The sequence below is a fragment of the Electrona antarctica genome, assembly GCF_951216825.1.
Source record: "Electrona antarctica genome assembly, chromosome: 7".
Lineage (NCBI taxonomy): Eukaryota > Metazoa > Chordata > Actinopteri > Myctophiformes > Myctophidae > Electrona > Electrona antarctica.
The window spans coordinates 56,194,304-56,266,392 of NC_136812.1; the positions used below are offsets into that span (position 1 = coordinate 56,194,304).

Sequence of the window (72,089 nt, forward strand, 5' to 3'; positions counted from 1 at the left end):
GATGCTCACAGAAAGTGTATTTGTAGGCTAGTCGTTAAGCAGCAGGTGGACGTTTGTTAGCAGCTCAACCACTGAAACCAAAACAAACGTCCAACACAGATAAAAGTATTTACTCACCTACTGCTGCAGGTTCCATGTTTAAGTAATCCCAGTGTTGTTCAAGATGCATGGTTTTTATATTGTAGATAATTAGGGTCGTGTGGTTTAGCAGGAGCACCGTGTAACTTTGGGAAAGTGTCATAGTAGCTTGTTTACAACTGGAACGGACATCCTGTGCACTGACTTTCTCTTCAAAATAAGAGCTACAGCCTGCATGTAATGATTTGTCACTAGTTGTATTTCTAAGTCTACTTACAGGACGTTAACGTCCCACTTGAGTTCCTTTTGAATGCCTGTCAGATTTCTCTACATAACTATCTCAGTTGTTGGTGTGCAAATGTAGCCTGGCTAATAAGCCAGACTAATATCACACAACACTGTCGCGGTATATCAGTCTGGGCTGGCTCCACTTGGATTTCATTTCCCGGGGGGCGGGTTCAAACATTTTCTCTTTGACGCAATTGGTCAGAGCTACTGTCAGTCAAAAGTCTCAAGCATTGAACGTCACTGTACCAAAGCCCGCCCATATTGCATACCGTGTCCCGATTGGTCCGACCTGTTCTCGATTGTAGGAAAGAGGCGTGCTACTGAGCCTCGCCAGACCGAAATCCGCTGGTAGGCAACTTTTTTTTGCCAAGGGCTGATTCGGTCTGGTTTATTAACCAGGCTAGTGCAAATGCGCCTGGCATGCCTTTGATCTACCGCGCAGGAAACATTTTGACGAAGCATGCACACTGGTGCACCTGTTGTGTGCCCCCCTGAGTACGGTACAGTCAGTGGCGCCTGAGCCATTGAGCAAACGGAGCAGCTGCTCCAGCAGATTAAAATGAGGGGGTGCATTGCGCCCCCAGAAATATCCCCCCAACCCCCCCCCCCCCCCCAGGCCGCCGCCGCCACGCTCGAAGCGCACGGTGCGCAGCCTGTTGGCCAGCGAGAGAGAGAGAGAGAGGGGGGTGGAGGAGAGAGTGTTTGTCTATGTGTGTGTGAGCGCGGCACGCGCGGAGAGAGAGAGGGAGAGGGGTGCTGCGTGTTAAAAAATAAATAGGCTACTAGTTAGCGCATTGCATCCATTTCCAATAATGCCTGGCTTGCCCGCCTGTGTGAATCACTTACTTTGTGCTTGCTGCTCGTTTTCAGAAAAATTAATCCAAGGTTTGTCATATAATGTTTTAAAGTAGGCATAAACTTTAGCTGGTCAGTCAGTGTGTGCAGACTCAGAGAGAGAAGCAGCACTGCTCTGCTGATTAAATTGATATGACCTAGATATGTCATATGCGCATCTGACTGGCAAGATAATTAGTTATTTGGCAACACCTGTGTGAAATACCAGAATAAGTGTTTTCTTTTTTTTGGTGGCCATCTACAGGCCGGCCATGTGTACTACAGCTGGAAGTTTGTTCCACAGCTGTGGAATTGAGATCCTTTTTTTTTAACTCATATAATCTGCTATGATTTCTTAAATTATTATTCATGACATGAATGTGCAGTAGCCTATGCTTGTTAGCCCTGCAGTTAACCATGTGGGTATTTTTAAACAAGGTCAGTAGTGACTTCTTAGTAGTGGCTGTCATGCTTTTAACAGAGTTAGAATCGTGCTAAGACACCCGACTCGGCCCGAAAAACGGAGAAACGTCATTTTTTTTCCGGGCGCGCGCGGAAGAGTCTAAATCTATGCTCCCCCACCTTGAAACAAAGTTAGGCGCCCCTGGGTACAGTACAGTACAGTACAGTACAGTACAGTACAGTACAGTACAGTACAGTACAGTACAGTACAGTACAGTACAGTACAGTACAGTACAGTCTGGTACAGCACAGTACAGTACAGTATGGCACAGTACAGTATGGTACAGTACAGTATGAAACAGTACTTTATGCTACAGTACAGTACAGTATGAAACAGTACTGTATGCTACAGTATAGTACAGTATGGTACAGGACAGTAAGGTACAGAATGGTACAGTACAGTGTGGTACAGTAGTCTGGTACAGTACAGTACAGTACAGTACAGTACAGTACAGTACAGTACAGCATGCTACAGTACAGTACGTTACAGCAGTGTTTCCCAACCTGTGTGCCGCGGCACTTTACTGTGCCGTTTGATGTGTCCAGGTGTGCCGCCTGATTTGACCGAAAATAACACTAACCCTCCCCCGAAAGCAATCGTTGTTGTTGTCACACGTCTAACCATTAGACGTGCGATAACAACAACTACGGAACAATAGACTCTAACGACCCTCGGCCATTGAAATGTTAATGCTAAAGAGATGCATCCAGAATACGCTACATTTCGCCCCCTCCAGTAAGACTGGAGCGCACGTAGACAGCAGAGACATACAGTCCTACATGTCCCGACCCAAACACTGAGGAGGTAAAGTAAACGTGACGTTGTTGTGATTAAACATAATGTGCCACGAATAATAGCTGTCCAAGTGTCCATACATGATCGCCTCGTTCGGCGAACAAAATCCTCCACAGAAGCGCAGTGATGCCTGATTTATTCTTCGTCGTACACGTGTTCCATGCTGAAAATGGCTGATTTACAAGCTCACAACGCGTTGCGGACGCAACGTGTTGTGAGCTTGTCGATCAGCTATTTTCAGCACGTGGAAATATGCAGGCTGTGAGAACTGAGACCCTTCACAATAAAAGCATGCAGCTTTCACAAGTTGGCCCATAATAAAGACAAGGAAAAGGATTAAGAATTAGGTGGCATTTCACATTGCATATGAGCTATTTTTTTCTCCAAAATGTATTTAAAAAAATATATATAATAAGGAATTCATTTGGATAATGGTAATGGAGATATTGTAAAAGTTGTCACTTTATTAATCCCCCAAGGTTTTTTTATTCAATAAAGTCTAAAATAAATGAACTTTCCCAACACTGTATATATATATATATATATATATATATATATATATATATATTTACACACACATACATACACATATGTATGTATATGTATATAGATAGGCCTATACACCGTATATCTAGGTGTGCCCTGAGATTTTTAGGCTATGAAAAGTGTGCCCTGGGACATGATACAGTACAGCATGGTACAGTACAGTATGGTACAGCACAGTACAGTATGGTACAATACAGTATAGTACAGTATGATACAGTACACTATGGTACAGTACAGTATAGTACACTAAGTACAGTATGGTGCCTTACAGTATGGTATGTTACAGTACAGTATGGTATAGTGCAGTGCAGTATGACAGTACAGTATAATCTGGTACAGTACAGCACAGTATGGTACAGCACAGTATGGCACAGTACACTGTCTGGCACATTACAGTACAGTATAGTATGGCACAGTACAGTATGATACAGTACAGTACAGCATGGTACAGTACAGTAAAGCACAGTACCGTATTGTACAGTTCAGCATAGTACAGCACAGTACAGTACACTACTGTACAGTATGCTACTGCATAGTACAGTATGGTACAGTATAGTACATTATGGTACAGTACAGTATGGTACAGTTAAATACAGTACAGTACAGTACCGTATGGTACAGTACAGTATGGTGATGCAACATAAAATTGCTCCTCATTACTGTTTCACTGTTCATACTACATACTGTCATCCTGGATGTAATTTCATTTTGCTACAATTTAGCCTTTCTTACTCTTTGCTACAAACACTGTCATACATTACAACATGACAATACACAACAAATACTTCCCGTCTGCATTTACACTCTATTCTCCATGTGCAATTGTGCATCCATCACACTCATTACTCACACCAACACCTTCCTTCCTCACTACAATTAGCATTGCAAGGGTGACAACATCGCAAGGGAGCCAACGACGCGTGGAACTAGAATCGAGAAGGTCGAGTTTTTGATCTTCATCATGACCTGATGAAGATCAAATAGATCGAAACGTTGTCAGAATTTTCAATAAAGAACGTCTTTCTTATACCCATGGTGTGCGGGCTCCATCCAATACCTACTGAAGTTTCTTTAGCCCAGCACCCAGCCTGTTGATGTGCGTATTCTACGTCCGCTCGAGTTTCTAGTTTTCACAATATTTATCTGTGGAACAGAGTCAAACTAAATGCAATGATGAGCCTGGACAACCAAGTTTTTCACCCAACTTACTTGTAATGTGATGTGCATAGACTGATTCTGATTCTGAAATGTAATGCCTCGACTCCTGGGGGTCTGATTGATCGAATACTTTATTAGCAGTTTGCAAAACACACACTATAGGCTATATGATCATTTACAAAATTGGAAGTTGCTCTGGTGTTTATTTTTATATTTATTTATTATTTTTGCTTTGGCGTTTATAACCAGATTATTTTATATACATTTGCTGTTGTTAATGTTTAGTTAGTGTTTTCCTTGGGTTTTTTTTGGCTTTCCTTAAACATAATGGAATGTTGTACAAGCCTAAATTAAACTCATGAGGTGAGTAAAGAATAGAAATAAAGTAATTTCTTGAGTGAACGCTTCCTTTAAGACAATGCAGAGTCATAAGTCAAGCACCCGACACTCTCTCTCTCTCTCACACACACACACACACACACACACACACACACACACACACACACACACACACACACACACACACACACACACACACACACACACACACACACACACACACACACACACACACACGTAAACAATGCAGATAAGGAGCCATCTGCATTAGTGTTCACTGGGAAAGGAGAACTGCTTCACCAAAATACTGCACCAGACTCTCTGGTTTAATTTGTATCCTTGGGGCTTAACCTTTCAAACTCTGTAGGTTTTTACCAACACTGGTATTGGGGTCAGTCTCCCGTTGCCTTCTGAGGAAACTGCACTGGACGCTGTCCAATTCACCATTTGTCAGCCTTTTGATTGGTCCCTGACTGACTAACCAGCAGGCTCTATCTGCCCTGTTCCGCCCTTGTTTATGTTGAATTTGCTAAAACATCATTTTTGGAGAAAGAAAATTAAACAAACATGATATGCCGAGTCACCATGCTGCACCTGTGATGGAGGTGCGCACGCTTTTCCAACATATAGGACTGACATGCAGTAAGCGATCGGATTAAGGTTGGTGAACATGCGCTAAGGTTGGTGACCGGATTAAGGTTGGCGAACATGCGCTGCTCTGGGCTTGCGGTTATGGTTAGGTTAGGGTTTGAGGTAGGTTGTCGTTGTCGGACCAATAGTATGTTGAAACTAAAGCCTGTATCCCCTGTGATGTTCCTTTTTACTGACACCAAGTTTAAAATAACCATTGGATGCATAGAATATCAATACGAAGCAACTGAAAAACACGTTATTTCAATGGTAGTGGATGGAGAGAAAGGCATTTTGTCCCAACTACGAAATGGCAACCAATGGGTGCGAAGACGGGCACACAACCACGGGCGGGACTTGACAAAGGGTGAATAAATCCACTAAAGACATTTCGTTGTATAATTAATTATCTCACTGAGGGAATATCTTATATTTCCACAAGAAACATACATGCAAATGAGCACGCTTACACTGCATTCCTTTGGACCCACAGAATCCACCATGACAAACCCCGTCGTTGTGTTTGTGAGACAAACTTTAGACTCTGTCTCTGACCTGCATGCACGGTCAGGCTGCGTACACACCTAAAGAACAAATGTTCGGTCCGTGTGCGATGCCTGATTGCTATTTGATTGCTGCTCCAATTCATTTTCAATGGGAGTCACGTCGTTTGATCGGACAAACCTGTCCGATGTGGGGGCGGAGGGCACAACAAACACATCGGACACCTTGTAGTCAAAACAGCCAACGAACAGGGTGGGACTTCAGATCGGACAGAAGGGTGGTTTTTAACCGCCAACTAATAGGAGAGAACTTCCGTTCTTGACAGCACTGGGTGGGGTTTAGGCTGTAGTCTTCTGAGTTACGTGACACAGACTATTATATCGCTTGTTTGTATGTCTTCTTTTGGCTACGGCCGTGCGTAACTTGGAGAGTCCAAGTTGCGCACGGCTGTCTCCAGTAAGTTCTATTCTATATACAGAAATACAGGACGATAGCCAAAATAGCCGTCGGGCCTCGGCAGTTGTGAGGCTGCATTAATAATTAGTTCTAAAAGCATGTCTTTTTTACGGGGATCACTATTGATTTTAATAGTAGACGCATATATGTCTATGAGTAGCCTAGAGTAGAAATGCAATGGCAGCGTACGAGGTTCACATGCACAAATATAACAGATGTACAAGTTATCGACACGAATGGTACTTACGGTATGGTACACGATGTAAGCTTGTAGATCTGTTTATTTTAAGCATGCACCACCGCCACCACGCAAAGTTATGACGCGCGCACATGTGGGGGGAGAGACCCGATATATTTTATAGCTCTATGGGAGAGACGCAGACAGAGAAATATTTAAAATCATCCTGTCTCGCTCTAGCGCACGGCCGCACGCATAAAAAGCCAATGGAGCAAATGTTAAATAAGTGGTCCTAAATGATTAATTGATTACATCACTATAGCAAAAGACGTGATATAGGTCAACTGCAGCGGAGCTGTTCTGACTTGAAGCTTAACTGACCAGCACGGCTTCAAGTTTAAACCATAAGATGACATGGAAATGCCCGTCGATTTGATGCGCAGAAATAACATAGGCCTATATCGAATCAGGTTAAGGTGCACACATGGAAGAAAAGTCCTTTTTATCGGGATTCGGGGATACTTTGTTGTAGACTATACGTCTCCGGTGAATTGTATGCACCAGCAGCAAGCTCCTCTGTTGTCTTATTTGGCTAATAAAATAATTATTAAGAATGAATGCAATTTCAAGTTGTTGCTGCAATCATGATTCATGTTGCTGTTCTCTTCTCTCTGTGTGACTGAAGCTCGTCGTAAAATGACCTTTTCTTTTTTTCACTATTTGGTTCGCTTAACATGTCCACTTGTCATTTGTTTACATATTTGGTACGCTTTACAAAGTCCAGTGTGAACACCAAACGGACCAAAATCAAAATGCAAATATTTGGTCCTTGATCCGGACCTTCTAAGTGAACTTTGAGTGTGAAAAACGGCCTCGGCAAACTACCGCTAGCTGCTGTTGCAGTCAAGAAAACTACACTGAACATATGTGCATCTATTTCCGCGTATCGTAGCACCGCCCAAATCGCGCAAAGCATTGTGGGACATGGAGGCATCAAATCATAAAAATGTAATCAGTGGTCGGTCGGACAGATCAATGTGTCCGACAGGTGTGTACGAAGCCTCAAAGGACAACTGTGCTGTGCTCTGCTTGGGTTTCATGGCCGCCAATGTTCCCTCAAAAAAAAATTTCGGTCTGAGCAAACACTCAAACCTCCTGAGCAGACATCAGCAACTACTGAGCAAACATTACGTCACCTTGACACCAACTATCCAAACGTTAGATAATGCTAAGTGAGCGCCCCTCACTTCACACAGGTGGGATTTTTTTCTTTTTTCCAAATGGATTTTGGTATACGAGTGAATCAATGTATAGTTACATAAAGTTACGCAAGTTACAACATTTTTATTTTATATCAAGGTGGTAGGCTAGCAATTTTAGGAATATTCAGTTAGTCTATATCAGTGGTTCTCAACCTTTTCAGGCTGTGACCCCCCAAAGTAATCATATTTGAACTGGGGACCCCCCACCCAGACAAGCAACAGAATGGTTCCACAGATAAATATTGTGAAAATAGCCGATCTACAAGCTCGTTGTGAACTTGTAGATCGGCTATTTTCACAATTGTTGCCTCTTTCTTTATCATTTAATAATCTGGCCAATGTTTGACCAGTTTTTATTAGTGGTGTCAAATAATATCGATATGAATCGATAATCGATTTTAACATCAACGATACGACTACATCGATGCACGTGTGTCTGGATCGGTCAAAATAGCGTCTGGATCGGACGTTGGTTCGATCCTAAAGTTGTGAATCGATATAATTCAACTAACTGCGGGAAAAACACAGATGTACAAGCCCAAAGCGCTGTGCATTGCGACGGGTAGATAACTTGTAGATCTGCTACTTCCAGCGCAGGAAGGGTGCATGCTTATGACGCTCTTTAACTGCATCAGTAGCCAGTGACAGTCACAACACACGAGCAGCGGACGGGGTGCACAGGCAGATCCGACACAACTTTATTGCACACATCTGTGCTTTCATCCACGCTTCCATAGCCTTTTAAATCTTATTTCCCATCCACGGGCACAAGCAGTGATATCAACAGCTTCCACCCGATATGTGGTGGTGTTCTGTTGTCTGACGAGGGAAGCTACTAGCTAGTAGCTAGCATGGGAGCTAACGTTAGTTTAACGTCCATATAGTTAGAAGGAGTCCTCCTTATACACTATGTACTTTCCATCCGTTCCCCAACCCCTCACACTCGCTGCTGCGTTTACACGGGCAGACACAAAGACGAATGGGAACATCGTTGCGTCTGCCCGTGTTTAATGGTCAGGGTTTCACTGTCCACAGCAGGCAGTCAGACCTGTCAAACTATGCACTTCCAAAACTCAGAGACATGCCACAACCTATAAATTCAAACCCACCTCTGGAATATTGCTATAGCTTTCATTTATTTTATTCCATAGTCTTAGTTTTTCTCTAATAAAGTTGGTTTTATTTGTTTTCTCATATAATATTATTATCACTATTATTATTACTACTTGTTTTATTGCCTATGCTTATGTAGTCACTATTCATTGATTCACTCATATCCAAATCCATTTGAAAAAAAAGCTCACTGCTCAGGTCAAATAGGCCTATTGATATGCGATTAAAATGTGATTAATTGAGATTAATTAATCAATCACAAAGCCTCCAATTAATTAGATGTTTTTTAATGAAGTCCCAACCCTCCCAAATCGTATCGATTTGGACTGAATCGAATCGAATCGAATCGTTCTGTATATAAAATGTATCGTCCCCGAATCGCATCGTAGCCCATGCGTATCGATACGTATCGAATCGTCTTGTAAGGGAGAGATGCACACCCCTAGTTTTTATAGCATGGTTTGCTGATTACTTTTGATGCAGTAGGCCTAATGGTATTTTTTTCTTTTAGAGCCTTTGAGGTATTATAAGTCTTAAAAGTCCTTAAATTGTCACTTCACTGTCATCTGGGGTCCCCCCACCCCCAAATCATGTGGGGACCCACAGGTTGAGAACGACTGGTAAGCTATATGAATACTCAATATTGCTTTACATGGGGGGGCATGAGAAAACGGAAATAATGTATTGGGACACACACACACACACACACACACACACACGCTCACACACACCCGAGTTTGCTGGTTTGTGTTTTTGAACTCCTAGTTTCTCAGATTGTCGAACGTCAGCAGCCCCTTTTGAAGAAAGCTGTATTAACAGATTGGAGAATTACAGAGAGGTTCCATATGGGGCTAGACCGCTAGAGATTAACGTTAGCTTCCACATGTTTCATTCACAAGCACACCGGACTGTCTGGAGGCTTGTTGTGCTGTAGTGATAACAACGTTAGCTGGTTGCTAACGTTAGTCCCCCTCTCTTGTTGTTGCGCACAGCCGTGCTTTTATCCACACTTCCATCCGTTCGCCTTTTAAATCTAAATGTCCCATGAACGCACGGGTCCAAGCAACGCCAGCTTATCTGGTCCTTGGGGTTTCATTAACACTGACTGCTGCTGCTGCTGTTGTTGTTACGTCTCCACCTCCTAAGGTCCCCACTCGCGCGCAGTCACACACAGGAGGAGTAGCCTCGGTCCCAGGCAGGAGGAGAGGAGAGGAGAGGAGAGGAGACCATAGAGTAATAAAAGGAGGGGAGGAGACCTATCTGTCGCGGTCGCCTCGCCTGTGTAATCTAAATAAAGTGTAAAGTAAATCAAAAATAAAGTGTGGGCAAATGTCGACTCGGGATAGGTAGCCTATTATTAGGCTACTGTAGTGATACTCGGGGCAATTTCTTTTTTAAATATATATATATATATTTTTTTTACACCAGCGTCTGTGCGCGACAGATTTCAGTTGTGCGCGGGGGCATTTGGCCATGTGCGCGCGCGCGCACGGGCGCACCTTAGGGGGAACATTGATGGCCGCCCCAATGCTTTTCCAATGGAAGTCACATGGTTTGACCAAACACTTGTGTTTGATTGCCCCCCCTCCCCCCATCACACACAACTGTTTGGTCAAGCCACGTGACTTCCATTGGAAAAGCATTGAGGCGGCCATGAAACACGGACAGCACAGAGCATGTTCGTCTGATATGTGTGTACGAAGCCTCAGGAGACCAGATGACCGACCGACCGACCGACCCACACACACACACACACACACACACACACACACACACACACACACACACACACACACACACACACACAGTCACACACACACACACACACACACACACACACACACACACACACACACACACACACACACACACACACACACACACACATTAATGCTATCTTAGCATTTATAGCATCTCAGTTGCTTGGGGCTAACATGACACTTGTGTAAACAACTCAATATTCGGTCATAATGTTAATCTAAACACAAAAGGACATCATAACAATGTATTCAACCATTCAACAGCATAAATACTCATGTTGTACCTGAAAAGTGGAGATTTAAATGAAGATTCTGGAACACCGTCTCTTAGAGCTGAATTCCAAAGACCCAAATCTCGGCCACTCGGTCAGTCCACCCATATGCACATATGCTTGACACTTTAATTATTATTATTATTTTTTATATCCGCCGAAAAGAAACACATGATACACACGAATACATATGTTTTATGGTGTGCTGTGGAAAGACTTCTCATCCATCCTTAATGACACCATGCCTCAAACAACCATAAAGTTAGGTTGTTCAGTTCACAAAGGCTAATACACCAGGTTGCACTTCCTGCTACACGACAGGTTTTCTCCTCAAGACTTTTTTTTATTTTTTATTATGTGTTATGAACACAATGTATATGTGCCAGGCATCTAACACTAATTCAGGACTTAGTGCTGAAAATGGGCGTGTGAATGAATTTTTAATTTTTCACCCATGTGGTGAAATTGGTGACCTGTCGAAATGTGTGACAATCGTGTAGACGTCATACTCTATGCATCATTCACGTAACGTTATTAACGTCCGGAAGTAAATCATTGCGGTTTGTTTATTAGCAGAGTTCAACCTAGCGGTATTTCGGCCTCGTATTTAAAGACCTCAGTGTAAGTTATTATGTGAAGTCCACAAAGTGGTCACATATTTCGTCAGGTCACTAATTTCACCGTCACACTCAATTCAATTCAAAGGAGCTTTATTGGCATGAGAAAACGTACGTTTACAAGTGGAACAAGACAATCAAAATAAAACATTACAAATCAATATTGGATATAAATAGGAATTAAATAAAGGTGTAAATAGAACTGTGTTACATTAACACTTTGGGTAATACTATCTTGTGAAACTATATCTCACTCTGCAGACCTATAGGCCAAGCAGATTCACTGATATTTAATTGTATCCGTTTAATCCTTTTATAAGTGTTCTAAACTCTTTCATGGGACTTCTGTAGGCTACACAATTCATTATTTTACAGGATTTATTATGTATTTAATTTATAACAATAATGCACCTGTGAATTATCTTTTGTCTCTGGATGTCTTCTATCAATATTGATTGATTGATTGATAGATTGATTGAATAGTTTATTAGACAGAATGTATAAACAGCAACAGAGTTCAGTCAAACACTTCAAAAGGGATATATCCTTGCAGTCTTGTTTCCATTTAGGCCCTTTGCAATCAATTCATAGACATGGCATGAACAACAAGATTCAATATCATCATCATATACACCAGAACATAATGATATACAGTATATGGGAAAATATTATCTTGCTAGTAACCTTGGTGGTTTTATATACAATGTGTAAAGGATATCAGGTGTATTACACCTGATATCCTTTACACATTGTATATAAAACCACCAAGGTTACTAGCAAGAATCAGATAATCATGATTATCTGATTCTTGCTAGTAACCTTGGTGGTTTTATATACAATGTGTAAAGGATATCAGGTGTATTGATTATCTTGCTAGTAACCTTGGAGGTTTTCCACTGTAGACCAACCATAGAGTATATAAAAGGATAGAGACTGTACTGGCGCGAAGCTCCGCCCCCCCAGCTATTCATGTCAGTGGAAGTTGCTCAGTGGCGTTTTGAAGCACCCGGAAGACTGCCGGAAGTACCGTCTCAGAACGTCTACTTCCGCATTTGACCACCAAAATTTGGTGGTCAAATGCGGAAGTGCAACCGAGCGCTCAATGTTAAAGCCCAGCTGGACGGGGTTTCCCGGTCATGAATCCACGGGTCCGCCTGTAGTCCCTCCTCCTACCACTAGGGAGGAGAGCTTCAACGTTGAATAGCCTCACTGGCCCCTTGAGACCAACCTGTAGAAATCCTGCTTTCTATTTACTGTTGTGTCCAGAGCTCATATCTCTACATACTGTGTTGTTTCTCCTGTGTGATAGTGCCCCCTAGTGGACTCCATTCATTACTACACAGATAATCATCCGTCATACCTCAATGCTTGAGTGAAACTCTTCACTGCAGGTGTTCCTTCTGTTCTCTGGACTATTTATAGGAGTCAGAGATATCTGATTATATCTGATAGTTTGTTCATTATTAAAGGACCAAGTAGTTCTGAAAGCACTTGGTCCTTTTTTGAAATTGCTATTTATCTTCTTCCGCCAGAATTAGCAGTTCTGGCTGAACCGTGCAGTCGGTTTTCGCGAAACTTGGAGATATGGTAGAGGGCCATGCCAAACGGTGAGGATGCGAAGCCCACAACCATTGGCCAAAGGGTGGCGCTATATTGCAAATGCAAACTTTGACCACGCATTTTATGAGCCAATGAAAATTGCCGTTTTGTGAAATTTTGTTTTTACTTTGTTCTGTTGTAGTGCCTGTGGCTTTGCTGACCTCTGCTGGTCTAAAGTGCCTCACCTGTCAATCACCTGAGATTGGCTGCCACACCCTTAGTCAGCTGTTCTTGATTAGTTGCAGGCTATATAAGTGGACCTGTGGCCAGCAGCTCATATTGTCTCCCAAACACCCAAACTGAACTGTTGTGTTCCCTTTTTGTTGCTGTTATTAGTTAAGTTTCAGATGGGCTGGTCGTAAGTATTCTTGTCAATCAGTCCCTGTTTTGCAATGTAGGATTTTAAATAAATGTGTAATATCTTTGTAAACGTTTGATCTGACTTTGTGTCCTTTTATGTTAGCCCTTGGTTGAGCCAAGTTTAAAGGGCCGTAACAATGCTAGAAACTGATTTGTTTAGTGAGAAACGTGTATAAAGAACTTGATCCTGATAGATTATTTGATGTTGTACAAAGACTGATTTGGACACCAGGCCTTTCAGTTCAGGTTTTTTGTGTCCTGAAAGGATTCCCATGCATGGATGGTTCTGGTACCGGATGGTACCCAGACCTGGCGAGCCGACCCGGAACTCTGAACCCCCCCCCCCCCCCCCTTCACCCACAAATGTGGTAATCTGGTTCTCCAAATTGGAGAAAGAGACCGCTTTCCCTGAACTGAATAGGAACTGAACTGGGACTTTTCAAGTCAACAACTTAAAGTGGGCCCCATTTGTTTGTTCAAAGCTGTTTATTTTCTCTGAAGTTTAATAATATTTTTTCAGTTAACCTTTAATCCCTGTTTCAGACTCAATTCATTGGTTTTCACTCATTGAGCTCCTCATCCGAATCTGGTATATTTTCTGGTTTATACGCAGTGTAGTCTTGGGGGTACCAAGAAATTGAAATTAACATTATGCCAATATGTACCAATGCAACACCCCCCCCCAAACCGGTTCCTCTTGAGTGAGTATAATTTAGAGGACCAAAACCCACAGGGGGAGGGTGACATCCCTCTTGGCACTAACTCACTGGTTCACCACACACACACCAGTTTGATGTTTACACTGACTAAGCAACCAGGACGCCTCAACCTCCCAGCGACCCCTTTTGCCTTTTTAAGTGCTTAAGCAGGAGAGAGGCTGGCACGCAACAAACCGTTCAACCAAGAAACAGACTCACAAATCAACACGCAAACAGATCTGCGTGGAATTGGATTACAACACGCACACACTGCCTTAAACGATTCTGGGCTGCAAACACCCACGCAACGCTATAAGTGAATGTGTAGGACACCTGTCCTCAAATGTTATTATTACTGTTTCTCCTCTTTGTTCTACCCATGTTCTAACCACTGCGTTGAGACCAGAGTGAACATGTCCGTCAAATGAGAGGAAATGTGTGTGCGTTGGTGCGCACGTGTGTGTGGGTGTGTGTGTGTGGGTGTGGGTGTGTGTGTGTGTGTGTGTGTGCGCACACATCTGAAAGAGCAGATGGCTTAGGGATTAGGCCAGCGATGAGGAGAGAGTGATAGGTGCACAGGACAGCGTCTTTCCCTCTTCCTGTGGGCCATGAAATCTGTTAAAAGCAAGTCTGCTAAATTTCCAACTAAAACTGGTTAAAACTAGATTTGGAGTTAGACAAAGGAAAACGCCTAATTTAGTTTGAGACCCCTTTTCAATATAACGTGTGTCACCCAAGACACGTTGCTCATTTTGGTCGAGACGCTGGCTGAACCACATCAGCCGGTGCGTTCTTTTACAGGCAGCCGGTGGGCTGCACCTCCGCGAAACCACATCAGGATTTAGGACTTAGAGCGAGTCCCGTTTGCTAACCACTTGTGGGTTTCCATATGAAACGATTTGATCGACTTTCATACTTTAACTAAAGACGGACGAGTAAAGATACACTCGCGTGCCGCGCTGGAAACTAATTTTGTCAACTTAACCCTGGTATCCAGTTTCCGAGCGCCGCTGAGGTTTCATCATCAGAAAGGTTGGTCAAATATGTATTTGAGGACATTCGAGCTCCCAGAACGACATTCGTTTAATACAAAATAGTGTTCAGAACTAATGATAGGATTAGCTACCTTTTGACTTAGTTGTGTCATTTAAATCTTAAAAGTGACGCCAACCATAGAGCCTCTCCTCTCCCTCTTCCCTCTTTCTTCTTCCTAAAACTATACTATCTATTCTTTGCTACGTGTTTTAAACAGAACGAAGCTATACTTGTAATATAATTTTGACCAGATCGAATTTAATTGTGTACTACCCTTGACTAACGCCGCTTCACCGCGCGAGTTACCAACAGTAGGACCCACACCGGCCTGGCAAAATATATATTTTCAATGCACAACAGTTTATTTAGCTGAAGCTCAAATACCTGTTGACGCGCTCGTTCATTTGCTATGTGGTATTATTTTGAATGAATGATTGCACACGACCAGGTGCAAGTATTTTTGTAACAGTATTTCGATATAATAAATATCTCATTTTGCTGGTACAATCTAAACAAATCTCTGGACTATTCTTTGATTCCGTCTGTGTGTATTTGATTTGTTTTATATTGGGGGGGAACTGTAACACAGTATTTATTCATACCAGGTATTCGTAACTCACGTCTTCAGATAGACGTTTTTATGATAAGATACTCAGTATGTACATAGTTTCAAATCGCTTAATTCCGAGTGGAAACTATGTGTATATTGACAGGCTAAGTGACTCACGTCTTCAATTGGACGTTAATGAGATGCAAGTAGATAGGAATTAAATGTGTATTCGATTCGCTGGCGAGTCGGGGTTGCATTTGATTTCTGGCTAATTGACATCATAATCTTGCCTAATAATTGCTACATAATGGTGATCCGTTAACGGAACTGGTTTACTGTGTTATATTGACCCTTCGATGTGAGAGAAATTAATGTACATGTAATTGGAATCGAGGTTGTTTTTTTAAGAGTAAATGGTTTGATCCGCGTCTCACGCTGTGACCGTGGCTGGAACCTAGAACATTACGTTCAAATACCCTCCGACATTTAGGTCCCAGGTTTCTGCAGAAACGGGATTACTATTTACTGGAGCGTAATTACTAAAAAGTGGGCTATCGTTTAAGAGATTCTGTTTCCTAACGCCCAGTTGCACTGTACCCCGAATGTAAGCTATTCATGGGTCATTTCAGCAACGAATGTTTGCCACTTGACTAGGCGATTAGATTCGTATAGCGTGTATTTCGCGCTATTGTCTAGTGGAACCTGAGAATTCTCTCTTTACTATAAAACGGCTCACGGGATTACAGAACGACCATTGGTTTAGTATGAATTTAGACTTAAGTGTCTCCATTAGTGTGCCGCTTTTTGTGGTCTCGAGTTTTTTTTAACTCAGGAGAGTAAACAGGATCTATACTGTGGTTGATTGACGTGGTCGCAAATACAGTGGTTGTTCACTCGTCTACTCTGGCCATTGTGTTTTGCGACTTTGCGAGGTCGCCATTTTGAAAATTGGTGACGTGGGGCGTTTCCGCTATACTTGTGGGACGCTGCTTACAGCCAGATTGCAAAATCGCCATCTTGATTTCCCCCGGCTGAACTCCGCCCTGAGAGGTGGGGGTCTCAGGCCGTGACACTTGGTGTCCAGCCTACTGACACGGTGTTGTGATACAAGTAAGGCGTGCCGCCCCATCTAGTGGCCGTCGCTGGTGTCACACGTGTCATAACATTAGCTTCACTGTGTGAGCTGTAATAGGGCACATGCATGGTCGTGTGTTTTGCTGCTTGACGAAGATTAACACCTCTTAATCTTTGCACTTGGTGGGGACGTTATTTTGCGTGTCAAAATACACTCATTAGGTTCGCATATACTGGTAGCTCATTAATTACCTCACTGCTGTGGGGACAGTTTGCGTTGTTTGCTTGTGTTTGTAAACGTATAGCGTGGTGTTGTGGTAACTCACGTAAACCCTCTTGCACGCTCATTTCGGGCAAATTCGGTTGTGGATAATTGATTTTGTGGTACATAAAGTAGAACGTTTCTGCTATTTACGGCCTGTGCCTTGGACAGAATTGGAGCATTCTTTAAATTTGCATAGCCTTTGTTCTGTGCAAATTCAAGCTTGTTTTGTTTAAGGGATACAGGTCTTTTGTTATTCGTTTTAATCACACCCCTGCCCTGGCTTATTTCAGGCATTATCATTTGAATTTCGATTTTTAAGGTGGACTTTGGTTGACTGATCGTTTTAAAATCTTTCGGGATTTCAGTCAAATTCATTGCCCTGTTTTGCTCAAAATTGGGTTTGTTTTGACAGTTGCAGTTCCAATCTTGAGATGGGGTTTGACTCAATTATTTGAATGATTCATTCCGATCTCTCGTTGGACGCTGGAATTTTTAAAATAAACTCTGTTTAAGTGTGTGGTTGATGTTTTAATTGACCAGGCAATTAAATTGTTGAGTTTACTTAATTAATACCATCTTGTCATTAGGAGTGTGAATTTCAAGAGATTCAGTCATTCCTTGGTGGCATTTAAAATTTAAGGCTCGAAATAACCTTCTGGCTGGATGAGTGGTTGATCTAACAACCTTTGAGGTTTTGATCGACCAGGCAATTAGCTTGCTGGTTTAATTGGTTATTTCCGTTTGGTTGGATGTGTGGTTGATTAAACCTTTGAGGTTTGGTTGATCAGACAATTGACTGATTGGGTTTAATTAATTATTTAAATTTTGGACATTTACAGTTTGAGATTTTTTTATTATTTTTTTAATTCAAAACATTTTTTTTTGTGTTCATTCCCTTTTTAATTTTTATTCACTCCCTTTCTTCCTTGCAAAAGGAACTAAGGGTGTTAATAAAAAGGGGGGTTAGGGGCAGGAATAATAACACAAACGATATAGCCTTTTCACTTGTGCACAATTGTCCTCAAACCAAATTGAGGACCACAGTGCTGTTTTCACCTGAGAGGCAGCGAGGGAGCGTGGTTGTTGCATTGTTTCCTACCGCTGTCTGTTGACAGAATTGTTGCGGCTTAGAAGCAGCTACACGAACAGGGAGCATGGATTTTTGCGTAGCTATAAGAAAGATGCTTAGTCTGACAGACTCTGACATTCCTAACGTCGGTCAAATAGATGCAGACACAGTCCTTTCAAATCTCCAAACTTTAGCTAGTGCTCATGCTGAATCAAGACTTTACACTGAGGCAGAACGCGAGAAATTAACTGGGCATGTATTGACAAACTTAGTCCGGTTACATGAGCTTGATTGCTTAGCAGCCAAAGCTAACGTGGAGGCAATTGCCAGGTCTCGGCAGCAGATAAAAGACTTGACTGATGAACTTGAGTTACGAGAGACACAGGCTCGCTTGACTGATATTGTCACCAAGCTAGCCACCGCAGATAGTAAGTTGAGTAGGGCTAAACGAGAGATCGCCGACCTCAAGGCGCAGTTTACCCAGTTTCAACAGACCAACAGTGACCTCGTGGAGGCACAGCTGGAAATAACTTGCTTACAGGGCACTAATTCCCCACCGGGGACTCCTCCTTTAGGGGGGAGAGATGCCCAGTTACGGCAAAGTCTGACTTTCCAAGGCACACCCATTTTGGATGTGGAAGGAAGGTCTACAGACCCATTGGTGACCAACCGGCTGGATACCGACGTCACTTTGTGCGAAGGAACAGACTTGGGTTTGTTGATAAGCACTGACTTCTATGATTCCAGCTTGACCATTCCGGTCATTGGCAAAATCCCTGCGTTACTGCAGCGGGACCAACGGTCCCCTGATGGGACGACGGCCCCTGTGAAAAGAGACTTTGATCTAGTGTCATTACAGGCGGCTGACCCAGCCCTAGCCCACATGATGGCGCTCCTTGCTGGGGACACACCAACACCTATCCCTGACACAGACAGGGACTCAACAGAGTACCTAACACAACTACTGTTGTCAAGCGACTGCATGTCACTGAGCAATGGTCTGTTGGTGTATGCTGTTGATTCATATACTTCTCCGCGTCTAGTTATACCCCAGCACCACAGGGGGGTACTATTAAGCTTCGGCCACAACTCCCCAACTGCTGTACACCGAGGTGTCGAGGCAACCTGCGATGAGTTGTGCCAGATGGCCTATTGGCCCAAAATGTACCAAGACGTGGTTCATTATGTGAAAGGTTGTTTGACGTGCTGTCAGTTCCAACCTTCAAGTCCAACCCCGAGAACACCCTTACAAGAGAGGGGAATTATGTTCCCATGGGCAGATCTGCAGATAGATTGGATTGGACCATTTGCCAGATCTTCTCAGAAGAACTTGGCAAAGAGCATGGAGGTCAAGAAAGCCCACTATGGCAAAAGGCCCTCGCAGGACCAGCTCCAAGTAAGGGATTTGGTTCGGTGTTCCACTTTTGCTCACCAAGAGGGGATGAACAATAGGTCCCTCCCCAAATGGAAAGGCCTGTACCATATAGTGGACAAGTTTTCCCCGATAGCCTATAAGATACAAATCGGGAAAGGCCAAGGCAAGCCAGTGACAAAATGGGTACACCGAAACCAAATCAAATTACACACGCCCCAGACAATCACCGAACTGACAGACTCTGAGAACAAAACCAAGGCGAGAGAACTCACCGGCAGGCACAGGTCCCCTGTGCCTTGTTGGCTGCTCTACATTGTAGAACTCTTAGCTGTGTTGTGCCTAGCCTATTGAGTTTCTCGCCGAAATAGTTTAAGCAACATAGGACCCTGTTTCCCGTGAAACAGTAAGAAACCTCCTCCCCTACCGAAACGGGATGATCACTTGGTATGTGTAACACACACACCATTAGTAATTTTTGTTTACATTTTCTTGTTTTATTATTATGAAAACGACCTCAAAGTGCCTGTGCAGAATAATGCTTCCTAAGATAGAGGGTTGACCTTTTGTTCCGTTTCCTGACTCGGTGTGAGACATGATCAAACATCAACCTCGCTAGCGGAATGAATTCAAACCTGTAGGTGCACTAGCCTGCTAAACCACCTGTGGTCACAAAATGTAGTTACTGTTTTGTTTTCTACCATTAGAGTGTGAGCCATTGCTCCTTAGTTTTTTCGTTTGTTTGTTTTTACCAGACAAAATAATTATTTCCACTAGACGTTGAGCCATTTGCTCCTTATAGTCTGTTATCGTTTGAATTTTATTTTAACAAACGAAAGTATTATTTCCTCTCTTCTACTCTGGCCCTTGTTCCACTTTTCTCTTCTCTATCACCCTGGTTAGACCAGTACAACTTTATCAATAGGAGTAGAGAGCTCAGTGTAAAATGACTTAGGAGAAACCATGTCGTTTTGGGTGCATGATGTGGTCAATAACACTTTGACCTGCCAGCAATGACATGTTTTGACATTGTTGTGTTTCCCCTGGGAGCGTATGGTCGTGCTCGGGGAAGCCTTACACCCACCTGAATGACATCACAGACACTGCCTCCTGCCTCTCTCTCCCTCACATGGATGTTACCCCGCGCCTAGCGGAACCTTGCATCCGCCTGGATGACACTACAGACACTGTCTCCTGTCCGCTCTTTCTTCCCCACATGAATGCTACGCCATGCCTGGAGGGCATTACACCCAGCTGAATGACAGTGTTTTGAATGAATTGACATTGTTTTGTTTCCCCTGGGAGCGTATGTCGTGCTCGGGGAAGCCTGAATGACCTTCAGACACTGTCTCCTGTTCCTCTCTCTCATGGATGCTGCTCCGTGACTAGCGGAACCTGGCATCCACCTGAATGACAGTGTTTTGACTGAACTGACATTGTTTTGTTTCCCCTGGGAGCGTATGTCGTGCTCGGGGAAGCCTGAATGACCTTCAGACACTGTCTCCTGTTTCTCTCTCTCATGGATGCTGCTCCGTGACTAGCGGAACCTGGCATCCACCTGAATGACAGTGTTTTGAATGAATTGACATTGTGTTGTTTCCCCGGGGAGCGTATGGTCGTGCCCGGGGAGGCCTGATGACATTACAGACACTGTCACCTGTTTCACTCTCTCTCATGGAATCTACTCTGCACCCAGCAGAACTCTACACCTACCTGAAACGACCGTACAGACACGGCCTTTCTTCCTTTTCCCCTGTGTCACAGGTGCTACCCTGGGCATCCAAGGGAGTGCTACGAACATTGACACCACTACAGGGGAACGCAACCCCACTGTCGAAAAAGGGGCCCTATGGGCAAGACAGACATCCCACTGGCCTCAAATTGGCATCTAGTTAATGATGGGAAATAGGCCAAAGAAAGGTCCACGAACTTCGTGTCACTTTAGTTGTCCTAAGAGGGGATTTTGTAGTCTTGGGGGTACCAAGAAATTGAAATTAACATTATGCCAATATGTACCAATGCAACACCCCCCCCAAACCGGTTCCTCTTGAGTGAGTATAATTTAGAGGACCAAAACCCACAGGGGGATGGTGACATCCCTCTTGGCACTAACTCACTGGTTCACCACACACACACCAGTTTGATGTTTACACTGACTAAGCAACCAGGACGCCTCAACCTCCCAGCGACCCCTTTTGCCTTTTTAAGTGCTTAAGCAGGAGAGAGGCTGGCAAACCGTTCAACCAAGAAACAGACTCACAAATCAACACGCAAACAGATCTGCGTGGAATTGGATTACAACACGCACACACACTGCCTTAAACGATTCTGGGCTGCAAACACCCACGCAACGCTATAAGTGAATGTGTAGGACACCTGTCCTCAAATGTTATTATTACTGTTTCTCCTCTTTGTTCTACCCATGTTCTAACCACTGCGTTGAGACCAGAGTGAACATGTCCGTCAAATGAGAGGAAATGTGTGTGCGTTGGTGCGCACGTGTGTGTGGGTGTGTGTGTGTGTGTGGGTGTGTGTGTGTGTGTGTGTGCGCACACATCTGAAAGAGCAGATGGCTTAGGGATTAGGCCAGCGATAAGGAGAGAGTGATAGGTGCACAGGACAGCGTCTTTCCCTCTTCCTGTGGGCCATGAAAGCTGTTAAAAGCAAGTCTGCTAAATTTCCAACTAAAACTGGTTAAAACTAGATTTGGAGTTAGACAAAGGAAAACGCCTAATTTAGTTTGAGACCCCTTTTCAATATAACGTGTGTCACCCAAGACACGTTGCTCATTTTGGTCGAGACGCTGGCTGAACCACATCAGCCGGTGCGTTCTTTTACAGGCAGCCGGTGGGCTGCACCTCCGCGAAACCACATCAGGATTTAGGACTTAGAGCGAGTCCCGTTTGCTAACCACTTGTGGGTTTCCATATGAAACGATTTGATCGACTTTCATACTTTAACTAAAGACGGACGAGTAAAGATACACTCGCGTGCCGCGCTGGAAACTAATTTTGTCAACTTAACCCTGGTATCCAGTTTCCGAGCGCCGCTGAGGTTTCATCATCAGAAAGGTTGGTCAAAGATGTATTTGAGAACATTCGAGCTCCCAGAACGACATTCGTTTAATACAAAATAGTGTTCAGAACTAATGATAGGATTAGCTACCTTTTGACTTAGTTGTGTCATTTAAATCTTAAAAGTGACGCCAACCATAGAGCCTCTCCTCTCCCTCTTCCCTCTTTCTTCTTCCTAAAACTATACTATCTATTCTTTGCTACGTGTTTTAAACAGAACGAAGCTATACTTGTAATATAATTTTGACCAGATCGAATTTAATTGTGTACTACCCTTGACTAACTCCGCTTCACCGCGCGAGTTACCAACAGTAGGACCCACACCGGCCTGGCAAAATATATATTTTCAATGCACAACAGTTTATTTAGCTGAAGCTCATGTCTCCACTAAATACCTGTTGACGCGCTCGTTCATTTGCTATGTGGTATTATTTTGAATGAATGATTGCACACGACCAGGTGCAAGTATTTTTGTAACAGTATTTCGATATAATAAATATCTCATTTTGCTGGTACAATCTAAACAAATCTCTGGACTATTCTTTGATTCCGTCTGTGTGTATTTGATTTGTTTTATATTGGGGGGGAACTGTAACACAGTATTTATTCATACCAGGTATTCGTAACTCACGTCTTCAGATAGACGTTTTTATGATAAGATACTCAGTATGTACATAGTTTCAAATCGCTTAATTCCGAGTGGAAACTATGTGTATATTGACAGGCTAAGTGACTCACGTCTTCAATTGGACGTTAATGAGATGCAAGTAGATAGGAATTAAATGTGTATTCGATTCGCTGGCGAGTCGGGGTTGCATTTGATTTCTGGCTAATTGACATCATAATCTTGCCTAATAATTGCTACAGCAGTCAATTCATAAATCTTTATACCCACCTTATTAGTTATCCTTGTGCAACTTGCTACAAAAACACTGAATGATTTTGCTTGTTAGCTCGGTAGGTAGAGCTCTTGCCTTTGCAACACAAAGTCATGGGTTCAAATCTGGCCACCGCGAACTCTGTGTATGAGTCTTCAAGAACCTGTACCTGCCCCCCACTATAAAAAAACGACCCCGTCACAATTCCATGGTCTTTTTCTCAAGTTTAGTCTTCCATGTTTCTTGTGCATATTATTCTTATTGCCTTCCTGCTTGGTCCGGCCTTATTGCTGCTTGCTGCTTATTTATAGGAGCCAGAGATATCTGATTATTTGTTAGTTTGTTCAATATTATTATTATTTATAGGAGTCAGAGTCTGATTATTGGTTGGTTAAATATTGGTAGACATTTTCTTTGGCATAAGGCATCTGTTATCCATCAATCATACTCTAGAAATAATGACGCTGAAAGTCTAACATTTTACATGGTATTCTTTCTGTCGTGTGGAAACCTTGTATGTCAAACTGTTAATCACAAAAAAATTATAAATAGCCTATCTTCAAATTCACCACTTCTGTGTGACACTCTTGTCTTGTACGTTCAATTAGGACAACAATTTACTAAAACACATGAAGTTGAAATATAAGATTTACAATGATACAAGGTTTCTCCTCGACAGCAACGATATGGTCCTCGATGTTCAGGTGTCATTGCCGTAGTTCTAATATACATGGACTGAAAAGCTTCTGCTGATGGAAAGGTTAAAGCTGTCTTTCAGGAGGAAATGTCTAACACTGCAGTCTGTCATTTATGGTCTCGTCTCAATGGATGGCAATTTACACCCGTTGTGAGCTTGTAGATCGGCTATAAAATAGCCGCTATTTTAACCATTTTCGAAAGTGGATTGGAAAGTGGTCACCTGTTTGCCACCCTCTCGTTTAAATTAAATTACGTCTTTTCCCAGCCTTGACGAATACATACATGAATTTAATAAATAACAATCAAATGCTACTGGCTTTAACTGTTGCAACTTATGTCTTCATCAGGGCAAACATTTGGATAAAACCCTCAAATACAACTAAAAAAACGTTAGTGAATAACACATAAGTTAGCATGGAGGCTGGTAGGTTATTATATTAATGCAGATGTTTACATGGAGGCTGGGGCTGGCGTGTTACTAAATTATGACTTGTCCAGTGGTTTTTCTAACGCTGTGCTGAGGATCACTGATGAGCCACGCGACAAGCGCAGGGGTGAGAAATTATAGGTTCATTTAATAATGAATTTGCTACACTGGTTTACACACGCACGCATTTAGCTTTTTATATTTAACACACGTTTTCAAAAATATGAGATCTACAAGCTGACAATCTTGTGAGGTTGTAGAAAAAGGCAAGAGGGAGTCCCGCACACTGTCTTCACTTACAATTTTGTTTTATTCATTCAAAAGTGTGCCTGCATCCCATATATGGCAACTCTCAGAGAGCCAATCAAAAGCCACACGCCCATCTGTTACCATGGAGAGGGGCTGCCCTTAGAAGTGTACACGCTGAAAGGAATATTCTTAAAGAACAAGAATAAATGTAGCTACAGAAATACAATGAATATGTCAGTAAGAAAAAGGCATTACAATCATGAGTAATATGCATCTAGGGTCTACTAAGTGAGGCAGAATATAGACATGGATACAGTAGCCTGGCCCAGCCAGCGTGATTTCTGGTCTAGAGGGACGGGTGCCGCTGGGATCACTGTGGTGGATCCTATTGGTTCACCGATCTGAGCTCCCGCCCCCCTCCTCCCCAACCGGGTAGAAAACAGCTGAGAACACTGATGTCACCACATTTGGAGTGACACCCCTCTGCACTGTAGTTCACTCTAGGGCAGTGGTTCTCAACCTGTGGTACGCGTACCACCGGTGGTACTTGAGCCCCCCCAGGTGGTACGCGGAATAATCTTCCCAAAAAGGGGAGGGGGGGGGGTGAAAAAAAAAAACGGTGAAGTTTGACAGAACGGTTGAGAAACGCATGCATGTGAATGCATGCAGCGATTCCAATAGCCCCGCCTCTCTCACCCCCCCCCTCTCTCTCATTCCCACTCAGTCCGTCAGCCTGACTCCGGAGACTGGAGTTAATGTGGGCACTGGGCAATTTAGCAGTGAGCAGTCGTCGCTGAATGTCTCCGTAACTCCGTTGGGCTCGTTATTAATTAATTTGCTTCACAATGTGTAAGATCATAAGCTCTTTGAAGTGGGCATTGGGCAAAAGCAACACTCTGGCAGTTTTGGTTGACAAACATAGCAGTTAGTTTTGAAAGTTTGATGCTACCCAGACCATGCTAATGACTGCTAAGCTAAAGCTACAGGCCGACGAAGCAGCCTTTTTAAATAATAAAAAAAAGTTGTTTTATTATTTATTTTTTTACTCTGTCCCAACTCTGTCTGCTCAGTGTCCCCCCAGTACCTGCCCAGTGCCTCCCCAGTGCCCAGTGTCCCCCCCAGTGCCTCCATAGTGCCTCCCCAGTGTCTCCACAGTGCCCAGTGTCCCCCAAGTGCCTCCCCAGTGTCCAGTGTCCCCCAAGTGCCTCCCCAGTGTCCCCCAAGTGCCTCCCCAGTGTCTCCCCAGTGCCTCCATAGTGCCTCCCCAGTGTCTCCCCAGTGCCTCCCCAATGTCTGCCCAGGGCCTCCCCAGTGTCTCCCCAGTGCCCCCCCAGTGCCTCCCCAGTGTCCCCCCAGTGTCTCCCCAGTGCCCAGTGTCCCCCCAGTGCCTCCCCAGTACCTCCCCAGTGTCTCCCCAGTGTCCCCCCAGTGCCTCCACAGTGCCTCCCCAGTGTCTCCCAAGTGCCTACCCAAAAAAGCATCAATAACGCGCGCGTGTGCACGTTTGGCGGTGGTGGTACTTGGAGTGACAAATAAAATCTGAGGTGGTACTTGGTGTAAAAAGGTTGAGAACCACTGCTCTAGGCCATTAAGCAACTAGTCGACTAGTAAATCCACTAGTCGACCTTGTTGGTACTAGTTGAGTAGTTTTCCCCCCCGATTTTGTAGGCCTCAAGATCAGGTAGATTATAGTTATAGTCACCAATGTACACAGTTTTTGAGTGGTGTAAACCACTCCTACGACTGGCTTTGTTAGTTTACGTGTCTGTCTGTCTGTTCGTACCAAAAAATGAGCATGGTTGCTACGGTCACCCAGTTCACCCGGGTGTGATTTCATTACGTCAGACCACAGCTGATCAGTCTATATAAGACCTTACACCACTCAGTTCACACGGGTGTGATTTTTTTAAATGTACAACTAGAAAAAGTGCCCTTCTGGGCACAGGTCTCCACCAGGAGGATAGGACTGTGTGAGATGTTTGGCAAAATGTTTAGGAGTAATATAAACATGTTTGTTTTTTGCAACAATCTTCTTCATTTTGTTGAGGAAATGCAGAGCCAGATCACTCATAGCATGAGGATAGAATTCTGGATGAGCAGGACATGTGCAGCATTTTGTACAAAACAGGCCACTCCTGAAAACCTTGGAAGGCAATGTTAGCCAATCAGTGTAGAATCTGAGAAATCCAACAGACTCGTCTTCAACACATGACTACAGAGATCATGTGTACCGATTTCCGTGAGATTTGGATGAAATCTGTGCGACTAACATAAGCAATGTGTTCAGCAGAAATCGGCCTCATGGTGGCGCTATAACCGGCAGATGTGGAGGGATGCAGGGACAATGTTTTTCCATGGCCTTTAGGGAGTGCGCATACATAAGTTCTATACAGAATGATGCAGTTATAGCTAAAAACAGGAATTGGCCTGTTGTAGCGCCACCATGAGGCTGATTTGGAGAAAAAAATTAGTAGCATGTCGTCCTTGGCCTAGTGGAAATGTGCGTGTATAATTTCACGGAAATTGCACAGTGTTTGTGATGTGTGGCATTTTGTCCAAAATGGACCAATCATGTGAGCTTTGGAAGCCAATATTAGCCAATCAGGATGGAAGATGGGAAATGGTGCAGATCCGTGTTGATCACATGACTATGGAGATAGTGTATACCAAATTGTGTGATGTATGGATAAAATGTGTACGAGTAATCTACAGAAATGTGTTTTGCCTAAATCGGCCTCATGGTGGCGCTATAACAGGCCGTTGAAAAATATTTGGGGCAGAGGTCCGTCGTTGGCATCCAGGGAGTGTGTGTGCAAAGTTTGGCATGGTCAAACTTAAAATATAAATACACCAGTATAAAAAGAACAAACAAAAAATAGGTTTAAAATACTGTTGATCAGGACAAAATACAGGATAGAGAAATGTATCAAAAATAACCAGAGGCATAAAGCGTACAAAATAATAAAAAATAATAATCACAGCATCACATTTAGCAATAGTTTTTCACAAACCTTTGGGGGAAAAACTGCTCCTCCATAGCAACAAAGCGCAGTGATGCAATGTCATGTTTCATATAGGCCTGTCATTTATGCCAGTTATTACTTGATGATAAATTGTCACTCAAAGACTAACAATTTAGTTTCTGTCGTTGAAAATTGGAATTGATTGATTGAATTGATTGGAAAATGTATTAACAGTTTGCAGAATTACAGTACATTTCAAGCACAAACTCAATACAAAGGTTGTTAACTGTGAGTGGACGACCCAATTAAGCATTACACTTGTTTCCAATAGGGTCCACCATGTTCAATTCATCAAAAACATTTAGAGACGTACAAATAGACACTTCTATATAGACAAAGGACAGAACAGGAATTCATCATAAAGGAGGTAAAAAGGGAAAAGAAAAAATTATACAGTGAGGGAAAAAGGGGTGGGGGGAAATCAGATTTTACGGGGGCCAGTTTCGAATTGCAGCCGTCCGTAGGTGCCCTTTGAGAGCGGTTTTGAAGGAGTCAAGGGATTCGCATGTCTTAATGACTGTTGGTATGGCGTTCCACATTTTGGTGGCATAGGAGCGAAAATAATTTAGTCCCTTGTTTGTGCCGAATCTGGGTTGTACATGGTTCGTTGCACTCCCTCTGGTGTTGTGGGTGTGGACTTCGTTAACATTAAGGAAGTATCTAGACAGGTACATGGGTATCTTGGTGGTGTATCGAATCTTGTGGACCAGACCCATTGCAAGATGCTGTACTCTGTCGTCGACCCTAAGCCATTCCAGCCTGTCGAAGTGGGCAGGGGTGAGGTGGGTTCGGGGGGCGAGGTCAAGTAGGAGCCTGACCAGTTTGTTTTGGGAAGTCTGGAGCCTGGTTTTAAGGGCCTTTGAGGTGCTGTGGTACCAGGAGGTGCATGCATAGTCAAAGAAACCTTGTACAAGGGCTCCTGTTAAGGTCTTCAAGGTGTTTTTGTTGACCAGTGAGGAGATCCTGTAAAGGAATCTTGTTCTATGGTTGACCTTTTTGATTACGTTGGTGGCCATTTTATCACCGGAAAGATTAGCCTCCAGGATGGAACCTATGTAGGTAATTTCATCTTTACGTGCGATAACATTGTCACCCACTCTAACCAAGAAGCCATTTGCCTTGCTGAGATTACTATTAGAGCCAAAGAGAATGGATTCAGTTTTTCCCAGGTGTAAAGATAGTTTGTTATCAGCGAGCCAGGTGCAGATTCTACCGAGTTCAGAGCTTCAGGAACAAAATTCATTTTGGCTTACACAGGGCAGATATGACAAAGTGTAACACATTAAATAACACTTGAAAATAAACAATAGCTAGTCCCATCACGACACATTTTGAGCTTGTAGATTGACTATTTCCACTATGTTTGAGGTTTCAATAGTAATTTTTAACATGTAAATGATCAACGATTATAGCAATTAAAAAAAAGTAGATTATAGCAAATAATTGCGATAAGGCAAGTATGCCTGGTTTGCCTGGTGGGTGGTGATCCACCTGAACTGAGGTGTGATCATGTGTCTTTTCAGATGATGTGAATGACTAAAGTTTTTGCTACAAACTGAACAAGCTTCAGGGCTTAACCCCTGTATGAGTCCTCATGTGTGATTTCAGAAATGGTTTGTCCCCAGTATGAGTTCTCATGTGATTTTTCAGATCTATCTTATTCGAATAGCTTTTACTACAAACTGAACAAGCAAATGGCTTATCCCCGGTGTGAGTAATCATGTGTCTTTTCAGATCATAATTAAAATAAAAGCTTTTACTACAAACTGAACAAGCAAATGGCCTTTCCCCTGTATGTGTCCTCATGTGCATTTTCAGATTTTGATTTAGGGTATAGCTTTTTCTACAAAATGAACACGCAAATGGCCTGTCCACATTATGGGTCCTCATGTGTGTTTTCAGAGCATTATGATTAAAGCTTTTGCTACAAACTGAACAAGCAAAAAGCTTATCTCCTGTATGTGCACTCATGTGTCTTTTCAGATGATGAGAATGACCAAAGCTTTTGTTGCAAACTGAACAATCAAACGGCTTGTCCCCTGTATGAGTTCTCATGTGTTTCTTCAGACATCGAGAATCGTTAAAGCGTTTGTTACAAACTGAACAAGCAAATGGCTTGTCCCCTGTGTGGGACCTCATGTGTATTTTCATTTCATGAGATCGGCTAAAGCCTTTTTTACAAACTGAACAAGTAAAGGGCTTGTCCCCTGTATGAGTTCTCATGTGATTTTTCAGATCTATCTTATACGAATAGCTTTTACTACAAACTGAACAAGCAAATGGCTTATCCCCGGTGTGAGTAATCATGTGTCTTTTCAGGTGTTGAGATAGTTTAAAGCTTTTGCTACAAACGGAACAAGAAAATGGCTTGTCCCCTGTATGGGTGCTCATGTGTATTTTCAGACTATTAGAATACCTAAAGCTTTTGCTACAAACGGAACAAGAAAATGGCTTGTCCCCTGTATGGGTCCTCATGTGTATTTTCAGATTAGACTTCCTCAAGACTTTACCACAGTCTGTACATAAAACGCTTGACTTTCCCATTTGACTCCTCATGGATGGTGTTTGTGTTAATAATGTCATGTTCTGGGACCTTTTACCTTCCACACATATCCTCATGTGTCTTTTCAGTTTTTGAGATATAGTAAAGCTTTTGCTACAAAATGAACAAGCAAACGGCTTGTCCCCTGTGTGGGACTTCATGTGTATTTTCAGATGTTGAGATCGGCTAAAGCCTTTTTTACAAACTGAACAAGTAAAGGGCTTGTCTCCTGTATGGGTCGTCATGTGAGATTTCAGATGTTGAGATCGGCTAAAGCCTTTTTTACAAACTGAACAAGTAAAGGGCTTGTCTCCTGTATGGGTCGTCATGTGTCGTTTCAGAATTTGAGATCGGCTAAAGCCTTTTTTACAAACTGAACAAGTAAAGGGCTTGTCTCCTGTATGGGTCGTCATGTGAGATTTCAGAGCTCCAGTTAAAATGAAGCTTTTGCTACAAACAGAACAAGTAAAGGGCTTGTCTCCTGTATGGGTCATCATGTGTTTGTCTAGTCTAGACTTCCATTGAAAGACTTTGCCACAGTCTGTACATAAAAAGCTTGACCTTTCCGTTTGACTCCTCATGGATGGTGTTTGTTTTAAAAATGTCATGTTCTTGGCCAACCTTTTACGTTCCACACGTGTCTTGTGTGATTTCCGTGTGTTTAAAACAGATTGATCACCACTGGGCTTCCACTCATCACTGTCTTCAGTATCAGATTCAGAACACTGTGAAGCCCAGTCATCACTGTCCTCAGTACTGTCCAATTTAGAACTGTGTGAAGAGAGGAGCTGGTTATCATTAGTTGGTTGTGATGTTCCACAGTTCTCTACATCAGCTTGTGTTTTCACATGTTCAATTGAGGTGCTGGTTAGAGGCTGTGTCTCTCCGTTTCCATCATCATTTTCACTTTTCACTGCTAGTAATGTCAACGACAACCCTGCCTCCTCTGGTCTTTGAAGTAACTCCTCCTGCTGTTCATGTTTAATCTGTGGAGGTTCTAATTTCACCTGGTCCACAATGGGACTCATCTCCTGCTGTTCATCTTTAATCTGTGGAGGTTCTAGTTTCACCAGGACCAGAATGGGACTCATCTCCTGCTGTTCCTCTTTCATCTGTGGAGGTTCTAATTTCACCTGGTCCACAATGGGACTCATCTCCTGCTGTTCATCTTTAATCTGTGGAGGTTCTAGTTTCACCAGGACCAGAATGGGACTCATCTCCTGCTGTTCCTCCTTAATCTGTGGAGGTTCTAGTTTCACCTGGACCAGAATGGGACTCATCTCCTGCTGTTGAGTGGACACCTCTTTACACACAGGAAGGGGTGCGAGATCTACGAGGAGAGAGGAGGTAACATCAGCAGAGAACAAAATTAATGCATTTTTGTGATTGTTTTCCGAATAGTCCACATTCAAATATAGATTTAAATTAATTCATTAAAAATAAAGGAATATTTCACTAACAATTAAGATGCAAATGTGAAGAAAATAAATGCCTGGGTGCCTGTAACCTTACACAGCAGCTGGATTTGTGAGATCACAGAGCCAGCAGTCTAACTACAGTTTATGCTCCTCCCTTACAATCCAGTAGACACACTGACTGCTCACGGCAGAAAATCCTGACTTTTGTGTACTGAATGTCACAGCACGTTGAATCACACATCCTCACTTTAATTGATTCAAAATGATAAGAAAGGGTCAAGCTGAAATGGGTGATCCTTAGGGGGATAGCTTATGGTTCCTGTAATCGACTCAAAGAAGGTGTGGCTGACTTTGAGACCTTTACTCCCAGTTAAGCCCATGTTCGCAAACTGTAGGACAAGCCATACATACATGAATATGGCCAGAAAGAGCTATTCAAGCCAAGAGACAGATAATGCCTGCATTCTTAGCCAACTTTCGACTCTGAAAATATCGGCAGTTGTTTCCTCCTCGTAAAGATTCTTCATTCTCTAGCATTTTAGCTGCCATAACTATTATTTTTGTATCATTATTCGGAATTTGTTAATTTGTACATTGTTTGTTATTTTCCATATTATTTGGTTTCTACATTTTCGAATGATCATTTTGATAAAATGTATTTCTGTTTCAGAGCTTAATTTCATATTGCCGTCATTCCCGGTAGTATGACCATATATGGTGTCACCTCAAGGCTTACCTCAAGGCTCACACTTGAGTTTGAGTTTTATTGATCATTTGTTTTTCTTTTCAGTTCTGGTTGTTTTGTTCGTATGGGTTCCTCATTCCCTTTGAGTTTACGTGAGGCAAATTATTTTTTTCATTTTATTTCTATTACATTTGTGTTTTTTGTTTTTCCGTTGCTTATTCAGATCATGTGGGCTTTTAAATGATGCTTGGCTTAAATAAAGCCGCCAGTATACAGAAACAACTGCCTCGTTCAAAGGGAGTGACAAGAATCTTCTCTTTGGCTACCTCTGGCATCAGATGTTTGGCTACAGCCGTCTCTTCTCCTTTTACAAGCTTGGCGATAGGCCAAAAACATTATAATATATCCAACGATTTGTGCAAGTTAGTTAGTTGCTGCGAGAAGCCAACACTCCTGGATCGCTGCCCTCCACAATTTCCTATCCAACATCATGCTCTTCAGTGTTGTCAGCCAAACTGTCGCTCCGCAGCACGCCTATATACAGTAGGTGGTATGTGTCTTGTTATTTATGGGTGTGCGAGATTTGTACTCATAATGAGAAATTATATATTGGGTCAGATTGATTGGAGATATATGCAGCTCTCTAAAGTGGGAGAGCTTCAGGTCCCCACATTCCATTCTACAGACAGACCGGTGGATTCGGAGGTTTTACGACCTCTTCCTGTTGTGAGACAGGCCATTATGACTCTTCTCAGAGGAGAGACTCACTAGGGTAGGACATGTCAATGCAGGATGAAGTAAGTATCTTTAATTCCTTTCAATTGTGTAATGTGTTCTAATAACCTATTATATATTGGGTTGGTAAAAAGGCTAAATGATAAATACCTGTAATAGTCTAAACAGTTTAATCTAGGCAGAAGTAGCAGTTGGGCATTACAGGGACTGTAATAGGAGCTGGCTGCTGTGGCCAGAGAGAGGCAGGATGTTCAGTGGCCGAAAGTGTTTAGCATGGAGGTGTGATTTCAGTCAGAGCCCACTGTGACTATTCTGTGTGGCACAATCAATAATTAGATTCACCAATACCACCGAACGTGATACATGTAGTCAGGCAGACACCAGCGGTATGTATTTTATGCTATATAATTGTGCATTATTCATAATCGATGTAATATGATGTTTAGATTGTAACCAAGTGCTATTTGTGTTTCTTTTCTCCTTTGATTAATGGCAATTAATGGAAATTGACTGAATGATAAGGTAGATTTAAAACCACATAATTAGTGATACACTTATCACTGAACTAAGTCTGAAAGTCAACAAGGACAAGCTAAGCTTTACCATGATCTGGGACAGTTTTAGAGTGTGAAATGATAGCTAGAATTCCTACCGACAGAGCAGGATAGAACCAGACCAATAGGACAGGATCCAGGGTGCTGAATTCATCTTGTGTTGGGGGAAGTGTGAACAGAACGTGTGAATGTATGATTGTAAGTGTTTATGATTAACATGAATTAATAAAAACCCTATAAAATGCACGTTTGAGTTCATCAAATATAAGCTATTATTGGAACATTTAGTTCACCCTGTGCGTGTTAGTCACTGTTACTCTGCCTACTGCATGGGCTGGTCGGAGCCAGGCACAACATCGCCAAATAACCGAACAGTTTTAAATCGTGGCCGGGCGGTTTGAAGCGTAATATAGCCTATAATCTAGACATATTACTAGTTTTAAATCGCTGCGAGCAGCGACTAGCTTTAAACAGTTCAACATAATCATGTTTAAAGCGCTGTGCTACTAAAGTGCACAGTTTTAAATCGTATGGCCACTAAAGGGCCTAATTTATACAGATTTAAGAGTTTGTACCGTGCGCTGGGATCAGCGCACAGTTTTAAATCGTAGCGCGTCACTGACGTGACTTGACTTAAAACAAGATTTGTACCGTGCGCATCAGCGCACAGTTTTAAATCGTGGCCGGGCGGTTTAAAGCGTAATATAGCCTATAATCTAGACATATTACTAGTTTTAAATCGCTGCGAGCAGCGACTAGCTTTAAACAGTTCAACATAATCATGTTTAAAGCGCTGTGCTACTAAAGTGCACAGTTGTAAATCGTATGGCCACTAAAGGGCCTGATTTAAACCAAATTAAAGTAATTCGCCGCCGTGCGAAAGTTAATTCGCCGCCGCGCGAACTGTTTTAAACCATAGAGCCACTAAAGTGCCTAGTTTAAACAGAAAGAAAGTGCCGCACGCTGGGATCAGCGTACAGCTCAATACGCGCCCGGGCAATTTAAGATATAATATAGTCTGAACCGAAACCGTTTGACATATTACAGTTTAAATTGCTACCGCGTTGTAAAGGGCTTTAAATTAGCAGTCACTAAAAGGATCTGCAATTTAAAGTTGTTTTAATTCAGAATATAGTTCAACTGCGACGGTTTGAACTTATTCGGTTGCCGTGCTGTTTAAACTAAACAGCGTAGATCGGTGTATAGTCACTAAAGTGACACAATTTATAACAAATATAAATTACCGTGTGTTGGGACCAGCACACAGAGTTGAATCGTGCCACACTAATAACCACAAGATTAAATCAGACAGAATTGTGGCCGAAAGACGGCACCCCGTTTGATTGTGGTTGTCTGGTGTGACGTTATTCAACTGAAATTTAAGCCGTGCGTTGATGGCAGCACATGTGAATGCGATGCCGCAGTCGTTAGTATCCACAGGATTAAATCAAACTATAAATGCTGCCGTGACGGCATGCCGTTTGATTTGTGCTACTAACTAAGCGACACCGTTAAACTGTTTTCATGTGGGTATGGGTCCATGTGAAGGCAGCTGTTAAAACCGTGAGCCACAGAAGTGACTGCGGGTTTAACAAATAGTTTGGGAGTCATTGTTCGATAGGGCAGAGTTCTAATCGACGGTCAGTTTAGGAAACTGATTATTAAGACTATTTGTAACCAAACAAAGTTTAATTGAGACCGGTTAAGACTAGGGCTGGGTGCAATAACCGCAATATCGCCATACCGCCGGTATACAACGCATACCGCGGTATCGGGTTCGTTTGTCCGTGCTGTTCTGGCGCCCTAGGTTCTAACCCTAACCCTAGTTCTAACCCTAACCCTGGGTTCTAGGCCTAAGTGCATATGGTTGATATGAAATAAAGTGTATCATAATAAACAGTGAGGCTCAGTCAGTCTAATCATATGCCAGCAACACCAGAGGGAGTTCAACAAACCATGTGCAACCCAGATTCGGCACAAACAAGTATTGATTGATTGATTGATTGAACTATTTATTAACAGTTTGCAGAATTATAGTAGCCTACATTTCAAGCACAACTCAATACAAAGACTGTTAACTGCGAGTGGACGACCCAATAAAGCATTACACTTGTTTACAAGAGGGTCCACCTAAATTAATTTCACTCCTATGCCACAAAAATGTGGAACGCCCTACCAACTGTCATTAGGACATGTAAATCCCTTGACTCCACCCACCCCCACCCACCCCTTTTCCCCCTCACTGTATATGTTTTTCCCCCTTTTTACCTCCTTTATGATGATTTCCTGTTTTTGGCTTTATAGAAGTGTATAGTGTACAAAATGTTATGATGAATTGAACAAGGTGGACCCTCTTGTAAACAAGTGTAATGCTTTATGGTGTCGTCCACTCACAGAGTAACAGTTAACAGTTTTTGTATTGAGTTGTGCAAATGTACTGTAAACTGTTAATACAAACTTAAATCAATCAATCAAGCAATAATGTTAACTCATGGCTTGGGGACTGGGGAGGCGCGCAGTTGCTGCGTGGTGTGGAGCGGCTGGAAGTTGAACCTTTCAATTCATCATATATTAAATCTATCAGTTAATTTGGAATTTGTTTAATATGTTGGACGTTTTTGAATGGTGGTGTTTGTTTCATGCGATGCGCTGCTGAGCGGGCATTTCATTGGAGTGAGAATGGTTGCCATTGCGATTCCAAGTGAGACAGTGTGCAGGATTCTTTTTTTCTCTACTTCTCAGTTCCAGTTATCCGACGCACCTGTCCATTGTAGGTGTGCAGAAGGACTTTTTCTTATAGTCAGTCAAAAGATAAAAACAGTTCTGTCCGTCCTGTCTGTACAGCTCTCTCTCTCTCTCTCTCTCCCTCCCTCTCCCCCTTTCTCTTCTCTCGCTGACAGACATCAATACAAAGTTGAAACCGTTACGATGCGCCCTTATCCATAGGCTACAGCCTAATGTCTCTCTCTCTCTCTCTCTCTCTCCCTTTCTCTTCTCGTCTCTCGCTGACAGACATCAATACAAAGTTGAAACCTGTTACCTACGATGCGCCCTTATCCATAGGCTACACGTTTAGCCTAATCGTTCTCTCTGTCTCTCTCTGACGGTCTGAGCAATGCACGATGCACCTGGCTGTTACAATAGCGCGAGGTATTAATATTCTCTCAAAACAAAGTCGGACAATGTTTTAAATTAGGCTACTCCAAACCAGACCCACCTATAAATGTTGTCTGTTGTGACATCAATGGGATCGCAGGAAAAAGACGCTCAACACAACTTGTCTTGATCTGAAATGATGTGAAATCCGTTCGCTTTTTTATTTCTTTTTTTAACAGCGGGCTGCGGGAGATGTCTGACGCAGTTGATTTGATTGACACCCGAACACGTGTTGCGGCATTGACATGCCAATCTTTCCTTAATAAAACTGTAGTCCATAATATCCGTTCCAAAACTCTGTTTGCCTGCACCCCCTGTTACCTCCTCCTGATAGCTAACGCCCCCCCCCCCACAATGGTTATTTGGCCCAAAAGGATTTATATATATTATAATCACACAATCAAAGTCCGGATCGTTTGCAGCTGGGGTTAATTGCCTCGCGCTGCGCAAGGGTCTTCACAATAGCGCTGTTGTGGATTTAATTTTGGTAAACTGGATAACAACAGAAACACGTGGAAAAGCTATATGAGTCGTCTTGTCTGTTGTCTCTGTAACGGTGCCACTGTGTGTGTGTGTGTGTGAGCTGTGAGGGGAGGCCGCGCACGGAGGAGGATTGACACTGGAACTGCACTAAAGACACACAGCTGCTCTATACAGCTCCGTATACGGTGTTTTACCGGATTTTGCAGACCTGCTCTAACATCTCCATACACTTTGTTCCACCGGACTAAATAACACTATAAATTATCGCCATACCGGCGGTATGGGGGCCGACAATAACCGCGGTAATAAAAATCCCATACCGCCCCAGCCCTAGTTAAGACACCGGTCGTTTAAACCAAGAGAGGTGCTTTTATACTAACCACAATAAAAGTGTTTTCCTGCTGGGTGCTGAGCACCAAGAAACAACAGGTACTACTGAGCAACGGTACTTAATTCACCGTAGCTAAAGTACTACGACAGCATTCCGTGTGATCCACGATGCTAATGAATGATAAATGTTTTAAACTCAGCGTTAAAGGGGATGTAATTGTAATCCAATTACTCAATAATGTTTAACGCTGAAAGCGTGCTTTGAAGTGCGCATAAAGGAAGGGCGTGTCTATAATAACTGTTGCGTGACGCATCTAGCAAAACCTGTGATCCAGGTTTACATGAGGCTATAGAATTTGACCGCCCACGGCCAATATAAATCTATATAATTATATTATATATAATCTATATAACATAAAAAGGTTTATTTGGTGAAGGTATTGACAGGGAAGTATGGGCTTCTCTGGGTACAAATGATTATGGACAGAATAACATAGAGAGTGCCATAGTCATAACTATTCGCAACGAGGCGAGGGAATTGTCTAGATTGAGTATAGTTGCATGCTTATTGCTCTGTGACTGAGGTCAAGGGGCAATAAAAGACCGCGTTGTGAAATCGCGCCCGGTAAAATAGGCACATTTACTGTGTCAGAGTCCGCTAATTAAAGCTGGGCAGAAAACTAACCATTTACTTGAGTGAATGAATGATTTGTGAAGTCGACTAAACCACTAACCCGGTCCATCCCGTACTGTTTGTTAAGGGGAGGGACAGAGGGGGTGGAAAAATGGCTTCTTTAAATGAGCTAAAGATAAAGAGCTCACAGGCTCAAGCTATGTTTGATAGTACAACCTATAGGGTAGATCTTTGTATTGACAAGGGTTCATTCAGTGAGATAACTGAAAGTTTTCCTGTGCTGGACAGGGTGATGGACGATGTGATAGACGCGTCGTCAGATTACGAGATGATCCTTCAGGAGCAAAACGAAGATAGACTCGCACACATAGAAAATGAAGTACTGAATTTATGTATTAAACAGTACAACAGAGAAAGATACCGTGTAATCAGGGCTGCTAACTGTCAGGAGAAAGGCAGGGTAGCCAAAGGTGTCATAGTCACAGCAGGGTGCCACCAGATAGGCCTCTGTGAGTTTCCTGCAGAAAGCAGGAACAAAGGAGCCCCAGAGGAGAGGGGCATACTCCAGCCCGCAGACGCAGCACCAGACGTCACGAGATGTGACATCACGGACCCCTTCGCCAGCGCAGAGACGGGCGGAGCGGACGCGGTGCCAGCGGGGACCGGGACCGCCCCTGAGGGGCGAAGAGACAGGGCTACCAGCCATCCAGGCTGGGAGCAGATGGAGCCTGTCACAACAGAGGAGCCTGGGGCCTGCAGTACCCATGCAGGGAAGCCAGAGCCCTCTACCGTGGGCAACGAACCCACGACAGGACAAGCCCTCAGTCAGTACCCTAGCAGGCCAAGAGCGGCTACGGGCAGAGCTGAGGGAACCGACGAGAACCACGCGGAGGTCCCACAGCCTTCAGCAGAGGAGGACCTCGAGGTGGAGAGCCACGCGGCAGTTCCGCAGCCTTCGACAGAGGAGGCTTCGCCGAACATCGAAGTGGGAAACCAACGAGCGGCAGACGTCGCACCTGTGAACGACACAGGACAAGCAGAACCGACAGCAGCAGCAGAGCAGCTGTCAACAAGAGCGGAACAGGTAAGCAGCCGTCCAGAGTGCCTGGAGGCTGCCTACGCCTCACCGTTCATCAGAGCCATGCCCGCAGACGCCGTGGGCAAGGCCGACGAGTCATCGAACCTCCTCACCACAGAAACGCTGAGCGTGATTTGTGGCATTACTGGTGCCATCATAAGTCTACACGTTCAACGGGCGGTGGGGGAGGAGCATGACGCACACACCAGGCAACCTGGGGTGACTTTCGTGAGGGGTCACCCGAAGATTGCCCCCGTGAAGGGTGGCAAATCGGGAATGGCAAAGTCCAGTCTGGTACAGAAAACCGCAGTGTCGACACATTTGTTGTGTCGAGTTTGTAAAGCGGCTGAGAAGAAGGCGAAGAAGGCCACGATAGCTCCTGTCCTTTTAGATCCTAGGAAAGGAAAAAGATGGGGGTGGGTGAACGCTTTCATGCCAGCGAGATCAGAGCTGGGTCAGAAAGAGTAGCATGTGAAATGCTTCTCTACCCATTTTGCTCCTACACCGCAGGGAACATTTGGGGCGTCAGTGACAACCAAGATGTCACACAAACAGCGCACACACACAAACACACGCACTCACACACGAGATGTGTGTCTGATCTGTGCATATAAATGTGATGATGTATGTGAGTTCATTATATCTGTACAATACAACAAGTAACAGGTAAATGGATTTAATTTGTGCCAATTAAGTCCTTAATGTGAAAGAATGCTGGTAAAATGATTAAGTTTCCTTTGATTGGGAGGGGGGATCACTGTCTCTCAAAGTGCAAGTGGGTTTTGTGCGTGAGCGCGTGCGCACGCACAAACTAACACACACACACGAGCACAAAGACTGCATGTGTGAAAGACACATAATGTGGTTAAGATGTTGCAAGGATTTGCAATTTTCAATTGGGTTGCTTTTGTTAAAGTCAAATTAAAAAATCCAAAAGTTAAGTCAAATGACACCAAGCTGTTGAAATGCAAAATCGATTATTTGTTAAATCACAATTTGAAGTAACTAACAAAGATGTAGCAAAATACTAAAACAGGTTTTGTGATCATGTTAGTTAACTGAAGCCCATTCTGCAACCAAAGAGTCGTTTGCAGAGGTGGGGGAGCACGGGAAGAATGTTTCTTAAGATAAGGGACCAGTCTTGTGTGGAAAATAAACTGTCTTCTTCCTCAAAACAAGGGGGTTGTTTAGATAAAAGTCTGAACCTTTGTCCGGGCAAACAGCCATAAAATTAAACGGACAGAGGTGACCAAAAGTTCATGTCAGTTAGGTGACCCCTAACTGACATGACAGGAACAGCATCTCTCCTACAAGAGTGGAGATGCACCAAGCGTCACATTATTACAAGTATTACATAAGTTTGATTAGCTGTAACTGAATTTAATACTTAAGGGTGCGTTGGGATAATTACAAAAAATTTCCACGATATCGACGCATGTAAACCTTTTATTATTTTCATTGTTTTATTGATTTATGCAGTTAATAGGTTGTGTTTTATTTTAATGTGTTTTGCCCCCGTGAAGGGTGGCAAATCGGGAATGGCAAAGTCCAGTCTGGTACAGAAAACCGCAGTGTCGACACATTTGTTGTGTCGAGTTTGTAAAGCGGCTGAGAAGAAGGCGAAGAAGGCCACGATAGCTCCTGTCCTTTTAGATCCTAGGAAAGGAAAAAGATGGGGGTGGGTGAACGCTTTCATGCCAGCGAGATCAGAGCTGGGTCAGAAAGAGTAGCATGTGAAATGCTTCTCTACCCATTTTGCTCCTACACCGCAGGGAACATTTGGGGCGTCAGTGACAACCAAGATGTCACACAAACAGCGCGCACACACACAAACACACGCACTCACACACGAGATGTGTGTCTGATCTGTGCATATAAATGTGATGATGTATGTGAGTTCATTATATCTGTACAATACAACAAGTAACAGGTAAATGGATTTAATTTGTGCCAATTAAGTCCTTAATGTGAAAGAATGCTGGTAAAATGATTAAGTTTCCTTTGATTGGGAGGGGGGATCACTGTCTCTCAAAGTGCAAGTGGGTTTTGTGCGTGAGCGCGTGCGCACGCACAAACTAACACACACACACGAGCACAAAGACTGCATGTGTGAAAGACACATAATGTGGTTAAGATGTTGCAAGGATTTGCAATTTTCAATTGGGTTGCTTTTGTTAAAGTCAAATTAAAAAATCCAAAAGTTAAGTCAAATGACACCAAGCTGTTGAAATGCAAAATCGATTATTTGTTAAATCACAATTTGAAGTAACTAACAAAGATGTAGCAAAATACTAAAACAGGTTTTGTGATCATGTTAGTTAACTGAAGCCCATTCTGCAACCAAAGAGTCGTTTGCAGAGGTGGGGGAGCACGGGAAGAATGTTTCTTAAGATAAGGGACCAGTCTTGTGTGGAAAATAAACTGTCTTCTTCCTCAAAACAAGGGGGTTGTTTAGATAAAAGTCTGAACCTTTGTCCGGGCAAACAGCCATAAAATTAAACGGACAGAGGTGACCAAAAGTTCATGTCAGTTAGGTGACCCCTAACTGACATGACAGGAACAGCATCTCTCCTACAAGAGTGGAGATGCACCAAGCGTCACATTATTACAAGTATTACATAAGTTTGATTAGCTGTAACTGAATTTAATACTTAAGGGTGCGTTGGGATAATTACAAAAAATGTCCACGATATCGACGCATGTAAACCTTTTATTATTTTCATTGTTTTATTGATGTATGCAGTTAATAGGTTGTGTTTTATTTTAATGTGTTTTTCAAAGTTGTATAATGTTATAACTTCAGTATGTGGATCCAGTATTATTTAACAGGTTCCGAAATTACTAAAAATGGCATGCGCCCAAATGTCAAAAAATAATATTTCCGAAAAAAAATTAATATCAAAAATAATCTTTCAGTTTATGAAAAATTAATATCCATATCAATTTTCATAACTGACGTGAGGAGTGTTGTTATTTATGGGTGTGCGAGATTTGTACTCATAATGAGAAATTAAATATTGGGTCAGATTGATTGGAGATATATGCAGCTCTCTAAAGTGGGAGAGCTTCAGGTCCCCACATTCCATTCTACAGACAGACCGGTGGATTCGGGGGTTTTACGACCTCTTCCTGTTGTGAGACAGGCCATTATGACTCTTCTCAGAGGAGAGACTCACTAGGGTAGGACATGTCAATGCAGGATGAAGTAACTATCTTTAATTCCTTTCAATTGTGTAATGTGTTCTAATAACCTATTATATATTGGGTTGGTAAAAAGGCTAAATGATAAATACCTGTAATAGTCTAAACAGTTTAATCTAGGCAGAAGTAGCAGTTGGGCATTACAGGGACTGTAATAGGAGCTGGCTGCTGTGGCCAGAGAGAGGCAGGATGGTCAGTGGCATCTGATTGGCCGAAAGTGTTTAGCATGGAGGTGTGATTTCAGTCAGAGCCCACTGTGACTATTCTGTGTGGCACAATCAATAATTAGATTCACCAATACCACCGAACGTGATACATGTAGTCAGGCAGACACCAGCGGTATGTATTATATGCTATATAATTGTGCATTATTCATAATCGATGTAATATGATGTTTAGATTGTAACCAAGTGTTATTTGTGTTTCTTTTCTCCTTTGATTAATGGCAATTAATGGAAATTGACTGAATGATAAGGTAGATTTAAAACCACATAATTAGTGATACACTTATCACTGAACTAAGTTTGAAAGTCAACAAGGACAAGCTAAGCTTTACTATGATCTGGGACAGTTTTAGAGTGTGAAATGATAGCTAGAATTCCTACCGACAGAGCAGGATAGAACCAGACCAATAGGACAGGATCCAGGGTGCTGAATTCATCTTGTGTTGGGGGAAGTGTGAACAGAACGTGTGAATGTATGATTGTAAGTGTTTATGATTAACATGAATTAATAAAAACCCTATAAAATGCACGTTTGAGTTCATCAAATATAAGCTATTATTGGAACATTTAGTTCACCCTGTGCGTGTTAGTCACTGTTACTCTGCCTATTGCATGGGCTGGTCGGAGCCAGGCACAACATCGCCAAATAACCGAACAGTATGCTTCTTTCCCCTCCTGGCTTTGCCCTGGTTTGGCTCCCATAGGGTCAATTTACTTGCCTCAAGTTCTGGGTGCCTGACGCAGCCTCATCCTTCTCTCCCCTTCTATATTTGTGCTATAAAAGCAATAATGCTAAATGCTCACTGCGGGTCGCGCGTCGAAAAATAAAAAGGCATCAGGGTAAGAAAGTGACTGCACGAGCGATTATTAACAAAATAATCTAGATCATGGAGATGAAGTGAAGTTGAGACACTAGCCTAGTATGTTTGCTGCCATGGTGATCTTGTTGCCTGATTCATACGACGTCCGTCTCTAACCATGGTAACGCCCCGCCTGCCTCTGATTGGCCTACCGGTCATACCAGATGTTCCTCTGAGGTGGAAATTTTGGTGACACGTCTCATAGACCGTGAGCCAGGGGGGTTGGTCTGTACCATCTGGCCGAATAAGGCTCATAGTGAATTTTGTGAAGGTATACATGTCTAGAGTTAGAAAATATGTGATAGCATTGCACCAGTGGTAGCTTTATGAGTGCTATCATGCATTTTATTTTATAACACTAGGCGAAAATGGATCAATATGAAAAAACATAGTAATACACCCCCCAAAAAATGATAGAAAAGGTTTTTCCAATTGGTTCTGGTACCTCTGCATGTTTAAGAATATACTGCAAATCTAGAAAAATATATGTTCCGGAAAGGCGTCATTTTCAAGATGGCGTCCAATATGGCTGCCAGGAGCTTAAAATGGCTACAACTAATACTAATTCATAATTATTTGGGGTTTTAGGGCTAAGGGAATGTGGCTGAATCAGTGAAAGTGATCAGTTAATTATAGGGATGTGCCGATGAGACATTTTGGCCGATATCGATATCCGATGTAATTAATTGCTGTTAATCTCATGTTCTAAAGGTCAGGTCAATGTCTATCTCATAAGCAGGTGTGTCCAAGCATGCAGCAGATACAGTATGGTCACTGGTTGACATGCACAGTATTCACCTTACCATTGATATGCAGCTGTTTGTTGTTGTAACCTACAGCAGGGGTATTCAACTAGATTGAACTGTAGAATGATGGTGGTGTGTGGGGGCCGCACAGCGTGCACGCTTTACTGAAAATGTGGGGGTTCTCAAAATACATTTTGTGCTCAAAGACAAAGATGTATATTGATGTGACATTTGTGCACAGTAATGAGCAGGATAATATGTCTATACAGCTATATGCTAGCTAAGATATATGTAGACCTATTTGACAGTGCATACATATAATTGCCTCGACATTAACGACCTTCAATGAGCCACACACACACACACACACACACACACACACACACACACACACACACACACACACACACACACACACACACACACACACACACACACACACACACACACACACACACACACACCCTCTGCCCCACCCACCCCCTCTGCAGTAGTCTAAAGTGACTGTCTCATTTGAGTAATTTCTCTCCAAAATCCCTTGAATATGATGGAATATGATTCAGGATTACTGTCATTATGGTAATCTCACACTTCATATTGCACACACCATACCTGTAACTTTCATTAGCAAGGAAGAAAGGAAAAAAAACACCTTCAGTGTTGATGCTGCATTTGGTCATGATGAGGCAGGCAGGCATCATAATTGTATGTCCCTGACGCATGCTCCGTGAATAAACTGATGTGCTTGCCTTGTTGGTGTATTGAGGTGTATCGGGTGGACCTACAGTATACAGTACAGAGCATTAGAATGGGACAGTCCTGTGCAACCTCATATCCATGTGCAAAGGCAAGATCAGAGCACAAAATACTGGCAGGGAATACTGATGTGCTGGGTGAGTTGGGTGTCACAATGTAACAATCTGTTGCTCCTGTTGTACCACGACAGTTGTACTCATATACAAGTGGAATGTGGCAGACAACCAAGCTCAATTTGAAAGTTCGGGTGGGAGATCCACATTTTGCTAAGGGTGACCTGACACCTGATGAGATGTTCAAGCTACAAATGAGAAGTGATGTTGATAATAAAGAGGATATACTTTTGACGATGAGGTAGACCAGGATTTGGGTAAGATATTGCTGCCAATCAGGAGGGCTAGGGGGATGTGGTGGGTCGATTTTATGATTATGAGTTGAAGCTTACAGATATTGAATGTAGTTGCAAAAGATAAATATCATATTTTCTTATGCTATTATTACAAATAGCAGTTCTTGTGATGTTATTGACAGTTATTTTTTATAATTTAAGTTGTTATAGAAATAGTTGTTTCTATTTAATGACTGGAGACCGGTCGCTCTGACACTGATTGTCAGTAAGTGTTTTGAGAGACTGGTGAGAGACTACATCTGCTCCATACTGCCTGCCACGCTGGACCCATGGCAATTTGCTTATCGTCAAAATCGATCAACTGACGATGCAGTTGCATTGGCAGTATATACACTCTGCACTCTCCCACCTGGACAAGAGGGGGAAGAACAGATGTGTACGGATGCTCTTTGTGGACTACAGTTCTGCCTTTAATACCATCATACCAAACCAACCAGACTGGACACGAAGCTCAAGGACCTAGGCCTGCACTCGACCATGTGCAGCTGGATACTTGACTTTCTGTCCGGCCACCGTCAGGTGGTGAGGATGGGCAACATCACGTCGGACCCCCTGACCCTCAACACAGGAGCCCCCCAGGGCTGCGTGCTGAGCCCTCTACTCTACTCACTGTACACACACGACTGTACAGCCACGCACAGCTCCAACGTCGTGATCAAATACACGGACGATACAACAGTGATGGTTTGAGGTTTGAACGCTGACACAGTGGTGCCACGAGAACAGCCTAGCTCTAAATGACTTCAGAAGGCCAGAGAGAGAGTGCTGCAGTGAAGCAGGTCAGCGACTTCAAATTCCTCGGGATACACATCTCGAGGGACCTGAAGTGGGGCACACACACAACCAAAGTGGTGAAAAAAGCCAGAAACGGCTCTACTGCCTGAGGTGCCTGAAGAAGTTCAGAGTGAGCCCCCCCGCATCCTCAGAGCGTTCTATAAGAGCACCATCGAGAGTGTTCTGACGAGTGGCACCACTGCCTGGTTCGGGAACTGCACCGCTGCAGAACGGAAAGCACTGCAGAGAGTAGTGCGAACAGCACAGCGCATCGTGGGAGGGGAGCTTTCCCCACTCCAGGTAATACACGAGAGACGTTGTGTGGCTAAGGCTGAAAACATTATCAGGGACATCCATCACCCCAGCCATAGCCTGTTCAAGCCACTGCCGCGCCCACGGCCGGACAAACGCTACATGAGCATCAAGAGCAGCACCTCCAGACTCTGAACAGTTTCTACATGTCAACAGTTAGACTGCTGAACAAGAACTAGGACTGGTGACACCGCACAGACTGAACTGAATTGGTCTCCTTTTAGTAGAGACTACTTTATATATACACATAGGCTACATCACTATTTATTTTTATATATGCATACATATTGTACCATGTAGATTAGTCATGTACTATGCACTTTATGTCTTCTTTTAACTGCAATGATGAGCCTGCACAACAAGAATTTCACCCATGTTACTTGTAATGTGATGTGACAATAAAGTTTGATTCTGATTTGTTGTTCTCCCATAGGCAGGGGTGCACACAAGCGGTACGCCAGTGCGCATGCGTCGTCAAAATTAATTCTGCGCTGTCAATCAAGCGCCGGGAAGCGCATCTGCGTACCAACAGCTGGCGCCGCCCAGAATGATTATTATGGCCAGAATACTAGTAAAATCTGTAGCGAGAGCATTTCCCACCGACTGCCAATCAAAGTACGTCTTGCACAAGTGCACTGGCCATTGTGGCCAATCACAGCACGTCCTTACTCAAACGAGGGAGGATCCATTTCCATTTCCATGCTGCTCGCTGCTGGGAGGAGGGCGGTTCGGTTGACAGGAGTTTACTACTGAGAAACAAATGGTTCGGCTTCTCCGTTTCAGATGTGGAGCAAACTAAAAAGTAAAAGTTGTAAAAGGGGATGCTTTGGATGCTTTGCACTCTTCCCATTCGCCGCTGTGCTTATGTTTGTTTTCCGGGTGCTGGAGCAAGTTGCTCGTGTGCGATGCCGTCTCTCACAGCCTAGGCACCGTAGCCTGGCTAATAAGCCAGACTCAAATCACACTGTCGTGATTTGGTCTGGCTTATAGGCACCAGCCACTGACGTTTTAGTTCCGACAGTGGGAAGAGTGCAAAGCATTGCGGACTGGCACTGCTGCTGTAGCCTGCACAACATGAAGCTTATCAACATGACAACACCGTGTCCCGACATACTGTCCCTTATTATCGTAAAGTCGGGTAGTGTACACTGTTTATTTTTGCACCGAGGAGTCTAACTGTACGTTGCCTCGGTAAAAACAAAAGGGAAGCCTGACGTATGCTTCGCCGTACGACCGACGTGTATGTTAAACAAATAGCTGATCTGCAAGCTCACAACGTGTCGCCTCCGCAACACGTTGTGAGCTAGTAGATCGGCTATTTAAATATATATATATATATATTTTTTTTTAAAGTACCTAAATATTGCTTTGATGCTCATATTATCCTTAGGAAGTATTAAGTTGTTTTTATTAGAATATGCATTTAGGGCTGGAACACACATGGACCTAGCTGCAATTTCCAACTCTAGATTTTTATAATGGTATGAATCTAGAGTTGCAATACCCTCCATTGACTCACCAGTCCCCACCTATCCAATAAATATAGTTTTTCTATAAGTTATTCATGCATCACTCTTTTATCCATCCGGCGAGACGGGTCGCCGCATTTTAGGAGCACCAAGTAACTCCTCCAGGTACTCCTCTGAGTACTAGACCAAAAACGTTGTGTGCACCCCTGCCCATAGGTGAAATGTAGCATTGACCAGACCTTTAACATGTGAGATTGACCTGATATAAAAGAAAAATAGCTTCAGGAATGCATTCTACACATATGAAAATCCATATGCCGCTGCGGCCGCTCAGTGGCCTTTTTGGATTATGCCAATTACCAAAGTTTGGGCAACCAAGCTAAAATTAACAACAATTATCAACAACAAAAACTTCATATGAAACAGCATTATTAGGTTTGGTAGACAGATAGAAGTGTCAAATGGACTAAAAGGTGATATTAATGTATGTAATGGTGAACGGAAAGTTATCTTATGCATTACTTACACTGTACACTTACACTATATTTAGTTCATTGAATTTCATAAAACATTTCCTTAGAATTTATGTTCTAAGATGGTTTTAAATATTTACAGTTATTTACAGAGGGAACCTTTGTGTTACATCTTTCATGAAAACAGAAGTACGTCTCATGTAATATATAGTCACTATATGTTGTCTCTCCTGTAATAGATAACATTTCTAGATATGCAAATTTTAACAACTTTTCAGATAAATATATAGTCTGCGCTGTATCCCAACCATTCTTCAAAGATATATGATCAATAATAGGAGAGAACCATCAGTTTGAAGTAGAATGCTCCATTCGGATTTGGAAAATTGATCTTTGGCATGTGGTTATAAATGGAGTGATAACATACAGAAAGCTACCACAGATGCAATGCTATCACATTTTTCCTAGCACTAGGGATGTACTGTATACCTTCCCAAAAATCACTTTGAGAAGATAGCATCTAAAATAAATGTTGTGAAAATGTGTTGTGACTTTGATTGAAAAGTTGAAAAACAAATAGTTCCAATGGCATCTAAAAGTAAGGTTGCAAATATGCTTATCGGTGTTGCGAGGATGAGGGGTTACCTGGAAATAAATCTTCCCCCCAAGGGGTACCTGGGCCAAATCTAAGGGAACTCATTAGCACATAATTGGATCTGGTAATATTTTCGGTGCGGGACCCCGTGCCCTTGAGACATGTTATAGTTTATGTTACGGCAGCCTTGCTCGCTGAAAGTATCTGACCTACAAGCAAGCTCACAATGCCTTGTGATGAGACACTGTGGACATTCTATTGATTCAGAAAGCGAAATAAAACACTACATACCCATCCTGTACAACTTTACTACAGGTTGCATCATTGCATCAAACAGTCCACGTCTCTGGCCCATCTCTGTCTGTTCCTCTGACAATGTTGAATGTCTTTTGGGGGCCATCTCTCTAGATAATGTAGACCTCTCCCGGTGGTGCTCTGTGGAAATCACCAGTAGAAAGACCTTACATTACACCATGTAATCAAATGCAACTATAGAAGACGTTTACCATGTCCTGCTCAGTTGAAAGGAGCTAAAATAATTGTCCCCACCCTGATGTAAACACCAGGCAGGAAAACAAAAAAAGTCCTAAAATCAAAGGGTAACTACAAACTCAACAGGGTTTCCTGCACAATGTTATTGGCATGGCACCATGCCATGCTTGAAATAAATCGCACCATGCTTAGCTGCAAAAAAAAAGAAAAACATTTAATTTGTATTTATTTTTACGGGGGGAGAGTGAATCATGGTGTGGCGTGATATGAAATGTCCAGTAGCTCCCCAGTGCCTCCGCCAGTGCCTGCCCAGTGTCTGCCCAGTGCCTCCCCAGTGTCCGCCAAGTGCCTCCCCAGTGTCTTCCCAGTGCCTCCCCAGTGCCTCCCCCAGTGCCAGCCCAGTGTCTGCCCAGTGCCCACCAAGTGCCTGCCCAGTGCCTCCCCAGTGTCTGCCCAGTACCTCCCCAGTGTCCCCCTGAGTGCCTCCCCAGTGTCTACTTCAACACTAACTCTGGGGGAGCACAGGATTGAACTGGGAACCTCACTGTTCCCATCCAACCGCTCTACCGGCCACTCAATTACCCCTGAGTCACTGCCACCCCCAACTCTTAGTTTGAAGGTGAAAAATTCACGGCCGTGAAACGCAAGTACAAAAAAACGATAATGAAAATCAATTTTGAAACGTCCAAATCTAATTTGGAGACTGCCGTGAAAATTCGAAGTCGTCGGCATCCTTAAGTGATGTGAGGGCCCTATATTCACTCTTTAAACAGCCCCCGTATCCTTAAGGAGCTCTTGGAGCAATTAACCTCAATGACCTCTGTGTGTGAGAACTGAAGTATCCTTGCACTGGGTTTAACCTGACTCAGACACTGTAGCAGTTTACCAACTGTTTGATCTCAGTAAGGACTACTGTTATTGATATAGAACGTGTATCACCCATCAATGCACGGAGGTACCTTGTAATGTTAACTTACAACATCAAAAACTGGTTTAAAACTACAAGGAAAGCTATTCTGAATGGCTGCCATGTACTGTATATACATCTTCCCATTCTGTATGTTAGTATGTATGTACTTCTGCTTTCACTTTTTACTTTGTTTTTCTTTTATGTCACTTGTTGTTTTTTGAGTGGTGTAAACCACTCCTACGACTGGCTTTGTTAGTTTACGTGTCTGTCTGTCTGTCTGTCTGTCTGTTCGTACCAAAAAATGAGCATGGTTGCTACGGTCACCCAGTTCACCCGGGTGTGATTTCATTACGTCAGACCTTACACCACTCAGTTCACACGGGTGTGATTTTTTTATATGCTCTTGTTCAGCACTTTTTGGTCTTTGGTCAATGTAAATGTGCTATATAAATAAACTTTGATTTGATATTCGTAATGGCTGCTATGGATATAAGGGAATGTACATTGCTAGGCACGACAGAATTTTCCATTAGTTATTTGTTTGATAGAAATAAATTATACTTAACAAATGTATGGTATTCGAAAACCGCCAGATACAAACAGATATCCAGTTGATTATAGATAACTAGTCCTTACCCGTTCTGATATATTTCAACTTGTATAATATATTTGTGTGTGTTTTTGTAATTAATAAAAACAGCAGTATAACATGAAAGTATTCTTACAAATGCATGGTAGGGAAACGTTTTCATGGAAAGGACCGCAACATTTACACTTATTTGCCCACAGACCCCTATTTGAAAAGTATCAAGAAGCCCCAGTTTGACATGCACCCCAGAAAGTATGGACAGTCGCACAGATCCAATTGCAGGTGCATTTGCGTCCAAAATGGTGTCAATTTTGAGCTTTGGCTTGAGAGAACTCATGGCTTTTGCAACCCGTTATGTTGTGAGCTTGTAGATTAGCCGTTTTCGCCGGAGCGTGCGCTGTAGCCACTTCACTTCAGTGTGTGTGTGTGTGTTGGGGGGGTGGGAGAGACACACACGCGCGCGAGTGCACAGTGAAAGTAGTTTGCACACACACACACACACGCGTGCGCGCACAGCGAAAGTAGTTTGGAAAGTTTACGTGGGCTGTTGATGTCGGAAGTGGTGGAAGTCAACATGTGAAAGCAGCAGTGGGTCAAGCGTGATGCAGCAACATACGATAAGCAAGGGGCGTCAGCGTGTGTGTGTGTGTGTGTGTGTGTGTGTGTGTGTGCAGATAGGCAGTCTTAGCAGTGGGCCAGGCGCAATATTGTATATGGTCGATGCCTGTGTGAAAAGTGGGAGTGATTGGTGCTCGCAGTGAGGAGCTTACCCGTTGTGAGATATTGCCCCCCCCCCCCCTTGTGGCCGCATGGGGTACTGCACCCTGAGTGCATTTTGTATTCACTAATAGATTCATTATTAATCTATAATTTGTTAAATTGGAAAAAGGGCTTCGTTAAGACCTCCATATTATTATGGTCAATTATGTGTGAAAAGTGGGAGTGATTTGGTGCAGGCAGTGTGGAGCTATGTGAGTGTTTCTGACAGACATTCAGACACACATTCAGACATTTGCCTAATTATAGTTTGATAATAAAATAGAAAGAGTATATGAAAACAAATTATTGGGAGTGATTCTAGACCAGGGGTTCTCAAGGTTTTTGGCCGGGGACCCCCGGAGATGCTTTGGCAGTGTCTCGGGACCCCCGCCCCGCCCCCTACCGACCCCCAATAAAAATTGACTGCTACAATAACCTTAACAATAGAGACAATACACCATAAATAAATACTGAAACCAGATATAATCATTATGGAAGGTGTATGCATGTACTATGTGTACTATATGTAAACTCTTCATTTCCATTTCCATCCAGCCATTCAGTAGCAAAAAAATATATAATTTGGGGACCCCCCAAAATAATTTGGCGACCCCCCCCCCCGAGGGGTCGCGACCCACAGGTTGAGAACCCCTGTTCTAGACCATAGGCTCTGCTGGAAACCCCATATAGAATATGTGAGGAACAAGATGGCAAAGAGCATCTCGGTCATAAATAAGGCAAAACACCTACTCAACCCCAGCTCATTGCACACGCTGTACTGCGCAATGATCCTACCCTACCTGAACTACTACGGCTCTGAGGTATGGGGAAACGCCTACCAATCTACCATAAATCCACTGATTATACTTCAAAAGAGAGCACTAAGGGCCGATTCATACTCCTATTTTACCGCTGTTTCGGCGCTGTAGACAGTGCCGAAATGATTTCGGCTCGTCAGACATTTTCAGTAGCACCGAAGAGCCGACTTTTGTCGCCCCCCACCGAACCTCAAATGACGTCACATTGTAGGCTCTACAGAGCCGAACCGACTTTTATCCGGCTCTAAAATAGGAGCATGAATCGGCCCTTAGAGTAATAAACAATGTAGGATACCAGGACCACACACACCCATGCTGTTTTTACAATCACACCTTCTGAAGCTCACAGATGTACAAAAAATTGTCTTGTACAAATGTACAAGACAAATTTCTGGATAAGGAAGGGGGATACAATCTTAGAGGACCACTGAACTTCAAAAAACCTGTGATGCGTATAAACTTGAAAACGAGGAGCATCTCCTCTTACGGACTCTGTGAATTAAAGCGCTGTGGAAACATAAACAAATTCAAAACTAGAGTGAAGAGAACAATTTTTGATAGATACAGAAATTAAGAAGAGTACTAGTGGCATTGCAGGTGGGAAACCATGACGCGACTTAATTATAGTAAACCATACCATGTATGGTGAACCATGCCATGTACTATTAGTAGACCATTATTAGTAAACCATAAACACATAATGGTAGATGTGTGTTTATAATAATACGTACATAATATATGGTTTACTACTATATAGTACATAATATTATTATGTACTATATAGTAGTAAACCATATATTATGTACGTATTATTATTATTATTATTATTATTATTAGTAGTAGTAGTAGTAGTGAACCATAATGCATGTTGTGTACTATATAAGTAAACTATACCATGTATCATATATATTATATACTATACTATAGTAAAACCATATTACCTATTATACCATATTACAGTAAACCATAACATACATTATACCATGGATATTATACCATATACATTATGAGTAGGCATGTAACGATATATCGTAGATAGCTATATATCGATATAAAATGTTGACGCTACGGATCGATTTATTAAAACCATGTATCGCGATCCAAACATCCAAACATGAGCAGAGGGCGCAATCGAGTTAAACTCCCATTCTTGTTCAGCGTCCTACGCATAGAGTATATAAAAGGATAGAGACTGATCTGGCGCGAAGCTCCGCCCCCTCCGCTATGCATGTCAGTGGAAGTTGCTCAGTGGCGTTTTGAAGCACCCGGAAGACTGCCGGAAGTCCCTCCTCCGGACCTCAACTTTGAGGTCCGGGGTGACGTATGCAACCGAGCGCTCAATGTTAAAGCCCAGCTGCACGGGGTTTCCCGGTCATGAATCCACGGGTCCGCCTGTAGTCCCTCCTCCTACCACTAGGACCCAGACCTTCAACGTTGAATAGCCTCACTGGCCCCTTGGTCCAACCGCGGGGAAAAGGAACAAAAAGAACAGGCTGGTGTGGTGTTGTTGGGCGTTAATGTGGAGTGCACACGGGCGACAGCACACAAGAACAGGCTGGTGTGGTGTTGTTGGGCGTTAATGTGGAGTGCACACGGGCGACAGCACACAAGAACAGGCTGGTGTGGTGTTGTTGGGCGTTAATGTGGAGTGCACACGGGCGACAGCACACAGAGAGAGAGAGGAAGAGAAAAGTCAGGCTGCAGTGCACACAGTCAGTGAACAGAAGCTACCGTACGACGGTGCAGAGTAGACACGTTGAGACAACAAACAGACTATAAAGAGCACCCGCGACTAACAGAAGTGAGCCCCACGCATTAAACAAGAGAAGCAACACCTTTAGCTTTATAAAATCGCTGTCCAAGCTTTGTCCGACTTTTCACTGTAGCGCTGAGCGCTGGTAATGATCCACACTCCACAGCTGTTCTTGCCGATTCTCCGACGCAAATGCGAATCTGCGTCGCGATCATCAATTTGTAATTAAAGAAATCTTCTGCACACACGTGTACAACAACAACAACGCCACAGCTGGGTGTACTGCTTGCGTTTATAGTCGTTTTCAACCGTTTCACAACTTTCCACTGTCCAGCTTTCCCCTGCTGTTCTCTGGGATAGAAGCCTCATTTATATTCTGCAGCACGACGGTGTCGCACGCCTAAAATTGCAGATCCACAAGCTCACAGCGCGGAGTGGATGCGACGCGTTGTGAGCTTGTAGATCTGCACCTGCTATTTATTTAAATTATTAATTTAATAATACAGGCAGGCCAGGGTCTTCAATGTTTTTCAGGTCAAGCCAAGGACCCCTTAGCTGAGAGTGAGAGATAGATCAAGCAGGGACCCCCACTATACATAGGCTATTCAATTATAAAACTGTGTTGCAGATTAAACTAGACATATAGACTTGTTTGACAGCACTACCAGTGTGACCTGTAAATTAATGTTTTGTTTATTTGTTTCTTTTCTATTTATGTTAGGAACATTAATTGATGAACGATAGGCTATTAGTTACACTAGCCTACAGTTGCCTTATGCTAACCTCAGCATATTAAAAAAGCATTCTTTGATACAGTATTGAAAAGAGGGTGGTAAGAGTTGTTTAAATTCTTTAAAAACAGGATTTGAGATTTGTGGAAGAGAAATGAAAAGTTTCCTATCATTTGGTAGTTGCTACAGTATTGAGAACAAACCGTATTGCAAAAGAAAGTACTGGATTTGTTTAAGAGAAATGAAAATGTTTTTTTTTCTGTCATTTTTGTCTGGAAAATAATTTGTTTAAAATATCGTGAAAAATCGTATTGTGAACCTCATATCGTGATACGAATTGTATCGTGAGTTGAGTGAATCGTTACATGCCTAATTATGAGTAACTAATACATATTCTATAAGGATAGCATAACAAACGAATGAGACGCAGGAATCATACACATATCCTCTAAATAATAACCCTCATATAATAATCTGCCAACAATGTACTTCGGGATGCTCTTTGCCACCTTGACCTAGTCAATCAACCAATCATGTGTAAACCATAACACAATGGCAATGAAAGGTATACACAGCAGGAATCATTGTGTTGATGTGATGTAAGTAGCTGTGTATATCTATGTTTATATGCTCATTTATATGTATGTTTATATATATATGAATATGTGTAGGTGCACTGTGCAGGTAGACGGATATCCATCAGTCTACAACACGTGCACTTAAATATGCATATGTTTTATGTATGAACTGTATGTCCACCATTCTGAAAATAAAACTGAACTGAACTGAACACATGCATGGGCAACTGGCGGCCCGGGGGCCACATGCGGCCCCCACCATCACTTAATGCGGCCCTCAGGTTAATATCAGAATACTGATATATTATTGATTTCAGCTGTTACAATTCCAAACATGCAAAACATGACCCGCTTATGTATGTCCAATGTGTTTGGATTTAGTTCATAAAGTTAACATAACTACAACTAAATTCATTTGAAATTAAATAAAAAGGTTATTTTTCAGGATTTCAATTCAAATATAGCTGATCTACAAGCTCAAAATGTGTCGCGGTGGGACCCGTTTTGAGCTTGTAGATCGCAACGTGGCCCCTCTGGAGTGAGTGGCCCTCTCCATTGTCAAAGTTGCCCACCCCTGAGTTAACACATACGTTCATATGTTTTATCATCTGCCAAAATGTATTCTCTTGTGTTTCAACTGCCATGTTCATGCGCAATGATGCAAATGATGCCTTTCCAGATGTCACAGCTAATTGTTGTTGTTGATGTTGTTGTTGATGTCTTGTGTTCATTTTTGGAAGCATCGGAAATGTCCATAAATCAGTTGTTATCAGCTCTCAAGCCGAGAGCTGATAAGGCATTGGCTAAATTATCAGTGTGTCTCAGAGTGTGTGTGTGTGTGTGTGTGTGTGTGTGTGTGTGTGTGTGTGTGTGTGTGTGTGTGTGTGAGAGAGAGAGACTCACAGCCTGTCTCAGTGTAAGTGCAGTAGTTGTTATCCTCAAGGGTGCAGATGGGAGTCATGCAGGCAGCAGTCCTCCAGGGGGCAGCAGAGCTCAGGTCTTCACTCAGGGCTGCTGAGTTGTAGGAATCACTGGTAGACATCTGCTTTAGTTTATACAGTGCATTGCGCACGCGCACACACACACACACACACACATGCTGTCTTGAAAAATGGTGGACCCTATTGTAAACAAGTGCAATGCTTTATGGTGTCGTTACCAGTTAACAGTTTTGTATTGAGTTGTGCTTGAAATGTACTGTAATTCTCCAAACTGTTAATAAATAGGCTACTTCAATCAATCAATCAATCAATATTATACTATCAAGGAACATAGATGCTATGAATGCTAGCCTAAGATTTAGACTCTCGTAGATGTAGCCTATTTATCGATTCTGAAGTCAGAATCGTCGATACATCTAAATCGTAGGCTACTATATGAATGCTATCTTAGCATTTATAGCACCTCAGTTGCTTGGGACTAACATGTACTTGTAAATAACTCCATATTCGGTCAGAATGTTAATCTAAACACAAACAAGACATCATAACAATGTATTCAAACATTCAAGAGCATAAATACTCGTGTTTGTACCTGAAAAGTGGATTTAAATCAGGATTCTGGAACACCGTCTCTTAGAGCTGAATTCCAAAGCCACACATCTCGGCCACTCGGTCAGTCCAGCCTGGCGGTGTTACGGTGAAATTGGTGACCTGTCGAAATGTGTGACAATCGCGTAGACATCACGTAACGTTATTGGCGTCAGTATCCGAACGTAAACCATTGCGGATTGTTTATTAGCAGAGTTCAACCTAGCGGTATTCAAACCACTCGTATTTAAAGACATCCATGTAAATGAGGTGAAGTCCACAAGATGGTCACATATTTCGTCAGGTCACCAATGTCACCGTAACAGCTGCAGAGCTCCTAGCTCGGCCTATTTTATTTTCCACTTTTCTCTGCAGACCTGACCAATCGATTGGATCAACAAGAAAACAAGCAGATCACAGATTCACTACTTTTTTTTGTTTCTCTGATAATCCTTGTATAAACGTTTTAAACACTTTAATGTAACTTAATCTGTTCTGGTTCATAGTTGATAGTTCATTCTCACAAATTGGTTTATAGGACATATTATGTGCATTTATGTGAATTCATTACCGTATGACCATGGATCCGTTTTAATCAATAAATAGCCTAAACCTGTCCTGAACATAATGAAAATGTATAGTAGGCCTATAGATAAATTGGGAAAATATTATCTTAGTATAGTAACCTTGGTGGTTTTATATAGTGTAAAAATACATCAGGTAGGCTATATAGACTATCTATTGATAATCTTGGTGGTTTGGTTTATATGGTTGCTCATAGAGCCTCATATAGCTTTATCAAAAAATGTCTCTTGTGCGTCTGCATGCTGCATGTACTGGATACGTCCAGCAGAGGGCAGTGTTCTACAGGACATTGACCATGAAAGAAACGGAATGGCTGCTGTGTGGAGACTTTGGCCACACGCACGCTGCACGCACGCGCGCACACGTGCGCGCGCTCACAATCAATCAATCAATCAATTAAATCTGGTGAATGCAGAAAAAAGCTGATCTACAAGCTCACTGTGCTTGTAGGCCTACATCTGCTATATTTGTAATGTATTGTCTGAATAGGCATGTTGGTAAGTGGTTAAAGGGACACTTCACCCTTTTTGCAAAAAGATATATGTTAATGACGTTTAGAAGATTTAGAACACTTTCCTGGGGGTCTTTATGTGTGTAATATGGTTTTAGATATTTTAGATTTTAGCAGTGAGCCCACTTCCTTCCTGGACTACAATTCCTATAATGCTCCTCCTTGTGGATAGGGGAGGGCTGTTTTAAGGCTCATTCATAGTCTGGATTTTCGGTGGTGAGGTGACCACCGCTCCGGTGGTGAGGTGACCACCGGAGCTGAAATAACGTTGAGCGGTGGTGAGTAAAAACAGAGAGAAGGGCTGGGGTGGTGGCGGTGGTTTGCTCTTCACCGCGGCTCGTGACGTCATGTTGTTCGGTGGTCACCTAACCACCGAAAATCCAGACTATGAATGAGCCTTTACTGAGACAACATGGGGCGGCTGTGGCTCAGGAGGTAGAGCAGGTCGTCCAATGATCCCTGGGTCGGTGGTTCGAATCCCGGCTCCTCCTGTCCACATGTGTCCTTGGGCAAGACACTGAACCCTAGCCTCCAATGAGTCGGTCGGTGTAAGCTTGCCACCATTGGTGTGTGAATGTGGGAAGTGAGGACGCTGGCGTCGACTGTTCGCCGCTTCACCTCCCAATGTATGAATGAATGAACCATTGTAAAGCGATTTGAGCACTTGGAAAAGCGCTATAAAAATGCAATTCATTATTATGTAATCCAGGAAGTAAGTGAGCCCAGTGTCCAACTGTCCATGACACTGGTCTCACTGCTAAAATCTGAAATATCTATAACCACATATTAAACACATATATAAAGACCCCCAGGAAAGTGTTCTAAACCTTCTAAACGTCATTGACATATATATTTTTATTTTTTTCAAAAAGGGTGAAGTTTCCCTTTGACCCTACTGTAGGCTACCTATATCTGGTGCATTCTGTGAAAACAGCAGGTCTAAAAGCTCACAATATATGTGTTGCAACACCAGCTTCAGTTTCATAGATAGTGTTACAGTTGGTCTGTAACTTCCAGTTTATCCTGTATCCTGTCTCTGTCCTGATTGGTATCTTAACTTGAACATTTATTTTGAGTTCACTAAAGAGCTGGAGAGACCTCTGTTACCGAACAATCACTCTATAGCAATGATTCTGTCACAATGTAGAGCTATTTAACACTGTTACTGAACACACTCTATAGCAATGATTACTGTCACAATATAGAGCTATTTAACACTGTTACTGAACACACTCTATAGCAATGATTACTGTCACAATATAGAGCTATTTAAAGGTGATATAGACAAGTTTTCAGCCAAAATTTTAAAAATATATAAATGTATTTTGTTGGCCTTTTCCCCCTCTATCTTTCCCTATATTATGATGCTGAGGTGTTCTCCTGCAACAGCACACTCCCCCTTTGTCCCCCTGTGGCTGAATGCACTGTTTATATCCACTACAGTTTACTAGACGGGACGTCGGAGGGGATTTAAACGTTTAGCCAATTGCAGCGCGAGGCTGTGACGGTGTGTTCAACCCAGCAGTATTATAATGAAAACGCGATGCGATTTCAATTGCAATGTATAATATTATCCCCATATCTTAGTTTCACTAACATTGTTCATGTGAAATAGTATGTTTAGGATTTTATATGTAAGCCTATTGAAATTATGAGAATCGCTATGTATAGTGCATGGTTGGGTGGTGTGAAACTAGTGAACAACACCAGCCGCAAAGCACCCCTCAGAACTCGGAGGATCCTTAGTCACAGAACGACTCGGACCCCAATAAAATCTCCTACATCAATATCGTTCATGTGGAGTGGGTTGTACTGTATGTGCTTATTTGTTGAAATGGTGGAAGTGGAAGTGAGTAATAGTATCATTTCACCAGCCACGACCACCGCGGCGACTGCCTGCCGGCCGGCTTGAAGCGTACATTCAACCCGTGTTCGCCAGCGGTGACAGGCTAGCCGTCGCGGATCCATCATAGCGATTTTTCTTCATTGCAATGAATAACCGTGGACAGAGTAGTTCACATGAACGATGCTGTAGTGGCTGGGGCATTTGAGGGGAAATATGTTTTATATGCACGATTACAAATAAAAGAGAAATGAGCATTTGCGCCTGTCGTAGACATGCGCAGAGCAAGTTCAGTCAGGGAACCTCAGTACCGCCTCAGCATCACATGATTCACTCAGCCAATCACACACTCACTCCATCTTCATACCGGCTACTTTAACCGGAGGTTTGCATTCCTCCTTCTGCTTGCTTGCTCGCTGCTGCTACCGTATACCTGCGCGCTGCAGTATACAACTTGCTTGCTGCTACTGTATCAGCGTGCCGCTGTATACAAACCTTCTGCGCACCCACCTCCACCCCAGCTACCACCTGTCGTTTTGGATCTACTGTTTAGCTACGGGGGATTCAGAGTCCCTATGGTCGGGACTGATGCGCTTGATCTAAGTACCTAAAAAGCAGATCCAATACATCGCCAAACCATAATAAATATACTGTATTGCTCATCTATATTCAATAAATATATATTACATCCTTCTTGAGTTGTCTGACTGAATTGAATTGAGAGCCAGTGAGTCTCCTCCTCCGCTACTTCCTCATTTGAGGGACTCGTCGTGTCAGTCGTGTGATATTGCGATTATGCTACAGTTACCCTTAAAAAAACATGTCAACTCAATGTCATTGTTGTAACTAAGATATCGATAGAAATTCATAATTTTGTAATGTCATATTTAGCCATACGAGCGCAATATCCATAGCGTCCCTCACAGCAGCAACAACAATCCCATAGCCTGAAGTGACCTGGCTCAGCCAATAGAATGAGGGGGGGAGGGGGGTGGAGCTAGATTTGCATTTGTTTGGAAACACTCACGTACTTTGTGTACAAACACTGGAAACTTGTCTATATCACCTTTAACACTGTTACTGAACAAACACTAGCAATGATTACGGTCACAATGTAGAGCTATTTAACAACTGAACAAACACTTATTTTATTTTTTAATTTGTTTGTCCTTTATTTACCCAGGGTAGAGCTGGCAACGTTCAGTGCCTTGCTCAAGGGCACTTCAGCGGTGTTGGGTGAGTGATGACCAATCGCTTCCCGTCCGGGGAATCGAACCGGCAACAAGGTCTCTCCTCTAACCCTTAGGCCATCGCTGCCCTTATCAGACGTATCAGTCTATTTAGCAATGATTACTATCAGTATACATCTATTTAACAAACTAAAAGAAAGACTATTTTGACTATATGAAGCTTACATCATAAGGTCTAGTTTTCAGGATAGGGAAGACTAGAGATACAGTACAAGGAAAACAGGTCTTGATATGAGTAGTACATACATAAATAAACACTCACGCTCGCACGCACACACACACACGCACGCACGCACGCACGCACGCACGCACGCACGCACGCACGCACGCACGCACGCACACACACACACACACACACACACACACACACACACACACACACACAGTATGCTTTTGCTTCACATGTATACAGTGGTCGTGGTGTGAATGATACAAGTTGTGGTCGTTGTGTTGTCTTGCCTGAGGTCAGCAGTGATATGATCTTTATCAGATACAGTGAATAAGAAATGAAAACACACACCTGTTTACTGCTCACGCACGCACACACTTCCAGAACAGTGTCTCCCCTACCTACCTAAGTTATTATTATTATTATTATTATTATTATTATTATTATTATTATTATTATTATTATTATTATTATTATTATTATTATTATTATTATTATTATTATTATTATGTGTGTAGTGATATCTTCAGTAGCTTCTATTTTCATTTCATTGTGACTTTGTTTTCAAGTTTTTCAACATAAATTTGTTTGAATTAGTCGTTAAAGTGAGTTTGCCCTGGGGTGCATAATAAAGTGTATATACGTAACAGATGAGAGGGGTGTGAGTGCGCGCGTGGATAAAACCAGAAAAAGCTATATTAAGACTTTACATGAGGGTCCTCCAATTTAAATTAATCAAGGATGAATTATAGGCAACAACAACACAACAAAAGCTGTCCACATCCAGCCACCCGCTCTTATAACAATGAAAAAGATGATTGTTAGTATGCCTCACTTAGTAGTAAAGAGTATACAGATGTATGGACTAGTACTGCTCAATCAGAAGTAGGTGCAGTAATGGTGAGCTACGAACGGATGTACAGTGGATGGAACCGTCAATACAGAGTTACAGCCACAAAATGTGTTTATTGTTTATTTGGAGCCCCATTAGCTACTACCTTAGTAGCGGAGCTACTCTTCCCAAGGGTCCACATATAAAATAATATAACATTACATAATATGAAAACATTTTACAAGACAGTATGAGAAAAAACAGTTAAAAAACTTAAACCTGGGGCACATCACTGACTGAGGAGGCAGACCATTTTCAGGAAATGAAGATACATGGTAAATGGTGCATTTACAGTATATAGAGCATGCGCATGCTTAAAGTGAATGGCACATCGAGTGGCAAATCGAGTGGCAAAGCAACCTGCAAAGTGAGTTTAACATTGTTTAATGCAATCAAATAGGACTTTTCTGTTTGGATGTATGGGCTGTCAAGGCCAGAAAGTAGTGTTTTGCCACTCAGTAGGCATTCCTGCATAACTTCCGGGTTTGATGATGATGTCACGCGCATACCCTCTATAGCACCTTTATCCAAGGCACTTTACATAGATTGTGCATTACATTCACCCATTCACACACACATTCATACACTGATGGCGGCGGAAACCATGCAGGGCACCAACCAGCACACCAGGAGCAATTAGGGGTTCAGTGTCTTGCTAAAGGACACTTCGACCACTAACTCTGGGGGAGCCCGGGTTTGAGCTGGCAACCTTGCGGTTACCATCCGGCCACTCTACCCCTGAGCCCCTGAGCCACCGCCCCACCGCCGATGAAAACCTTATATTTTGAAAACAAAGCAATACAGCCTCATCAAAGTTGGTGTTGTGACTTTATATATTGTCAATTACTTCCATGAGAGGGAGAGAGGTGGTGGAGTTGGAGGGTCCAATGGAGTTAAGAGGTTTTGTCCCAAGCGCTTTTTACTACTAAAGGTTCAATATTTTCGAAACAACACAAAGACGAAAAGGTTGTTCAGTAGCACTGATTTATGCAAAAAAGTCTAAAACCTAAAAAAAAAAGGAGTTAGGTGGTTTCCTCCCAACAGCAACAATATGCTACATGATCTACAAGCTCACAACGCCTCGTATATGAAGATTAAAGCCACCCATGGTACCTTTACTGTAATTCTGACTGCATATTGCCTACATGTGTCAGTCTAAAACGTAACAGTACTCTTAGTTGGGCCATACGTTTTGTTGTCGATCCTATAATCCTGCATGCAGGTACAGACATAGTTGTATTGGCTTTAATGTTAATGTACAATAGAAACTCCATCTTACAAATACTGCAGGAATCCTTTTCTATAAGATGTTGAGGGTAAAACGACCTCAGACTTTAGGGGCTATATCTTGACCTTAACCCTTATCCCTAAACTAATTTGCCATTTTTTTACTATTTAAAAAAAACCTTTTAAAATAGTTCAAATAGCCGATCTACAAGCTCACAATGTATCGATGTACATCGGCTAGTTGAACCATTTTAAAATGTTTTTCAAAATAGTAAAAAAAAAAAAAAAAGGCGAATACGTTTAGGGATAAGGGATGCGGGTAGCGCAAGATAGGGCGCCACCATTTTGTCTGTCATATTTTGCTTTGCAATCGCTATACTGTGCATCCGTTTTGAAATATTATTCTAAGCTCTCAACGGTCTGGCACCTCCCTATACCTTTATGACTGCCTTATAGATATTATGTCCCAAACCGCCCTCAGGTTTTTTTTAGTGCTGGCCTGCTCCAAATGCCTACAATAGCATATACACGATGAAGCATGCAGCAATCTTCTTCTATACAGGGCTTGGAATAAACTCCCATACACCTCCCATAGGAGGCCTTTGCTATGTTTCACCAGTTTCAATTGAAATGGGCCTCCACCCTTAGGGGGGCCTCCGAGCTCCGACTGACCATCAGGCATCACCCCGCCACCCTTGGCCCCCCTCTCTCTCTCTCTCTCTCTCTCTCTCTCCCACAATGTTAAGTTACACCTATCTCCTGTTAATAACATGGGTAACATGTGCGGCATTGGGAGGTAAAGGGGGAGAGTAATGGCTGCACGCAATATTGAACAGTCAAAACTATTTGTATCAAAATGGCTGTATCAACAGAATAAGTATGTGATAGGAATATATGGCTCATATTTGATCTTGAAACGGGCCTCCAGATTCCTAAGGCCGCCCCAACACCTAAGCAGTAGTGTTGTAGTTCGAGTCTGGTCTCAGTCTCGATGCCGGTCTCGAGTCAACATTTTCTTGACTCTTGCCCATAATTTGACTCAGTCTTGCCTCGGTCTCAGACCAAGGGATTCGGGACACTTCCCCCACCGAGTCACGACAACGTAATGAAATAATTGTATTATACCCATATTACTTTAACATTATAGGAGAGCTGTCTGGCCCTTAAGACATGCAGCTATATCTATAATATCCAGAAATCTGGTCACACACACCAGGTGAACTCAACTACAACCAGCAGTCTCTGTAGACAGATTTAAAGCTCAAATTCTGCACTGTTGCTTTTAGTTGATCTTTAATTTGCATGCATTTGCATCCTCACTGTAGCTGTTTTGCCTGATTCACTGCCTTTTTTGCTATTATTCAATGTTGTATGCTTTTGCTTATTTATTTACTGCTCTGTAAAGCACTTAGAGCTGCATTTCATGTCATGAAATTGCTATACAAAAATTTTAATTCTCTCACTATCTCTCTTATGTTATGTATTCATTCATTCATTCATTCATTCATTCCCAGCGACACAATGCTCTTTGGGGGTCCAGCTTCCACAACATCATTTTCAAATGGGTGTCCAGACCAAATACTTCATTGGTAGTTCTTGATGGTAGCTCACAATGCATCACATCGCGACGCATTGTGAGCTTGTAGATCGGCTATTTTCAAATGGCTGAAATGTTGAAGTGGTTAATGTATGTTTTCTAATTAAAATTAAAATCTCCAAATTAACTAACGTTTCCAAATAATTGTAGTGGAGTAAAAGTACACATTTCGGCCCTGAGATGTATGGTGGAGTCGAAGTGAAAGTATTGGAAATTGGAAGTACTCAAGTAAAGTACAAATACCTCAAAAGTGTACTAAAGTACAGCACTTAAATGTACTTAGTTATAGTTACTCTACACAACACTGGGCTGTTAGGTCGCCGTTTGTTGTCGCCGGTCCAGTTGAAGAGCTGGATGGACCTTATCTGACCTATAGGTCTGAACCGTAAACACACACACATAAACACACCGTGGGTCGGGGGGGTCCTATCCTATAATAAACCCACCCTCCCACCAGGCGAGGCGAGTCAGGCAGACATGGGTGAGCGCGCTGCCAGCGCATTGGAGCGACTGAGGTGAGTGGAGACAGTGGGGAGCATGCAGGGGAGCATGTTTTGTATGCATGTATGATGCTGGTTTGGAATGAATGTACAGTAATAGGCCTGGTATACTGCATAGGCTATGGGCTCCATTTTCATCAAAAAACCTAAACCTCTTATCCCTAAACTTCTTTGCCTTTTTTTTTATTTTTTTACTATTTTGAAAAACATTTTTCAATAGTTCAACTAGCCAATCTACATTGACACGTTGTGAGCTTGTAGACTGGCCATTTTAACTATTAACTAAAAATGTTTTGCAAAATAGTAAAAAAAAAAAAAAAAAAAAAAAAAGGCAAAGAAGTTTAGGGATAAGGGATTTAGTGGTGATGAAAATGGAGCCCCATATCTCTCTATGTGTGTGTGTGTGTGTGTGTGTGTGTGTGTGAGAGAGAGAGAGAGAGAGAGAGAGAGAGAGTTTCATACACTGTATGCAATGCTTTGGCAATATAAGAATGCTTGTCATGCCAATAAAGTATATTTGAATTGAATTGAATTGAATTGAATTGAATTGAATTGAATTGAATTGAATTGAGAGAGAGAGAGAGAGAGAGAGAGAGAGAGAGGGGGGGGGGGGGGAGGGGTATGAATAGCCTATAGAGCGTCGCAGTCCCGCCTCCTACCCTGGACCAGGAAATGAAACCCAATGCATTATTCTCATAGACATTTCTTAAAGTATTTATTTAAAGACGGTTACGCCGCGGACAAAGCCAACTCGAGTCGTGACAACTCATGACAACACAAACAATATTTTGGACCAAACAAATAATTAGAAAGAAGAAAAAAACGGCAGGTTACAACACTTTTTTTGTTGTTTTTCTTCTTTGTAATTATTTGTTTGGTCCAAAATATTGTTTGTGTTGTCATGAGTTGTCACGACTCGAGTTGGCTTTGTCCGCGGCGTAACCGTCTTTAAATAAATACTTTAAGAAATGTCTATGAGAATAATGCATTGGGTTTCATTTCCTGGTCCAGGGTAGGAGGCGGGACTGCGACGCTCTATTACCAGGCTTATTAACCAGATGTCTTTTGGACATTCATAGCACCTCGACATCACATAGTAGGCCTATATTTCCGCATGGAACCTGTTCATGTTTGTTAACCCATTTAGACCTGAGAACAAATTTGTCTTCTAAATCATGACAGTTTTCTGGAAAAATCCTATGTTTCAGTGGTGCCATGTATCAGTGGTTCTCAAACTATTTCATGTCAAGCGGAACCCAAAGATTATATGTAATTGGCCGCCGACACCCATCTGAAAATAATGTTGTTCCAGGGACTCCCCCAGAAGCAAAGATTTGAGTTATAAACGTTCGCTCTGAAATAATTCAATGATTTGCTCCACGTTTTCACGTTTTCTCAAAAATAGCAGATCAAGCGCCGCGCTATACGAGCTTGTAGATCTGCTATTTTTTCAATAGCTAAAGTATAACATAATGCTTAAAACACCAAAACGGGTTCCTGTCCTGAATGGGTTGCATGTGTTTTGTTGTGGACACCACACTAAGGGACATATTGTTGTTCTCATAGGGTCAGATCCCGCATCGTGTTGCGTTGTTATTTTTCTACCCCGTTTCAAGTGAATTTGAAAAACATCATTGCATAACAGTGCAGAGTCTATGAATTTCCGATGTGTCTTACAATTCAATATTAAAATTCATGGAAATGGAGGACCCTATATGAAGCTTATGTAAACACGTCTTAGTGCTTTTTCTGGTTGTATCCTCAGTTTTCGTATCGACCTGTGCTTTCCTTGAACTGTATCCATTCTACAAACTGTCAATACAATTTTTAATCAATCAATCAATCAATCAATCAATCCATCAATCAGGACGTGCTGGTCCCAGCGTGCGTGCCCTGTCTCCCCCTGCTGGCCCCGGACGGTGCGTGCGTGGCCGCTGCAGCAGGCCGTCATGGCTGCCTTCAAGGGCGTGTGGACGCAGGAGTTCTGGCGCTGCGTGGCCGCGGAGTTCCTGGCCATGCTGCTGTTTGTGCTGCTCAGCCTGGGCTCCACCGTCAACTGGGACGCCGTCACAGGTGAGGTGAACACCGGCTGAGGGGGTAAAAGATAATATGTATAATTAAAGGAGCATTCAGTGATTTGGGTGATTTGGAAAACCACCCAGTCCGCCCCGGTAACAAAATGTGCACATGCACACTCTACAGTGGGGGGAAGTGCAACAGGCCAACAGCATGTGCACCAAGGCCCGCCCCCACTCGATCATGATTGGAGGAAGGCCCCTCTCATCCTGATTGGATGAAGGTTTTGCCACCCGCCACCAAAACTGAAACTAGGGTTTTTTGACCCCAGGGGCTCACTGGGGACAGGGAGGAACTCCTTATATGGTCAGCACACTTTATAGTAGGGAGGATTATCCAGAAAAAAAGAAAAAATAAGTGATATTTGAATTAAGTCAAATCACTGAATATACGATGGCGTCAATATACCTTAGAGTTGTTGGAAATTACTCTTTGGCTTGCAGCAGTGTTGCTTTTGTCGACTAAAACGAAGACGAAAAATGTCCGTCGACTACCTTTTTCCACTGACGAAAACTAAATGAAAACCAAGCTATGATGACTAAAACTAAGACTAAATATATTGACAGTTTCGTCGACGAATATAAACTAGACTAAAACGTTAGGAAGGCACTAGTGGACAAGAGATCCAGTATAAGTCATTTTACACTTGGTTGCATGCTGAAAATAGCAGATCTACAAGCTCACAATGTGTGGGGGGTTTCTGAACTGGGGACAGGGAGGAACTCCTTATATGGTCAGCACACTCTAGTACAGTATGCTATAGTCACCACTTTACATTTCCATTCCACCCACGGCAGCAGGTGCAGCGGAGCAGCAACAGCGCCCCCCGGTGGTGCTGATCTCGCTGTGCTTCGGTCTGAGCATCGCCACCATGGTGCAGTGCTTCGGACACGTGAGCGGCGCCCACGTCAACCCGGCCGTCACGGCCGCCATGGTGGTCACCAGGAAGCTGAGCCTGGCCAAGGGCCTCTTCTACCTGCTGGCACAGTGCCTGGGCGCCGTGGCGGGAGCCGCCGTGCTCTACGGCGTCACGCCGCCCGCCGTCAGAGGCGGCCTGGGAGTCACCGCGGTGAGAGAGCGAGGAGATAACTGGACGTTAAGTCTGTAACCGTGGTTCTTTAAGCTGATGAGCGAAATGGTTCGCCTATATGGGGAGCGCCTCATCATACAGTAGGCGAACCATTTCGTGAAATTAAGCTTAAAAGAACCATGAAGGGGTTTCCAGGGACTCCCCCAATAATGATTTCTTAACCCTATTCAAGCAAAAATAAACAAACAAACAAATACATAAATGCAATACATAGCTCGTTATTGTTTCAGAAGTCAGAATCTCAACAAGACACTGGTGTGGTGTCTGAAAAAAACATTTCCCGTCAGTCACTCAAGTCAATATCTACATCGGTTGACTTGCGTCGACCAGAGCCATAGAGTAAGGGCCGATTCATACTCCTATTTTACAGCTGTTTCGGCGCTGTAGAAATGTTCAGTAGCACCGAAGAGCCGACTTTAGGACGGTCCCTGCCCCCCCGAACCTCAAATGACGTCACATTGTAGGCTCTACAGAGCCGAACCGACTTTTATTCGGCTCTAAAATAGGAGTATGAATCGGCCCTAAGACAGAGTTACAACAACTCCGTTCACTGCATGGGGCCAGTCCAATGGCGGCTCTTCTATATAGACTTCTATTGGCGAATAGTGACAAAAGCCTGAACCGGAGGTTTTACGGAATGCATTGGAGTCTAGGCTGTACAATGACAAACGAGTTACATGAACCATGTGACCGGCCTGTTTTCTGCCCCCTCGTAATTCTGTCTTAATCTATGGCTCTGGCGTCGACATGCACACACACTATACGCCGACGTGCAACAGGACATATCACACTGCTGGGCATGTGTTTCCTAAGGCCTCATACACACATATCAAATAAGCATTATGTGTTCCGTCTGTGTTTGATGGCCGCCTCAATGCTTTTCCAATGGAAGTCACATGGTTTGACCAAACAATTGTGTTTGATGGGGGGAGGGGGGCAGTGTTTGGTCAAACCACGTGACTTCCATTGGAAAAGCATTGAGGCGGCCATGAAACACAGACGGAACACAGAATGTGTGTTTGACATGTGTGTATGAGGTCTAAACCTCTCTCTCTCTCTAGATTCTATTTTTTGTTTTAGAGGGGCATGGGGCCAAAACGGCGGCCCATACATGGCCTTCATGGCCTCTGTGCCCTGGGGTGGTCAGGACAGGAACCAATTAGCATTATGTGGCGATAAAGCCATTTCATGTGTAGTGTTTCATTTCTTTTGTATATTCTTTCAGGTGAACAGCAGCATTTCCGCGGGCCACGCTCTGGTGGTGGAGCTCCTCATCACATTTGAACTGGTCTTCACCGTGTTCGCCACCTGTGACGCCAAGCGCAGCGACCTGAAGGGCTCGGCGGCGCTGGCCATCGGCCTGTCCGTGTCCATCGGACACATGTTTGCAGTGAGTATACTTTTTTTCACTGACGAAAACTAAATGGATACTAAATGAATGAACGTATGATGTATGAGGTTGCTTCAAGCCACACGTTGCTACAAACACTGTTCAGGGGTCAAGCTGCCATGAGAATAGTCACACCATAAAAAATAAAATAAAATAAATTGCACACTTCAGGGTAGCCTATATGATGGTTCCTCTCAGCGGCGTCGAGTCCCGGGGTGCTTGAGGGTTGAAGCACCCACTGACACAATGAGCGCGTTCGGAAATAGCGCACTGAGTGCACAGTGCAATGCAAACTAATAGGCGAGTGCGCTCCCGCACTGGGGTGCGGGGCGGGAGCGCCGAACCCACTGCCGAACTTTCCGCGCCTGGTTCCTCTGACCAGCAGCAGAGGCTAGTCACACTCAGTGGGGGATTTATGTGGGGAAAACAAGTCTGAAGGTTGGTTTTGAGTGTGCTTTTGAACGTGGTGAAGGTGTGTTTGGGGGGGGGGGGGGGGCAGCTCTGATGTGAGCTGGGAGTGAGTTCCACAGTGAGGGGGGCGGCCACTGCGCGAAGGCCCTGTCACCCCAAGTTTGCTTTGTTGGACTTGTGGGGATCACCACAAAGAGACACCACAAGAGCTGCCAGCCAGCAAACTGCAGGTGCTGTGGGAACCAACACTATGGGCATCGATCACAGGGACGTCCCACACTAACATATGTGGATGTACTCAGTTTACAATGTTCACTGCAGAAAGCAGTGTCACACCATTAACATTTACATAGGAAACGTCTTTAAAATAGCATCAAACCAGAGATAGATACACCAATGCAACACTGCTCGTCCTAGAGAGAGGAAACACAAGCCCAAAATAAGTGAATAAAATAAATTAAATTTTCCAAAATGAGGAAAAACATGGAATATATTTTTTTACACATTATCTGGTATGAGGGTCTTTGCCACAAACAATATTTACAAGCGACCTTACAGGAAAAACAAGCCCAACGTTGCTTAATAATAAGCAGACCTGGCAACACTGGTGTCCATCCATGTGTCTGTGTGGTTTAGGGCCTAACGTTGGGCTTGTTTTTCCTGTAAGAGAGTGCCTAAACTTTAGGCACTCTCTTTCTCCCTCCCCCTGTTGTAACGTTTAGCTATTTACTATGTCAGCAGCATCAAGCACATCATGTTCTCCTATTTCTGTCTATCCATCCGTAGCTTGTGGCCTGAGGTCGCCATATATCTGTGAACATGTCAACAGAATAACTTTAGATCTTTGTATCTTTAGATCTCAGTGTCTGTCATGCTTTCAGAGTTAGATTAACTTAAAAACAGCCAAAACAAATGGGGTCTGTGGTCTAATGTATATCAAACTCGGTGTCCTTGAATAAATCAAATACAAAGTTGAGAATTATCAAAACTGAATTATTTCAAATAATCCTTGGCCACTTTACCACATTGCCTGACACATATGCATGGCAGTTTAGGTGTCTTTTAAGAGCATACAGCTAAATGTGTTCACTGGTGTTCAGTGAATCAATAAATCATACATTTTCCCCACAAACCCCCTCTGATATTTTCTCAGATTCACTCTTTTGATAAATACAATTAAAATAATAGTATTTTTGTTTAAAAAGTTAGTTTCTGCATGTCTCCAGCTGTTAAGTGAAAATACATAAATGTCTTGTCTCTCCTCCTGATTGGATAAAATTGATATCCCGA

General features: G+C 42.9%; 2 protein-coding genes across 2 annotated transcripts in view; one reads left to right on the forward strand and one right to left on the reverse strand.

Annotated features, from left to right (window-relative positions):
• Positions 1-28,536: 28,536 nt before the first annotated feature.
• LOC306926375 (uncharacterized protein) lies at positions 28,537-56,771 on the reverse strand (the record flags this gene model as incomplete). Its single annotated transcript, XM_079505638.1, has 3 exons — positions 28,537-30,258; positions 30,829-31,537; positions 56,633-56,771. The coding sequence occupies 3 exons, from the start codon at positions 56,769-56,771 to the stop codon at positions 29,232-29,234; spliced, it is 1,875 nt and encodes a 624-aa protein (XP_079361764.1). The 3' UTR covers positions 28,537-29,231.
• Positions 56,772-67,781: 11,010 nt separating this feature from the next.
• Positions 67,782-72,089, forward strand: part of LOC306926548 (aquaporin-4-like) — a gene marked incomplete at both ends in the record, with an annotated part of 12,269 nt that continues 7,961 nt past the window's right edge. The window contains 3 exons of the mRNA XM_079505903.1: positions 67,782-67,905; positions 68,715-68,977; positions 70,224-70,388. Coding sequence (XP_079362029.1) covers positions 67,782-67,905; positions 68,715-68,977; positions 70,224-70,388 — 552 coding nt within the window. The remainder of the gene's footprint in view (positions 67,906-68,714; positions 68,978-70,223; positions 70,389-72,089) is intronic.